We start from the raw sequence: 72089 nt of genomic DNA on the forward strand, positions 1-72089 counted from the left end.
TTAAATATTTGTGTTATGTTTTACTTCCAAGGATATTTTCATTGTTAATAAGTTGGAAGGAACTTTAGTTCAGTTTTTCTCATTTTAAGGAGTTTTCTCAATCTTTAAACCATGTTTGCGTGTTTTTTTGTGTTAAATTGAAAGCGTAAAACAGTTTTTGGTTATTTTAAGATTGCCTTGAACAGCTCTGTGGGCATGTTTACAATTTTGTAAGGAAATTAAACTGTTTGAAATGTTACGTTCAGTTTTAAAAACAACAATATACAGTTCTGGTAAACCATGTTGGTTATAGTTCGAAACAATACCTTGTCAACTTAAAGTTATGTTAATTAATCTTATAATCTTTTTATGGGCAAAAACATACAATCCAATATTTGTTTCTATTATGTTTTGATTTTTAATTAGAAAAACATGTTATTGTTATAGACCATGTTGGTTAGATTAAAAATTAATAAAATGTGGTTTGTCAATTGCACAATTAATTTGAATATGGAAAAACATGTTAACCCACTACTTTCTTAATTGCTTAAGGTGGTGAGGTTCCTGATTTAGCACCTTAAACTATATATTTAAAACTCCATAAACACCTAATTTCACATTAATATCTTTTCAGCAGGATTTACAAATTCTATTACTAACAAAACTCTCATTTCCGGAAAATGAACTTTCTGTGGGTTATCAACTTTTTCCTGGACACCCCTCATTTCCTCCTGTTTGTCTGAGTAGACCCTGTTAAATGTACAATAGAAAATAATGTTAACCAAAGCATAGTACAAACGAACCCCCTTAGACAACACAATGAGTTATGATGAATGTCAGAAAAATATTTGAATGTGTTTGGGCTGCAATTTCAATATAACGTCATTTACTTTTACATCCCAGTTGTTTTTCGTTGGAGCAAATGTCTGTGCTAGTTCTCTGAAAAAAAAAACATACATAGAAAACACTCTCTCCAGGCAAAACAGGAGAGGGAAAAATCACAGCATGTGTTGTAACAAAAAAAAGGAACAATCTAGAACAGAACCCAAAACTAATTGAAAGGCTATATGAACTTGAACTGTGAACAAGAACAAGAACTTGAAGAACCAAAATTTGCCTTTAACAGTCAAATAGTCAATTACAACCTGAACAATATCACTGGCCACCAAACCCAAGTGGCTTTTTAGAGTAGCTGGTGACTAATGAATCTAGAAAAAATACCTGTTTTTCTCCTGGCTGAGATGGGTGGCGGACACAGGGAGGCCAGCCAGGATTGAGTTGCAGTAGTCTAGGCGGGAGAGTACCAGGGCCTGGACCAGGAGCTGGATGGCGTAGTTGGTGAAGGTCGGATTCTTCGTATGTTGCTCAGGAAGAATCGGCAAGTGCGTGCCAGAGTGGAGATGTGCTGGGAATAAGAGAGGCAGGGGTCCAGGGCGACTCCGAGGTTCTTAGCTTAGGGGGAGGGAGAGAGTGTGGTAGATTCCAGAGGAATGGAGATAGAGAGATCAGAGGAGGGGGAGGAGGGAAAGAACAGGAGGTCAGATTTAGAGAGGTTGAGTTTATTGATAAACATATTCATAGATGGTATTTAAGTGGGATAATACTTATGCAAACCAAATGTATCACTCACAGATTCTTTCTCAGGCATCTTCAGTTTGCTGTGGTGGAAAACGGGTCGGGGTGATTGGATGACTGGGATGATTGCCTGCAATTACTGTGCACACACTAGTGGTCACTACAATAATGTCTATGCTTTATTTACTATGTTCAGAGTTGCCAAGTCTGCTTATAATAAGCAGAATTGGGCTTGTTTTTTTGAGAGTCACGGTTGGAATTTGAGAGTCGCGGGTTGGAATTTGCATAAACACCCATACTCTAATGGGTTGTGCTTTTTCAGTCTGTTTGGGCTTGTTTTGAAGAACGAGAGGTCACTATTTTTCTGTCAGACATCTGTCAACCCTGGTTACTGTATTTGTGTAGACACCTCTTTTAATCGATCTGTAATTGTGAAATATGCAGTTGAATATACATTTTCAGGAGAAATACTGTTACAGTATTAATACAGTCTGCAGTGGGAAAATAAAAAAACAAACATAAAATAATAATTTCTGCCAGTTCTTACTGGTATGATGGGTATTCAAATATATATGAGTAATATGGCAAACACTGTAGTTACACAAATCAGTGTTTTCTTGCTATTTTTATTGGAAAAATGGCTATTAATTTTTTTTTATTAGAGAAGATGGCCAAGAAACACCGTTTAGTTACTCATATCACTGCTTTCTAGCTATTTTTAGTGGGAAGATGGGTATTATAAACGTTTTTTTTCATTAAGATGCCAAACATATACTCTCTAGCTATTTAGCTCACTCACTGTTAGTACTGTGTTTTTTGTTTTCTCTTTTTTTCTTTCTTTTTTTTTTTGGGGGGGGGGGGGGGGTACTATGTAACTGTGAGTTAATTCCATAAATGCAGCGTTCAAGTAAAGGTTGTGCAGATGAATCCAGCAAATTGTATAATTAGTCCACAAATTGATTGGCATGCCTTAATAAAAAGAAAATGAATGTTAAATCCTAAAAAAACTGTTTGTGTGATTAGAAACTGCCACATTTATGGAAAGAACAGATGTAAGAAAACATATGTTTTACTCAGAGAGTTATTAATGCTTGGAACAGGTTACCAAACTATGAAGCTGAGGTGGGTACATTGTGGACCTTTAAAAAAATCAAATAAAAACATTAGAGGAAGTGTTGACATGCGTAATCATAAAAGAACATGCATGCGCTTTGATGGGCTGAAGGGCTTGTTCTTGTTTTATTTTCAAACATTCTTAAGTTAACTTAATATCACATAAATTAACCATCCTTTTCACAGCACCCTGCCAGAATAAATTGAGCACCCATTGGAATAATGCAAAAGCTCATTTTGTCTGAGTACTTTGTGAGGCACGTTGAAAAACTATTATAAGTTCTTGAAGCAAAGTGCAGTTTAGAAGTATCAGTGTGGAAGATTACCAAATAGGCAGCAATGAAAAAGAAACTTAAGCCCAGGTTAGATGAATACTAAACAAAGATTGCTGATAAACTTGGTAACAGCATGTTCACTATTTGGCTTATTTATAATAAGGTAGGCAACATACTTTTGTGCTATCTTATTGTGTTAGTACATTATGAATGTAGAAAAGTTTAAACTAAGAAAATCTGACAAATAATGTTTATTTTAGTGTGTGAAAGTTATAATGCTCCACAGTCTCCTCATTAACTGGGATTTTTAAAGTATATTTTTGCTTCCAGGTATTATGCATTAAAGGATCCAGACGGTAAAGGAAAGGAATGTGTGCTGGCATTCTAAAAATATGTTGGCAATACATTGATGAACCAAAGAGAAACATAATAATCCTCCACTATCTAGGTGATCACTCAGTCTCACTTAGCCAGAGCTAAGTGTCAATTAACCCCATCATCTACATCTCTGCTTACACAGATTAAAGAAGAATGCTCAAACCCACCAAATATTATCTACTCAAAGCTGCACAGCACAGCATCAGCAGAATTAGATGACACACGGTAGTACATCGACCTACGGATTTAAAACAGGTGCAAAACATGAAATATAAAGAAGATCAAAAGAATATAATTTCAAAAGATGAGATACAGAATTCTATGGTTTCTCAATAGCTATGGAATACTGTACCCCCACCCATGTAGAATATTGGGGGACCCCAGTGTTTAATACAATTGAACACATACCTCACAGGACAGTCTGTACAGAAAACATATGACATTAGCCATTAAACTGGTGTTTTGATTACATTGTGATGGGATACAGAATTCTATGTCTTCTCAATAGCTATGGAGTACTGTACCCCCACCCATGTAGAATATTGGGGGACCCCTAATACAATTGAACACATACCTCACAGGACAGTCTGTACAAAAAACATATTACATGATCCATTAAACTGGTGTTTTGATTACATTGTGAGGGGATACGGAATTCTATGGCTTCTCAATAGCTATGGAATACTGTACCCCCACCCATGTAGAATATTGGGGGACCCCAATGTTTAATGCAACTGAGCACGTACCTCACAGGACAGTCTGTACAAAAAACATATGACATGAGCCATTAAACTGGTGTTTTGATTACATTGTGAGGGGATACGGAATTCTATGGCTTCTCAATAGCTATGGAATACTGTACCCACACCCATGTAGAATATTGGGGGACCCCGGTGTTTAATACAATTGAACACATATTTCACAGGACAGTCTGTACAAAAATCATATGACATGATCCATTAAACTGGTGTTTTGATTACATTGTGAGGGGATACGGAATTTTATGGCTTCTCAATAGCTATGGAATACTGTACCCCCACCCATGTAGAATATTGGGGGACCCCAGTGTTTAATACAACTGAACACATGCCTCACAGGACAGTCTACAAAAAACATGACTCCCGACTCGACTGCAACGCAGACTTTTTAGGAGTAATGTGAACGCAGCCAAAGATTTATTTGCAGTCTACACTGAGAGATAAAGAGAGCTTTAACCAAACAGAAGAGTAAAATAAATTTAAAAAAAGACACGCTGCCCAGTATTTGTGTTATGTTTTACTTGGTCTGAATTCTATGTATTGCTTATTAAATATTATCGAAGTCTTTCTGGTCAGCGATACCTCATTGATTAGTTTACATTTCCGATACAGAATTTCACGTCAAAAACAATATATAGAATTGCTAAAAAAAATAAATATAATGTGACGCTTTCGTGCCTCAAACTAAGTAAAACAATAAGCCTGAGTACATCACGGTAACTAAGTCAAACAACAAGCCTGTCTACATTACGGTTCTATTGGGAGAAAATAGAGTAAACACGGATATATTTGACTTTCCAATTCAGCCGTCTTTCGAAGAAAAGAAAAAAACGCATCTGCGCAGGCGTGAAATTACAGGGGCTACTGAATTCCATGGGGTACCAAAATCAGCGTCTCAGTGGCATCGTATGTTTCCAGTGACGCATTTAATTAGAGAACCCCTGTTCAAATTGAAACGAAAGCTTAGATTAACATGTAATAATAATAATAATAATAAAAAAAGTTAACTATTTAGTGGGGCTTGCGAAGCAAGAGTCCCCACTTTAAATCTTCTACATGCTGCTTCTTATTCTTTGGCACTCTACTCCTCTTACACCGTTTAAGATAGAAACGCCGTTCAAACTTTAAAACGTGTAGACCGGTCTGGAATAGTGTGTTTGTATACAACTTTTTTATGTCTTTTATACTTTTTTAACTATTAAGCTTTTTGTCCTTTTTTTGTCCATCTTCATTCACTTGAATGGGACTTTTTTTTAACATTCTAAAGTAAAGCTCCCCAGCATTGTTTAAAAACCCAGACTTCCAACATTCCATTTACTGTAAACGATGTAACTTTTGACACAAATCAGCTACTTTGACCATTTTCCCAACAAGACAAAAAGTTAGCGTATATGGAATCTTCCTCTACTTCTCTGCTATTCAAATCTGAAATCAAAACAGAAATAACTTTTACCAATCAAGAGGTACAGCTGTTTTAGTAACCGCATCAACTTCTTTCAGTAGGCTACTTCCTGTTGAATTAACTGTCATAGAACTTTGAGAAATTTCAAATTCTAGCACATTCTAAGCATGAGACAATTAGTAAACAATGTGACTTTTGACACAAATCAGCTACTTTGACCACTTTCCCAATAAAGCAAGCCCCACAACTTTACTTGTAAAGTTACAATATAGTTTGGTATTGGTATTGCTTTTTATATTTAGAAATATTAAACAATACATAATAATCCATAAAGTATTCCATCTGTATGTTGAAGTTAGGGTCGACGCTAGCAATAAACAGCCAGCCCGTTGTGTCACCAAATAACCAAAACATGACCCGATTACGTCACGAGTCAAAGGTCACAGACTGACGTCCAACCAGGTTGCAAAATAAAACATTACATTTTCGTGTCACACACACACACATATCTATCTATCTATCTATCTATCTATCTATCTATATATATATATATATATATATATATATATATATATATATATATATATGCGCATTACACTCCACGTTATGTTGATTTATTTAATTTTTACTATGAAACCTATGATTCTGCTTTCGATTTAAAATCCTTCCTCCTTCTCTCTCCGGTTCTCGATTGCTCTGCCCTGCGGGTTAGTTCCCAATGATGGCTGAATCCAAGGGGGAACTGAACACTGATGGGGAGCAAGAAGAAACATATTTTTACAGAGAAAGGATCAGATACACTCCCGAAGAGGAGGAGAGGCTTGAGAGGAAGCACTTTTGGAAAGTTATCGATTCGTTTAGATATTATAGGTAATAGTAACAAATCACAAACACTTATATGTGCATGTTCGTGAACAAGGGAAATGTATCAAAATTGGAGGGTAATAAAACATGCTGTATTACAAAGCGAGGCATAACAAAGGGTTCGTGCGTTTTTGTGTTGCTTATTTAACTTAATGATCATACAAAAAAAAAAAAAAAAAAAAAAGCGAGTGGCTGTAACAAATGTGGAATTCGTTCGAATCGTTTGAAAATATACCGGTACTTAGCAGTGTGTTTATATTTAGAAAACCCCAATGATTTGTGCACACAAAAATAATCTTATTTAAAAATCAAACCAGCAACTAACTGTAAGAAGTTAAAATATCACATGTTTGTGCTTTATTAGAAGCACGTTTGAGTGTGAATAGTAGTATACCAGTCGTCTTTACTGATCTAAATCAACGTAAATAAGCGTTATAAAACTGAACTGTGTACAGCCAGGGAATCCATCCAACACAGATATAAGTCGAGTACAGATACTAATTTATTTCGATATATTCTCAGTCAAACTATTGTCACTTGTATACATCATTTTTTCTAAGGTTAAACGATCCATCCAATGATATTTGAGGTTGTTGGAAGTCATTTATTTTGGTGGGTGGCTCTTTAGACATAATGTGAACGCCCATTTAGAGTTTTATTTCATATTAAATTGCTTTTAAGGAAACGACATTCGTCATATCAGACAGTAAGCTACTGTTTTAAGTATGCTATGGGATGAGATTTAATCTTTTTCTCCTGCTAATCCATAGACATTATAAATGGTTTAATGCCACCAGCTGCAAAACCAGGTGCACGCTGAACCCCACTGGAAAACAAGATGTGGCAACTCAGTTGGGCTACTTTTGGGTAAATTATTTCAAAATCAAATATTTGTCTAATTAGTTTAATAACTTGTTATTTGGACCTACTGTTACAGAAGGTTTGCAGATTGATATCTTGAGAGCTGGAGGTGGGTAAAAGCTGTAGAACAGCAATCTGTTTATTGTATACTGTATTTCTGATTGGAAACCATAAACAATCATGGACTTGTTTTCCCTTAGAATTGAAATGTTCTGCCTTAATATTACGCTTCCTAATTTCATATATTGCTCCAGAGTTGGTGCTAGTGTTTAGAATCAGAATACATATGATTGCCCACCATATGAACAGATTTTTAAGTTTTTCCTTTAAAGCAGTTCTGGGCAGCTCTGGAGTTTAATCAGTCCATGGACAAGCTAGTTTAGGGTGACAATTCTTGCGTGGAGACTTGAGTTCAAGTCCATGCAAATACAAATAGATTCATTTTGAGGTATAGTTGAGGTACATGTATCCGTTTTGTATTTGCAGAGTCCATGTTCACGAGCGGGTGAGCCGTGCAGAGCGACAGTTCCGTACTCTTCCAGATCACCACCAGATGCTGCTCCCACATTTCCTCCCTAACCTGAACAAAATCCGCAGATGTATTGATCACAATCAAGAAGTCCTGCAGGCCATTGTACTCAACTGCATTCACATGTTTGAGAATATGGAGTACGGAGAAGATGTAGGTAAAAGCGTATTCTCTTCCTCTGGACAACTAGATCTTCCACTTTCCTGTTGCTGGGGGATGGGAAGAGATTCCCATCGCCTCAATAATGCTAATTCATAACAAGAATTGTGTAAAAGAATCAAAATGGATAAGAAAGATTACTATCCCCTGCTGGGGATGCATATCCCCAGTTACAGGAATGTTGTAAAGGTGTGCATACTGTATTTATGTATGTATGTCACACTTGCATACATCTAAATAACAATTTTTTGTAACATATTAAAAATGTCAGAATCTGGAGATTTGAGAAGATGCCTGTATGTCACACTTCCATTTTTTTTGTTTTTGTTTTACTTATATCTAGAGAATGACTTCTTCGATTGTAGTTTTTTGTACAACATTCGTTACCAAAAGTTATTGAGTGTATTAGAATCTGTCTGTGTGTCCATATTTCACAAAAACAGGTTTTGGTGACCTTTCTTTTCATGACACTGATTGCTGTAATTTTATTTTTATTTACAGCTGTGTTGGGGGCTGTATGTGGCATGTGGAGTCTATTTTAGTGATCTGAACAAAGGCTAGATATCTCAGCAATAGACCTGTTCTACACACACCTCTCTCTACTGTAAAGCCCGCCGCACACAGCCCGACTCAAGCCGTCCCAACTCATCTCATCTCAACTGGCCACACAGAGTTTGGATGAATCGTAGCAGTGTGCGTGCCCTTAAAACCAAGATTATGCAGATTTCAGTCGGGATGTCTTCAGATTTGAAGATTGAACATGTTGAATCTTTTTCAGACGCAGTTTCGTTCAGATGTGATCAGTTTGTCTGTGTGCAGCGGTTGCCGACCAAGACTGACTGAGACCGATTAGTCATAAGGGTGTCAACCAATGGTGAAGCAGGTTTAAGTGACGTAGCTTGTCATGTAACTTGTCACAAGATGGCGGAATATTGACAGCTTTAGTTCCACAGGTAAAAATACATTAGTCTTGAATTGCTCTGAGTGTCCTGAATTCAAAAATATCAGATATGTGCACGTTTGAATAGGTTTTTTTACGCATTTACTAATCAAAGGTAAATGATCAATTTACCTTTTTATTATCAATCAACTACTGGCAGCCTATATTTTCTTACTGCGCTAAAACAGAAGTAACTGGTGTGTCGATCTCCAATAGGTCACAAATCACAAGCCCCTAGATCCACACGCTGAGAGAAAAACCCACCAAAGTCAAATAAAAAATCAACAGGTTGGATTTTATTTACCACAGGCTAAAGTGTAGTAGACAAGCTATACAAAAAGTCAAACACTGCCTGAAACGTTTGCACGGTGTAAATGGTCAAAAAGGGAGACAAAACCGAACCAGGTAACTACAGACCAATAAGCCTGACTTCTATTATATGTAAACTTATGGAAACTATAATAAGATCCAAAATGGAAAATTACCTATATGGTAACAATATCCTGGGAGACAGTCAGCATGGTTTTAGGAAAGGGAGATCGTGTCTAACTAACCTACTTGACCTTTTTGAGGATGCAACATTGAAAATGGATAATTGCAAAGCATACGACATGGTTTATTTAGATTTCCAGAAAGCTTTTGACAAAGTCCAGCATAAAAGATTAATTCTCAAACTGAACGCAGTAGGGATTCAAGGACATGCATGCACATGGATTAGGGAGTGGTTAACATGTAGAAAACAGAAAGTACTGATTAGAGGAGAAACCTCAAAATGGAGCGAGGTAACCAGTGGTGTACCACAGGGATCAGTATTAGGTCCTCTGCTATTCCTAATCTACATTAATGATTTAGATTCTGGTATAGTAAACTCGTTAAATTTGCAGACGACACAAAAATAGGAGGAGTGGCAAACACTGTTGCAGCAGCAAAGGTCATTCAAAATGATCTAGACAGCATTCAGAACTGGGCAGACACATGGCAAATGACATTTAATAGAGAAAAGTGTAAAGTATTGCATGCAGGCAATAAAAATGTGCATTATAAATATCATATGGGAGATAGTGAAATTGAAGAAGGGAACTATGAAAAAGACCTAGGAGTTTATGTTGACTCAGAAATGTCTTCATCTAGACAATGTGGGGAAGCTATAAAAAGGCCAACAAGATGCTCGGATATATTGTGAGAAGTGTTGAATTTAAATCAAGGGAAGTAATGTTAAAACTCTACAATGCATTAGTAAGGCCTCCCCTAGAATATTGTGTTCAGTTCTGGTCACCTCGTTACAAAAAGGATATTGCTGATGTAGAAAGAGTGCAAAGAAGAGCAACCAGAATTATCGCGGGTTTAAAAGGCATGTCATACGCAGACAGGCTAAAAGAATTGAATCTATTCAGTCTTGAACAAAGAAGACTATTTTGATTCAAACATTCAAAATCGTAAAAGGTATCGACAATGTCGACCCAGGGGACTTCTTTGACCTGAAAAAAGAAACAAGGACCAGGGGTCACAAATGGAGATTAGGTAAAGGGGCATTCAAAACAGAAAATAGGAGGCACTTTTTTACGCAGAGAATTGTGAGGATCTGGAACCAACTCCCCAGTAATGTTGTTGAAGCTGACACCCTGGGATCCTTCAAGAAGCTGCTTGATGAGATTCTGGGATCAATAAGCTACTAACAACCAATCGAGCAAGATGGGCTGAATGGCCTCCTCTCATTTGTAAACTTTCTTATGTTCTTATGCTTCTTTTGGTTGCCTCGCAGCGCTGTCTCCGTCGTCTAATCAGCATACGATGCCATGCATAATATGAGGGTCGCAATGTTGGGCTAAGTTAATACAAAAATGTGTACAGGGCAGTATTAATTAAATCTGCATACACAGTAATCATCAGGATCTAGTTGTGGTCCGTCTAATTCAGTCTTAGCAGTGTGCGACACCCAGTCGGGAAAAACTCAATTGTGACATCAAACCAAAACTTAGCACAACTGTGCATACTCAGATGAGATGAGTTGGGATGGCTTGAGTCGGGCTGTGTGCAGCGGGCTTTAAGGGGGTAAATATTTGTTAGTGGGTTCATATAGAGTTTAGAGAAGTGGTGTTTTTAGAGCATTAAAATAGATTTTTGAATCATTATGCAACTAATTGCCACTATAAAGAGTGTGACAAACCACTTTTCAGATCTGCAAGGATATAGTTGTGGATCATGCCTGTCCTGGAAATAACAATTTTGTGTTTTAATGGTTTGTAGACAGTTACTTTGGGTATTACTTTAAAAGTAATACCCTAATTACCCATATAACTTTAAAAGTGGGTTGAAACATCAATGTTGGTCTCTTAGAATAATATTTATTATACTATTTGTATAATTGATATAACTAGTGAAAACAGACTTAAATTACATTTCCAATGAACACTGGAGGCAATCTTGTTACCTTTTGGGGATTGCAACGGAAAACAAATGTGGACAAACCTGTTTAAAATTGTACTGTTTCTATGTAAATTAAATAGGCCCTTCAATTATCTCCACTCTCTATCTTTCTCTCTCTCTCTCCTTTTTAAATCCTAGGATGATTTAAAGAAAATACGTCCATCCTCTACGTTTGACATGGATAAGTTGAAATCAACTATCAAACAGTTTGTGAGAGACTGGAGTGAAATTGGGAAATCTGAAAGGGACACCTGCTACCAGCCTCTTATCAATGAGATTCTGAGAATCTTTCCAAAGGATACATGGTATTATTGAAACCTGTACTTCCTAGTGGCATCATTTCAATCCATTTTATTTTACAATATGTAAATTCATATTTCAGCATGTATTAAATGTGAACAGTACTGTGAAAAGCTAAAGTTGGTAAATGCCTGCTTTGGGATTCAGGATCTTTCTCACCCTACTCCATTCTGTTACGAAAATCCCCAAATTGTGGTTACATGTAGATTTGCTTTTACTCTGTTTAAATCAATAGGTAAATTGACAAAGCTGGCTTGATTTCCATTACATGAGGGTAGATGTTAAAACTTAATGCTGATTTGAGCTCGGCTCTTGCCAAGATAAGCACCAACTAAGATGTAGCTTTACAGTAAACTAATGTGATCCATCTGCTTCTCCATCCATTTGCGTTTCTTTCCATCTGATGATGTCCTTCTGCATGGTGTTGATGGATGAAGTGTAATGCTGTCTCCAGGAATCAGCTTATTTTGCATTATTATTATTATTATTATTATTATTATTATTATTATTATTATTATTATTATTATTATTATTATTATTTGTTTATTTAGCAGATGCCTTTATCCAAGGCGACTTACAGAGACTAGGGTGTGTGAACTATGCATCAGCTGCAGAATCACTTACAACTAAGTCTCACCCGAAAGACGGAGCACAAGGAGGTTAAGTGACTTGCTCAGGGTCACACAATGAGTCAGTGGGTGAGGTGGGATTTGAACCGGGGACCTCCTGGTTACAAGCCCTTTTCTTTAACCACTAGACGACACAGCCTGCAATAATGGCTGTGATGCAGGTGCTGGGGATCAACCACAGTGCGGCCTCCCCAGCGCATCAGCATGACAACCGTCTGGATTGAGCTAAGTAGGGTACATTTCTGGGGTCTTCAAGTGGGCACCTTCCATCCTCAGTGTTTCGTCGACTAGCCCACGACACCTCAAGAGGGCTCGACAGTGATTCTGGCGTCCCAGCATCACCCCCTTCCGTCCCCCACTCAACTCAGCCCAGCTTACTTACCTGTACATCAGCGTTTCTTTCTTTCTATTGTGCTTGAGACCCCCAGCCAGAATCTTTCCGTCTCAACCACAGTCAGTTGCTGTTAACTACCAGATGAACAAGGCGTGCTGATCTAGACCACAAGACAATGTCTGGTCGAAGGTTAGTGGTGGCAATCTCAGGTGGAAAAATAAGCCGTTAACCAACATCTGCCAGCATTTTCCAGTCTCTAGCAGCTTCCAGTTGTCCTGGGAGAGGCTTGGTTTTAACACCTTTTCTTGGTGGTTGTTCTCATGGACAGAGGAATATTGCCTTTTGTGTGTAATGCATTGATGGAACAGGTGACAACTTATTGGTCATGTTACGCTTGTCTTCCAATGCTAAGGCCAAACATCGCAGCACCTGGTCATGGTGCCAAGTAAACTGTCCTTGGCTAAGACCCACCTTACAGCCTGTCAAAATGTGCCTTAATGTTGCAGGTGATGAACACAAAGGACATGAGGGATCCTCACCCACCCAGAGGTTTAGGTTCTGTGGTGATGGGAGAACATCATATGTTGATCTGAGGAGGAAACTGATCCTGCTCTGTTCCATTGTCCATAGGTCTTGCCAACTGATCTTGCGTTGTTCCACACTCTCCCATCTTATCCATTCTCCCTGCTTGGCCTGGGAAACGGCCTTTACACACCTCATCCTTTCCTGCTTTTGCACCTCGTTGACTACCATCTTCCTCCGTTGAGCTGGGGTTACCTTGTGCCATGTAGGAGGAGCTGAACTGAGACCAAGACCCCCTCTTCCATGCTGAATTTGCCCCATAATATCACCAATTCGAAGGGCAGCCTTTGCATCTTCCACGGCTTTCTTTGCCGCCCACTTTCTTCCGGTTTTCAACAGGTTGCCTCCCTTACGCATTTGTCGCGTGAATCTACTAATGTAATTTCCAGTTGGACCTTGGCGCACTTAAACGCCTTGGTTAGAGCAGAGACTGGTAGCTGCAATATTAGTTTACCATAAAGTCCCACTCTGCTGGGGCAGCGTGGAACTTCCAACCATTTCCTGACGTATGAACTGATTAAAACTAACAGCTTCTCAACTGTTGTCAAAGAAACCTCGTACATAGTCAGCAGTGTGGAGTAGTGGTTAGGGCTCTGGACTCTGATTACAACAGTAGCCTGCACTAATCGGTTATTGGGCAAATTAACCAATAACATCGAATGGGCACGAATGCAATTCAAGCCCACTAAATCAAGGAGCATCTCTGTAATTAAAGGTAAAGTAGTAGACAAAAGGCTCTACATTAATGGTGAGGCAGTACTAACTGTCTGAGAAGCCAGTGAAAAGTATTTGGAGATGGTACGACAGGGATCTAAAGGACACAGTTTGTGTGGGAGAAGTTAGACAACAAGCAGTGGAAGGGTTGAAGAGCATAGACAGCAGCGCTTTACCGGGCACACTGAAACTCTGGCGCTTTCAGTCTACTGCCAAAGCGCCTGTGGACACTGACTATTATTATTTTTTATTATTATTTATTTCTTAGCTGATGCCCTTATCCAGGGCTACTTACAGTTGTTACAAGATATCACATTATTTTTACATACAATTACCCATTTATACAGTTGGGTTTTTACTGGAGCAATCTAGGTAAAGTACCTTGCTCAAGGGTACAGCAGCAGTGTCCCCACCTGGGATTGAACCTACGACCCTCCGGTCAAGAGTGCAGAGCCCTAACCACTACTCCACACTGCTACCCATTTTGATGCCCTAATAATTACTTCCATTGCCATGGTAAAAGCCAGTGGAGAAATGGTGCATCCTGTCATTATTCCAACATCTAGGCATTGCCATGTAGTACTGAAGTTGAAAAACTAAATTGCAAATCTCCAAAGTAGGCTTTCCCTAAATGTGTTATTGTCATCGATACACTGAAAAAATCAAATGCTGCCCAAAGAAGTTCATGTGGCACTGAACCATATGCATTAGCCAAATCACACATGGAATGTCACATGGAGCTCCTTCCTCTCCTTTTTAGCTGATTTTTTGCCAGATCATGCTGATGTGTTCTAAGCATCCTGGGAAACCTGGAATGAAAGAAAGAGAAATCCAGGTTCTACTGGATGACCTATAATGGTCTGACGTGGATTCTAGTCATCTAGCAGAGTAATAGATTCTTCTTTCTTTTACAGCAACCCCCGGAAGGTGAAGATTCTTGTGCCAGGAGCTGGTCTTGGGAGACTAGCCTGGGAGATAGCCAAGCTGGGATATGCATGCCAAGGAAATGAATGGAGCTTCTTTATGCTTTTCTCCTCCAATTTTGTTTTAAACAGGTACATTTATTTTTAAAAGGAATTCTTTATTTGTGGTTCTTGTGCCCAAGTAATGCATTTTTAAGCATATGCTTTAAACATTGGAGCTGAATCCTAATTACAAACTAATTTTATATACAGTCAACCTCGGTTAACTCGACTGGTGGATAACTCGACACCTTCGCTTAATTAGACAGACAGTCTTGGTCCCGAATTTTTTCTACATAAAATATATGCATCCTGCCTCTTAGTTTTTTTATTCAACACCATGCTTTACTTGTAACTCAACACTTATTACCGGTACCGAAGGATTAAAAACTGTTAAAGATTAGTTGATAACTCGACACTGTCGTTTCATGTGACTGACTGGAAACGGATTGTTCATTCATTTATTCGCAACTACCAAGTGCAGCTGGTTACAGTGTCACTTTATAATGAGTGAGAAGCAAAAAATTAGTTCTTGTTCAATTGGCTTTAAAGCTCAGGTTATTTGGGATAACAAGCTTGTCAGCAGAACAAAGCGTGTGTTTTTGCATGCGAAACAATCGACAATGCTTGATTTCTGTGTGAAACTGTTTATTATTGTTTTTTTTTTCACCAAGTTAATTCTGTGTAATGTACATTTGTTAACTTTTGCTATTTAAGCCATCAAACTAGACAGTACAAGCCAATACCTAAACATATAGTCAACAATTTGTAGTTGGATTGTTTTCGTAAAAATAACGCTATAGTTATTTTATTAATTCTTATTTCAATTGAACTATATGAATTGTACCGAGTTTGTGCAGTACTGTAAACTGTAACTGATTCATTCACTGCAGTTCTTTCAACCGTTTTCATGAGGACATTTAACTAAAAATCTGCTTGTAAATACTGTAAACGTGTGAATTCTGTTACTTAAATGCATGTGTATGCCATGGCTCGTGCACCCATGGTTAACTAGTTTTTATGCAGTAGCATTTTTGTGATACCTCGCGCTGCAGTATATGACATACATAATTACCAGTATTAGTTTTATTTTAACACGTACATTATTAGTATCTTTCATAAAGCGGGAAACCATTGCTAATAGAGCTTCCCGATAGATGACTGAGGTTTGTACCGCCCCATGTAGATACATGCGAGGCCCACAATGCAAATTGTATTGGACAGTGGAGTAAAAATACCTAAAGTACCAGAACAACGTGGATACAATTTAAAGGTATGAAGTTTATTTTATAGACCAAAATTAAAATTAAATAACTGTTAAAAAATACAATTTTATAAGATAACATGCAATGACCTAACAGGATATTAAGTTTATTCAGTGTCTATAAAGTGCTAATTTAATCAGTCGTAGAGACTATTTTGTTATAATGTTAACCCTGGTTTCACCCACGCAAAAAATGAAAACATAATGGATAGATAATTTTTACTTAATCAAAATTCTGACTACGAAAAAAAAAGAGCAAGCTATAATGTTACCATGATCCAAGTAGCGTCTTCCTTGTTTTATCAGTACGAATAATAGACGAAATACAATCTTGAGGTGCAAAAATTTATCAATCGATTTTTTTAATAATAGATTATCACTGCCTTGTGTACTTCTCGTTTTAACTAGTGAAACGTGTGCTTTAACATAATGTTTATATATATATACACACACACACGGCTAAATAATGTCACCGTTTAATAAAACGTTTTATATATATATATATATATATATATATATATATATATATATATATATATATATATATATATATATATATATATTATACACACACACACACACACAGACACCTCCAAAATTATTGGCACCCTTGATAAAACTGAACAAAAAAGGCTGTATAAAATAAACAACAATGAGCTATATTATATGCTGAAATATATGGGGAAACCATATTATTTTATTCTAATACAATTGCTCAGAGAAAGTTTTTTATTAACAAGTAATAAAAAATGTTCTCAAAGAGATAGGTGTCAGAATTATTGGCACCCCTAAAGATTCATATAAATAAAATAAAACAAAATTAAATCTGCATTAACATTCTACTTGAGGTTCATCTCAGTCTTAAGGAACTGTATTGTGGCCTTCCATGGCTTCCTGTTTCACTGGGGTATAAAAATGAGGTAACACGCATATGAAATCCATTTGTCATCCATCACCATGGGGAAAGGCAAAGAACTCACAAATGAAGAGAGACAAATGGTTGTTGGCCTTCGTAAATCAGGCAATGGGTACAAAACAATAGCTAAAAAACAAAATATACCACTGTGACGAAGTGCCCGCCCCTGTCTGTATTTTCTGTATTATATGTTGTATGTTGCGTGTGTTAATGTTGGTGTATAGTCATTGGTACACGGTATATAAATGGGTGTGTGCAGCACGAGTATTTAAATTGTATAATTATATATAGGCACGGGATTGCACATCACTGCACGTGCATTTAAAGTATAGTATGTGAGCACGGGGTTGCACAGAATTCATTCACGTGCTGGGATTCAAGTGAATAATTAATTAGTAATTGAATCCCAGCACAACAGTATATATAGATGCACATTTCTTTCACTCGGGGTTGGGTGTTCGTGAGTGGAGAACGGGTGAGAGAGAGAGGAGAAAGAAAGAAAGAAAGAAAGATCGATCGTAACGTTTGTTTTTGCTTTACTCACCGTGTTTGTTTGTCTCTGTGCACCGTTTGTTAAGTGTTAGTTCGTTTTGTTTATATATTTATTTTGGCGCAAGTGCCGTGTCCTGTGTTTTGTGTTTGTTAAAACCTTTTATTTTTCCGTAAATAATAAACCGGCGCAAGCAAACGCCTTCATCATTTCATTTCATCTGTCTGTGTGTTATTCATTTCCTGGTTCTGACGTCACCACTCAGCCAGCCTTGTGACAACCACTTACCACTATTGGGGCAATAATTAAGAAGTTAAAAACCACTGAAACAGTGGTAAACTTGCCTGATAGAGGACGCAAGTGTATCTTGCCCCCACGCACAGTGAGGCAGATGGTTCGGGAGGCAAAGGGAAATCCAAGGGCCACAGTTGGAGAATTACAGAACTTGGCTGGACCTTGGGGTCACCAAGTCTCCAAATCTACAATTAGATGCCAATAGGCTATTTGGAAGGGTTGCCAGAAAAAAGCCTTTATTGAGAGCAACCAACAAACGTAAGCACCAGGAGTTTGCTAAACGGCATTGGCACTTCGATTGGAACCGGGCGCTATGGTCAGATGAGACGAAAATAGAGCTCTTTGGCCATGCACACCAGCGGTGGGTTTGGCGTCGAAAGAAGGATGCGTGTGCAGAAAAGAACCACATACCTACTGTAAAATGTGGTGGATCTTTGATGTTATGGGGCTGTTTTGCATCCACTGGTCCTGGGGCCCTTGTTAAGGTCAATGGCATCATGAACTCTACCCAGTACCAGGACATTTTAGCCAAAAACCTGGTTGCCTCTGCCAGGAGGCTGAAACTTGGCTGCAAGTGGATCTTCCAGCAAGATAATGACCCCAAGCACACATCAAAATCCACAAAGAAATGGTTAATTGACCACAAAATCAACATTTTGCAATGTCCATCTCAGTCTCTGGACTTGAACCCCATTGAAAACCTGTGGTTTCAATTGAAGAGGGCAGTCCATAAGCGCAGACGGATATCAAGGATCTGGAAAGATTCTGTATGGAGGAATGGTCTAAGATCCCTCCCATTGTGTTCTCCAATCTCATAAAACATTATAGAAAAAGACTCAGTGCCGTTATCCTTGCAAGGGGAGGGTGCACAAAGTACTGAAAACAAGGGTGCCAATAATTGTGACACTTCATTTTTCTTGGAAATAAATTTATAATTTGAGAAATGTGTAATTTTGGTTGATTCCATTGAATCATTAATAAAGTCAAATGTATTCCACATGTTGGAAAATTACAATATAGCTCAGTACTGGTAGTATTTTTTGCTCATCTTTATCAAGGGTGCCAATAATTTTTGAGGTGACTGTGTATATATATTTAAAACCTTGGTTGATATCCCTTATTCTGTTCTTACTTAGTTAATTTCTTTAAAATTGTACAGCATTTAAAAATGCAGTGAAAAGGCAGGGTGCGAGCATACATATTTATGAACAAACCAATTAGTATAACACGTTGCATGAATCTTTTAAATGTAGCAGTACCGTGCTGGAATTAGCTTTTCATTTTCAAAACAGCTCGGTTGTGGTTGTGACCTTAGAATTTTTTAAGGTTATACAATGCAGGAATCAGCGATAATGTGGCACACGTTAATTTTTATTTATTTGTTTTAAATCACTTTATAGGTGTGTATGATTTGTAAACGCTACCGGCAGGTAGCAAATCCTCACTATTGCTTTAAAAACTTCTTGCCATATATATATATATATATATATATATATATATATATATATATATATATATACATAATTTCACGAGGCATGAAAATTCATGAAATTATTGGCCGCCAAAACAGTATTGCACTAATAGTACTGTACTGCAATGCAATATGTAAAAAACAGTAATTTGATCCCTGATCACCCCCAATGCACGCACGAATTTTCACCTGACATCAGACTCCCAGCCTGCCGTGGCAATGTGTGATGTTTTTGCAGCACACAGATGCAAATCCTTTCTGAACGACTGAACGAAGTTAACATTCTACCAGTTTTTGTTCCAGCATCATGTACTGGAGAATTGCAGCCCCTTGATGTCAGTGTAAACGAACATTTCAAAACCAAGTTAAAGTCACAGTTCAGTCAATTGTATTCTAGCATTGTAAAATCTGGATTAGACGAAGGCAAGGATATTAATGACATTAACGTGGACTTGAGAACAGTGACTGTGAAACCAGTTCACGCCAAATGGCTGATGAAGGTTGTTGCTGATCTCTCTGTTGAAACAAATGTTATGATACGTGGCTTCAGGGATGCCGGAATCAGTGAAGTTGCAGTTGTGTTCATTTTTGAATTTGTACTAGTTATTAAATACAGTAAATTGTTATTGGAGTTGTACTAAGTAGTTGCTTGTTTTGTTTAGCCTGATTTTTAAACTGGCTTTTATTTCTTTATTTTTTTTCTGTAAACGCTTTGGGTTGCTTCTCATGAAAAGTGTTTTATAAATTAAATTTTGCTGTTGTTGAATAGACTGAAGTCAATTCAAACAAGTTATGCTTGTGCACTCCACAAATGTAAAGGGCCCTAATATCAACCACATTTCTGGCACTGCTAAATTTTCTGGCTGTGAAAATAAAGGGGTTTACAGTGTATACATGTTTTTTCCAGTTATTGTTGATTTGCTTGTTCACATGTTTTGTTTTCTAGGTGCACAAAAGTCAATGATATGACCTTGTACCCCTGGATCCATCAGTTCAGTAATAACAAACAATCAGCTGATCAAACACGGCCAGTTCATTTTCCTGATGTCAACCCACAGAGTCTCCCACACAATCCAGAGTTCACTATGGTTGCTGGGGATTTTCTGGAGATTTACACCAAACCTGGTGAGTAAAGGGTCCTGTTCAGTATGAAAGCCTCTTGATCTTTACTATTCCCTACATGTGTTGCAATATACATCACTGTCTCGGCCAGGGTTGGGGTCAATTCCTGTTTTTTTCAATTCCAGTTCCTTTTTTAAATCAATTCCAATTCCCTTTTAATCAATTCCAACACACCATTGATCAAAACTGCAATTAGCAGTATTATGTTAAAATTAGCTTCTCACAGTGGCAACACATTACTTAAATTTAAGTCACTGTTAGTCAATTCAAATGAAAGCAGTTGAACAATCACAACAATTATTTTGTTTCTAAAATATCAATTCCAATTCCTTTTGAAGGAATTGGAATTGATTTTAAAAAGGAATTGGAAATGGAATTGGAATTGAAAAACAGGAATTGAGCCAAACCCTGGTCTTGGCTTATACACAAGTACAATATTTTCAAGGAAAACTAGAAATAACCAGTAAAATTAAGAAATCTTTTCTTCTCTATTTCAAATTCAGAATAGAAAGGTAGTCATTATGCTAGATTCTCAAAACTTGTTTTATCCAGACAGGGGAAACTTGCCCAGTAAAGTTAACCCAAGAATAAACAGTTCAAGCATTTCATTTGGCTTGCAGGTACGGTAGTCTCCGGCTAAGAGTACAGCCCTCGGGAAGCAAGCGAAGTGTCCTCTTAGCCAAAGTGTTCTTTAAGACGGAGCTGACCACCAGACACAATATGAATCAATAAATAAATAAATAAATATTTACTACTTGTCATGACGCACGTGCATCAACGTATGAAATGAACAGAATAAGTAAGTGAAAAACAAGTTTATGTTAATAACGTACAAGTGTACAGACAAACTAACGTTAATAAACTAACTTAAACTAAATTAACACAGCACCCCTACACACATTAAAAAATGCAGCAGCAGCTCTAGATTAATTACACCGTGCAACAACAATTTTTTTTTTTTTTTGTTCTTGGGTAGTAAGTGTTATTTCCTAATTGCTTATGCCTCAAAAGTATAGAAAATGGCTATTATTATTATTATTATTATTATTATTATTAATAATTTCTTAGCAGACGCCCTTATCCAGGGCGACTTACAATCGTAAGCAAATACATTTCAAGTGTTACAATACAAGTAATAAGAGGAAGAAATACAATAACTTTTGTTCAAGCAAGGTACAAGTGTGACAAACCACAATTCAATAATACAGCAGATAATAGTGATAGTTACATCAGGATATGATTAAATAGTGATAGTTACATCAGGATATGATTAAATACAAAGTACTACAGGTTAAACACTTGGCAGATTACGGTATTCTGAAGTACAGGATTAAATGCAGTAAAATAGGGGGCAGATAAGAGCAAAATAAAGCACATTTACATGAAGGGTGATAGTGTCCCAGGATACAAACAGAGGAGTTCTACAGGTGCTGTTTGAAGAGGTGAGTCTTAAGGAGGCGCCGGAATGTGGTCAGGGACTTGGCAGTCCTGACATCTGTAGGAAGGTCATTCCACCACTGTGGAGCAAGGGTGGAGAAGGAGCGGGCTCTGGAGGCAGGGGAGCGTAGCGGAGGTAGAGCTAGTCTTCTAGTGCAGGCGAAGCGGAGAGGTCGAGTGGGGGTGTAGGGAGAGATGAGGGTCTGGAGGTAGCTGGGTGCAGTCTGGTCAAGGCATCTGTAGGCTAGTACAAGAGTCTTGAACTGGATGCGAGCGGTGATCGGGAGCCAGTGGAGCGAGTGGAGTAGTGGAGTAGCGTGGGCGAAGCGAGGCAGAGAGAACACCAGGCGGGCAGCAGAGTTCTGGATGAGCTGGAGCGGACGGGTGGCGGACGCAGGGAGGCCAGCCAGGAGGGAGTTGCAGTAGTCTAGGCGGGAGAGTACCAGGGCCTGGACCAGGAGCTGGGTAGCATAGTTGGTGAGGAAGGGTCGGATTCTTCGGATGTTGCTCAGGAAGAATCGGCAAGTGCGTGCCAGAGTGAGATGTGCTGGGAATAAGAGAGGCAGGGGTCCAGGGTGTCTCCAAGATTCTTAGCGGAGGAAGAGGGAGAGAGTGTGGTAGATTCCAGAGGAACAGAGATAGAGAGATCAGAGGAGGGGGAGGAGGAGGGAAAGAAAAGGAGGTCAGATTTAGAGAGGTTGAGTTTGAGGTGATGCGAGTGCATCCAGGAGGAAATAGCAGACAGACAGGTAGAGATACGGGAGGAGATGGTGGAGTCAGAGGTGGGGAAGGAGAGGAAAATCTGAGCATCATCAGCATAGAAATGGTATGAGAAACCATAGGATGCGATGAGGGGGCCCAGGGAGCGGGTGTAGAAAGAGAACAGGAGAGGACCCAAGACTGACCCTTGGGGGACTCCAGTTAAGAGAGGGTGAGGTGTGGAGGTTGCTCCACGCCAGGTTACCTGGTAAGTGCGGTTGGAGAGGTAGGAGGAGAACCAGGCCAGAGCAGTGCCAGAGATCCCCAGGTCAGCAAGAGATGATAGTAGAATAGAGTGATCAACAGTGTCAAAGGCAGCAGAGAGGTTGAGGAGAATTAGGACAGAGGAGAGAGAGGCAGCTTGGGCAGAGTTTAGTGAGTTGGTGACAGACAGGAGGGCGGTTTCAGTGGAGTGAGCAGAGCGGAAGCCAGATTGGAGAGGGTCAAGCAGAGAGTGGTTGGACAGGAAAGCAGAGAGCTGGCGGTGTACAGTCCGCTCGAGGGTTTTGGAGAGGAAGGGTAGGAGGGAGACAGGACGGTAGCTCTGGATGGAGGTGGGGTCGAGGGTAGTTTTTTTGAGGAGGGGAGTGATAGAGGCTTTTTTGAAGGCAGAGGGAAAGATACCAGAAAGTAGAGAGGTGTTGAGGAGGGAGGAGATGAAGGGGAGTAGAGCAGGAGCAGCAGCTTGAAAGAGGTGAGTGGGGAGGGGGTCCAAGGCACACATGGTGGGTTTGTGACCCTGGAGCAGGGAGGAGAGGTCAGAGTCTGAGAGGGGCAAGAAGGTGGAGAAGGAGGGCGAGTTAGTAGGGGATGTAGTGGGTGTAGGGGTTGGAGCAGGAGGGGGTGCGGGGGAGGGAGAGGTGTTAAAGAGTTTGCGGATATCTGAGATTTTAGAAGAGAGGAAGGAGGCAAAGTCATCAGGGGAGACAGAGGAAGGGGGGAGGGTTTAGGAGGGAGGAGAAGGTAGAGAATAGTTTACGTGGGTTGTTAGTGGAGGCTTGGATAACAGATTGGAAATAAGCACATTTAGCAGAGGAGAAGGAGGAGAGGAGAGTGCGGTAAAGGTCTAGGGCAGCAGGGAGTTTGGTTCTCTTCCATTTCTTTTCAGCAGATCGCAGTGTGATTCTTGCCGAGCGGAGCGCAGAGGAGAGCCAGGGATGGGGAGGGGAGGGGCGAGCAGGTCGGGAGGTGAGGGGACAGAGGGAGTCGAGGGAGGAGGTGAGTGAGGAGAAGAGGGTGGAGGTAGCAGAGTCTACGGAGAGTTGTGAAAAGGAGTCGATAGGAGGGAGGTGAGAGAGAGCAGTGGAGGCAAGGACAGAGGGGGAGAGAGAGCGGAGGTTACGACGAGAGGTGATAGTGGGGGTAGGAGGAGGGGGGAGAGACAGAGAAAAAGAGATGAAATAGTGATCAGAGAGGTCCAGGGGGGTGACAGAGAGGGTGGAGGGGCAGCAGGCCCTGGAGAAGGTGAGGTCCAGTTGACGGCCAGCTTTGTGGGTAGGAGGGGATGGAGAGAGACAGAAGTCGAAGGATTGAAGGAGAGGGAGGTATCCAGCAGAGTGGCTGGGGTTGGAGAGATGGATGTTGAAGTCACCCAACAGGACAGTCGGGGTAGACAGAGAGGGGAGGGAGGAGAGTAGATGGTCGAGTTCATCCAGAAAGTGAGTGAGAGGCCCAGGGGGGCGGTACAGAACAATGAGCAGGAGTTGACAGGGAGAGGTTATTTGGACTGCATGAAATTCAAAGGTATTGACAGAGAGTGAGGTGAGATCGGAGGGGACAGAAAAGAGTAAGGAGGGAGAGAGGAGAAGACCCGTCCCACCTCCCCGTCCAGTGAGACGCGGGGTATGGGACAGGACGTAGAGAGAGGACAGGGCAGCAGGAGTAACAGTGTTATCAGGGGACAGCCAGGTTTCAGTGAGAGCAAGGAAATCGAGCGAGAGGTGGGAGGCAAAGGCAGATATGAAATCAGCTTTGTTAGCAGAAGAGTGACAGTTCCAGAGTGGACCAGAGAGTGTGCGGGAGGGGGGGAGAGGCAGAGAAATGAGGTTAGAGGGGTTGGAGGAGCAGCAGCAGCGGGAGGGCAGAGGACGAGGACGGGAGGACAGAACAGGGATGTGAGAGACAGTCATAGCAGGACAGGCAGGACAAAAGGCACAGTAGGAGCAGTAGGGTGGAGGGTACAGACCTGACTAGTAGATAACTTCTTCTAGAGGCCCGTTAGGTTCGGATCTAGTTGAACAGCTTCTCAGCGCAGGCCTCCCCTCGCTGGACTCCCACAGCTAGACTCCCGGCTCTTTTGTTGAGGCTCTTCAGTTTGCTGGCGCTTCATGCTATCTTGCTTCAGACGCTGGTTACCTGTAGACTCCCACAGCTAGACTCCCGGCTCTTTTGTTGAGGCTCTTCTGTTTGCTGGCGCTTCGTGCTGGGGCTGAAATAAGCTGCTTGATTAAATGTTACACCTGCTTGGCAAAAGAACCAACTAAACTGTGTGGAAACCAATCAAATAGCAAAATCAACTGCTAATCAATTTAGGCACTCACCTGGTACTACTCACACACTAACTCAGCCAATTCAAACACCACCTTACAATGTCACCAAATGTAGTAAGTTAAAATTACTAGAAGCAGGAACCTATCTAATCTGCCTCTGTCCCTGGTTACCTGTAGACTGAACTAATTACTAGCTGCCCCCCCTTAAATAACTCCCTTCACTTAGCAAGGGAACTAGCTGCTAACTGCTCTGGAGACAATAGTTTCACACACTTTAATGGGATCACACAACTACAGGAGCTGTGTGGAGACCAATTCAACTGCAAACTGCTCTATTCAAGTTAAACCACCCTCCCTGATACAATTTACAAATTACAAATTTATTACTCAAATAAACACACTGCCTGGGATAAAATCACACACTCCTCCCCAAATAGGAGCACCAGATAATGATACTTAAATAGTTAATTAAAAAATTACTAGGAGCAGGATCAAATACCTATCTTGCTTCAGACGCTGGTTACCTGTAGACTCCCACAGCTAGACTCCCGGCTCTTTTGTTGAGGCTCTTCTGTTTGCTGGCGCTTCGTGCTGGGGCTGAAATAAGCTGCTTGATTAAATGTTACACCTGCTTGGCAAAAGAACCAACTAAACTGTGTGGAAACCAATCAAATAGCAAAATCAACTGCTAATCAATTTAGCCACTCACCTGGTACTACTCACACACTAACTCAGCCAATTCAAACACCACCTTACAATGTCACCAAATGTAGTAAGTTAAAATTACTAGAAGCAGGAACTTATCTATCTGCCTCTGTCCCTGGTTACCTGTAGACTGATTCCCCACAAACTGCTTTTGTGACCAGGACAGTGATATTTTGAAATTTACCTATTTTCCAGAACATTCCAGATAGATTCAGTGCTGAGTAAACTTGGAGTAACTTCTAGAACTTTCTAGAACTTTCCAGTAATATAAATAGTAATACAAATACAGAGGCCTTAAGCCCACCAGTTCAGTTTAGTTCCAGCTGCCTAAGTGGATACATATCTGCATTTTTCTGAGATGGCATCAAGAGGCTGCAAGCATCCGGCAGACGCATTTTGAGACTTCAAAATGGTGGCATTCCTGATGGGTCTCCAAGGCGGTTTTACCAAGTTTCCCTGCTATCTTTGCATTTGGGACAGCAGGGACACCAAGGCGCACTACCACAGGCGGGACTGGCCACAGCGGACCGAGTTCTCTGTGGGGAGGAACAACGTCAAGTGGGAGCCACTGGTGGACCCCTGGAAGGTGCTGATGCCACCACTGCACATCAAATTGGGCCTTATGAAACAATTTGTCAGAGCTCTAGATAAGGAGTCGGCAGCCTTCAAGTACCTTCAAGACTTCTTCCCTAAGCTGTCTGAGGCAAAGGTCAAAGCCGGTGTCTTCGTCGGACCACAGATAAAGAAGATCCTGGAGTGCAATGAATTCCCCAAGAAGCTCACTAGTAAGGAGAAAGCGGCTTGGAACAGCTTTGTCGCAGTGGTTCGGGGCTTCCTGGGCAATCACAAGACCGAAAACTATGTGGAGCTGGTTGAGACTCTGGTGAAGAACTACGGCACAATGGGCAGTAGGATATCCCTCAAAGTCTATATCCTTGATGCTCATCTTGATAAATTCAAGGAGAACATGGGAGCGTACTCGGAGGAGCAAGGCGAGCGCTTCCACCAGGATATACTGGACTTTGAACGCTGCTACCAAGGACAGTATAACGAGAACATAATGGGAGACTACATTTGGGGGCTGATTCATGAAAGTGATTTACAGTATAATCGTAAATCTCGAAAAACTACTCACTTCTAAATCTTTTGTAGTCATTTTTGTATTACTTTAGTATAAATACATGTTAATTTGGATTCATATGTTGTTTTTTTCTGACTTTATGTGAACGAAAAGACACAAATTCGCCCGTTTTCTCATTGGAAATAGGTAAATTTCAAAATATCACTGTCCTGGTCACAAAAGCAAAGTTTGTGGGGAATAATAGCCATTTTCTGTACTTTTGAGGCATAAGCAATTAGGAAATAACACTTACTACCCAGGAACAAAAATTGTGTTACATAGTGTTATGATTACCTTTACAGGAGCAATATTCAAGATATGCATATAATTATTTAACTGAGTGGTGAAGCAACTCACCAGAACGGGAAACACCAAATTGCTCGGTGACTTGTGTCTGATTCAAACAATTTCCAACAATTTCCTTTTTGTAGCAAGAGAAACAGCGGCGGGTTTCTCTGTTTGGTTACAGGCCATTTTGTAGCGATGAGGTGCACTCGTGGAAATCAGAATGCAAAACGAGGCAATGATATGACGGCGGTTCTGGAAAGATTGAATAAACCAACCAATGTGTCTCAAGACACTCACAATGACAAGTCACATTTGAAAAGATTGAATAAACCATTTGAATTTAAGTTTGATGATAATGAGGTAATAGATTACAAAATAGTACTGTATCAGTCGTGAACGAATCGCTAGCGGTGAGAGGGGTATTGCTGCAGAACACAGCTTAGTAGTGCTGTGTGCAGAACCCGTGATAGACGTCATCATTATGTGCTACAGCACGATCATATGATAAGAGTGATGAATTTAGGTACTAAAACTACGTTTATTTCATAACAATAACCTAACGTGGGGTATTGGCCGTAACTTTAAATACACACAACAATTACTTAACCCTAAACCTATGGTTCGTGGGGTATTGGCCGTGGATTACCAATTAATTCTCACAGGGTAATCACTATGTTCAGTGTTCTCCCCTCCCACACCTTGTTTGTGGTCACCTGGTAGGGGTTTTGAGGGTGAATGAAGCACGACGTAAAGTACGAGTTGCGCACGCTGCGCTACTCTATGTGAGCTCCCTGCGAGAGCTACTCTGTGCAAGCCTTTGTTCTGCAGCTGTATACTCTTGCTAGCGGTACCAAAAAGGTGTTTTAAGCGAAGTTCCTGTTCCTTTAGCCAGAGCATTTACAATGGGAAAAATCTGTTTCACCACAAGGGTGTTCCCTTAGGAGGTATTCCTATATGTGGAGACTACTGTAGTCTTTGAGTTATTTCTTTATTTTAGAATTGTAAGTGATGAGTTTTCTTTGAGACAAAAATTGGGCTAAAAACATTGTAATGAAAAGCTTTGAGAATCTGGCCCCATACATGCTTGTGTTCTAGGCATTATCACTCATTTATTTATTTATTTGACAGATGCCTTTATCCAGGGCAACTTAAAGGTGTTACAGGGCAGTACTGGGTTACAGTGCAGGATTCATATTTAAATACAGTATAGTTTACAGTAAGTGCTAAGGCTGGGGCGATGCCTAATTTTTCACCATCGATATATTGTTTTCCAAAAAAGCAGATGCATCGATGTTATGAGAGGTTAAAAAAAAAATACAGCAATAATGCATGTGAAGCTGTGGATTTATATGCAACATTGCTAGTAAAGGTTTAAAAAATAATATACTGAGGATACATGAGTAGCATGAGGATATACAAAAGGTTGGGAGATTGCAAGATGAGCAGCAGAATTTACTTTAAAAAACATTTGTTGTGCGGTTACATTTGTGTTTTATATATTGACAGATACATGGGACTGCATAACAACCTGCTTCTTCATAGACACTGCTCACAATGTCATAGATTACATTGAAACCATTTGGAACATTCTCAAACCAGGCGGAGTGTGGATCAACTTGGGTAGGTCATTATTGGTGCGTTGTAGTATATAAACAAAGGAAAATCGTCAAACATATTTTAATATTTAAACTTCAGAATTATGGCAAATCAAAAATGGTCAGTCAACTTTTTTCACCTTGTTTTAGTTCAGAGGGTATCATGATACCATTTTTAAGATGCTTATTCTACAACTGAATTCAAATGAATGGTTTATAGGCCATACTATGTCAGTTCAATGACCTTTGAAAATTTTTTTTAGTAAATGCAAGTACAAACATCTCTGTATATAAAGAGACTTGTTCTGATAACTCAGTGAGTAATGCCCTAGTATAGTGTGTATAGATACAAATTTTAAGGACATCTTAATTATAAATTTTAAGGTTAGTTATAATTCTGTACTTTGTTGTTTGTGTTTTTTAGGGCCGTTGTTATATCACTTTGAAAATATGGCAAATGAACTTTCAATAGAGCTCAGCTATGAAGATATCAAGGCTGTTATTTTAAAGTATGGATTCCAAATAGAGGTAAGGATAGATCTAAAATGATCGTTAAAATCTTGAATATAAAAATGTTCTACAGTACAAGCAATAAAATACTTTTCAAACTATGGATTCTTTTTTGGGGGAGAGCCAGTACATTATCTCTGGATGTTTATTATAAAGTGTTTCAATGACAGATTCTAAAACAAATTGAATTTGTTTTCTATTCATTAGAAATATTTACAGTTCTGCAAGTTGACTAAGACGTTGATTTGATCAACCTTTTTCTTGCATCAGTACTGCACGCCCATGCTGTGGAGGAGGGCTTCCCAGCCAACCTCCTCCGGTGGCTGCGGCTTTGGTTCCACCTCTTCTTGCTGAGGTGGGGAGTGGTAGTAGTCGAGGGACACATGCCTGACCTTGCCAACTTCAAAGCACCACTCCTCCCCCCTCAAGCAAGTTAAGCAGACCTCCACTGGGCCAGAGACGCGATGTGGCTTGCGACCAGCCCCGCGCTGCTGCTTCTTTCCCATTTTCTATCCCCACAAACAAATAATTTAAAAAGAAAACACCTGCAGTACCCCTTCTGGCCTGAGTCCAGGAGGCGCTGGTGATCCCATGCTGGACACCACATGTGACAGGGTACCGAGTGGTGACGTCAGACCAGAATGCAGGAAGGAAAAGACAGGCAGCACTGCAGGTGCAAAGGCGTGGCGTACACCGTTTATTTTAATAATAAAACGAAAATAAATATTTAAACAAAAAAAACACTTGCTCACAGAGCAAAATAAAGGTTTTAAATAAAACAAAATAAAAACACAAAATACTGTGATCAGGCTGGGCAACAGGCTTCACTGATCACACTGATTGTACTTACTTTTTTTTTTTAGTTTTACACGCCTCTCTCGCGCTCGCTCGCTCCTCCGAACACCCACTCCGAGTGCAGAGAGCTGCAGTCTTTTATGCAGGTGACCATCTCCCGATTAGCAACAATTAATTAATTCGGGAGATGGTCACCTTGTCATCTTCTGCACGAGTTTTTTTTTTAATGCAGATGGGGCTTCCCATCCCCACTGTAACAATACAAAATACACAGCTTCGCCGTCATATAAATAAATCATAACAATAGTAACAATAATAATACAACAACAAAACAAATACAAAATAACAACTTGCACAGGGGCGGAGGGGTACCCCGTTCTATAAATAAACAGTCATGTACAGGGCTCCTCGCCCTGTTACAGTGACATATACAGACAGAGAGATAGATGAACGGATGACAGATAGACACCCCTATATTCCCAGAATCTGATATTCTTAGAGATGTTTGCTAAAAATATGTACACCAGGTTTCATGACAATTGGATAAGTGGTTATCCAAAAAATGTCTGAAGCGTAACACATGTACTGTACAAAAGAACACCTTCACTATATCCCCTTTTCGCAGGAGATTTCATCCTCAGTGGAGGACAGTAAGTGGTTGATGCAATCCAGGTGGATCCCCTGGTATTGTAAAATGTAAAATCTGTGACTGCGATGCCTGCTGTTCAAGATCATTTCACTAGCTTTTACTTGAGAACATTGAGTAGTTTGTACTCATTTATGTAATGAAGATAAATAGCTGGTTTCACCTTACACAGTGTGGCTGTGTACTGTATATACTTGTCTGTTGTTGTTTAAGCAGCATATAGTTCTTGTTTGTAATTGTTTATTTCTTTTCCTCCCTAGGTAGAGAGAGACTCTGTTCAGACAACATACACAGAGAATGACCATTCCATGTTAAAATACCTCTATGACTGTGTGTTCTTTGTTGTCAGAAAACCAGTTAAACAGTTGCTTCCCAGTGGCTTCCCATCAGAAAACAGCAGACAAAAACAGGAATCCTAACAGTGTTGAGAGGATGATATGACGACAGATACACTAAAGTAGTCAACCCCAGCAGGAACAGCAAAGAAAAGGGGGAAAACTAACATTTGGGAATTTTTTTGTTTGTTGGTGGAATCGATATGCTATCCCTTGGAACTTTCTCGGTTTACTGTTCTTGTGCACATAAGTCTACAGAGGATCAGCTTGAACTGTCAATCAATTGACCAATCATAAATTACTTTCACCCTTGGGTAAAAATGTAGAAGCTCCGGTGCCTTTTGTTATGTCCACAGCCTGCAGAAACTTAAAACAAATATTAATTTTTTCCTGTCATTTTTGCAGTTCGTTATTTTTATTTTGTAAAAAAAAAAAAAAAAAAAAGTTATTTTAGATTGCATTATAATTGGACATTACCTCAGTACTCTTCACTTATCAGCTGCATATTTGGTTTTCATCAGAATCCTAATATACTTGCAATAAAGAGAATGCCAACTCTTTATGAATAATTCTTAGAGTCCAAAATTGAATGTGTTTTGATTATTGTTAAAGCACGGTGTAAACTCTTTTTAAAAATACTTTTTCATGACATAATTAAAATCTATTTTATCCAGAAAAAAAATGCCTTTGTGGTATAAGTATTGTAACATGAGTACTTTAAACAAGTATAACACAAATGCCTCTTTCTCTCATGGTATTGACCCTAGTTGTACAACCTCAGATAGCTAAAGGGCCAAAATAATTAGAGATCCTTCTAACCAAAACAGTTAAGTATTGAAGCAAAATAAGCACTATGTATATAGTGTGTCCCTAGAGCTGGTCGGGCTCTGCATGTATGATATAATGAACTGGGGGAAAGCAGGTTGTTTTGAATAACCCATACCGTGCATGGATAAACCATACAGTAACTGTATTTTACAGGGTTATTGCATGATTGTCCCCCCCAAAAAAGCTGTTTATGCATTCCTGCATTTTATGCAATAAGGAATCTTGGGGATGCTCTAAAACAATCCTGGCAGGGTATAAGTTGATCAAATCAACCACTTAAGGTCATTAATAATGCATTAGTGTGCTGGTTAACATGAAACTGGATTGTATTTGTAATAGCAAATGTGACAATTTGTTGATGCTGTCTGTAGCATGTTTTTCTTAGAATTCAGCCTCAAAAGCCAGCATTTTCATGTGCAAAGCAATTGGTTGCCATGTAGTTTACAATTTTGTGTTTGGTTCAAGAAATGACATCTAGTTACACAAATATAATAATATTTTGCCGTCACAGGGTTAACATTGAAAAATGCAATCCTCACATTCAGTAGTTCTAGTATTTGTATCACCACAGTATTGGGTCTCTCTATATACAGTATAATGCCTGTATTATGTTATAGATTGTGATTCCATATAGTAACATACCTTCATAGGAAAGAACTGTAAAGCTTTTTGTACTTCAAACTAAAATGCTCGAATAAAATGTGTTTTTTTTTTTTTTTCAACACAACTTTTTTTTTTTTTTTTTTTTTTTTTTTTGGAAGCTGATTTATAACCAGTGTGAACACATTTAATGATATGTTTTGGTAATAATACCATAATACAAAAGTCAGTTTTTGTGTTTAATAAAAAAAAAAAGGCAGCAGTGTAAGCACAACCACCTTTTTTTACTTAAAACATTTTGTAAATTAGCCAGGTTACTATATATATATATATATATATATATATATACACACACAGTGCCTTGCAAAAGTATTCAGACCCTGACCAATTCTCATATTACTGAATTACAAATGGTACATTGAAATTTCGTTCTGTTTGATATTTTATTTTAAAACACTGAAACTCAAAATCAATTACTGTAAGGTGACATTGGTTTTATGTTGGGAAATATTTTTAAGAAAACTAAAAAAAACTGAAATATCTTGCTTGCATAAGTATTCAACCCCCACACATTAATATTTGGTAGAGCCACCTTTCGCTGCAATAACAGCTTTAAGTCTTTTGGGGTATATACCAGCTTTGCACACAGTGTCGGAGTGATTTTGGCCCATTCTTCTTGGCAGATTTGCTCCAGGTTGTTCAGGTTGGTTGGACGACGCTTGTGGACCGCAATTTTCAAATAGTGCCACAGATTCTCAATGGGATTGAGATCAGGACTTTGACTGGGCCACTGTAAGACATTCACCTTTTTGTTCTTGATCCACTCCAATGTTGCTTTGGCCTTGTGCTTGGGATCATTGTCCTGCTGAAAGGTGAATTTCCTCCCAAGCTTCAGTTTTTTAGCGGACTAAAGCATGTTCCCTTGCAGTATTTCCCTGTATTTTGCTCCATCCATTCTTCCTTCAATTTTAACAAGATGCCCAGTCCCTGCTGATGAGAAGCATCCCCACAGCATGATGCTGCCACCACCATACTTCACTGTAGGGATGGTGTGTCTTGAGGCATGGGCAGTGTTAGGTTTGCGCCACACATAGCGCTTTGAGTTTTGGCCAAAATGCTCTATCTTGGTCTCATCTGACCACAAAACCTTTTCCCACATCGCAGCTGGGTCACTCTCATGCTTTCTGGCAAACTCCAGACATGCTTTCAGATGGTACTTTTTGAGTAACGGCTTCTTTCTTGCCACCCTTCCATACAGGCCAGTGTTATGCAGAGCTCTTGAGTTTTGAGGGACAGCCTTTTCTTGGCAGTGCCTGGGTGGTGTGATGCAGCTTCCACTTCCTGATTATTGATCCAACTGTGCTCACTGGGATATCCAAACACTTGGATATTATTTTGTACCCTTTCCCTAATCTATGCATTTGTATTACTTTATCTCTAACTTCAGTAGAATGCTCTTTGGTTTTCATTTTCCTTCAGATTCACAGCCTGACCAATGATCCTTCAACAGTGGGGTTTTTATCCAGAAAATGTGACAGCAACTTTAATGGTTCACAGGTGGAGGCCAATGGTAAGGTAATTGTGTCCTCGTTAGGGCAATTTCTTTCATCGGTGTAAACTGGGAGCTTCCACAGCATAGGGGTTGAATACTTATGCAAGCAAGATATTTCAGTTTTTTATTTTTCTTAAAAATATTTCCCAACATAAAACCAATGTCACCTTACAATAATTGATTTTGAGTTTCAGTGTTTTAAAATAAAATATCAAACAACAAAATTTCAATGTACCATTTGTAATTCAGTAATATGAGAGAATTGGTCAGGGGTCTGAATACTTTTGCAAGGCACTGTATATATATATATATATATATATATATATATATATATATATATATATACATGTAAATTTGCAGCAGTTTTACAGATTATATATATAATATGTAAATTTGCAGCAGTTTTACAGATTTAACACTACATAAACATATAGCCTGTTTTTGAAAGACATACTTATAAGCATATACCCTTAATTTGTAACACGTTTGGTTACTGTAAACATTTTACATACAATTATTACTCAATTAGTGAAGGCGTCATATAAAAATAATAACCAGAACAGTGCATGACATTTTTGGCCCTGTCGAGTTCACTGTTTTGCTGATAGAGGGCGCCATAGGTAAATCATGCATACAGTGTGGGTAGCAGCTTTTCTTTCTGGAGAAGAAAGGGAACTCGGCAATCTTACAAAATTTGAGTGGAAGGTTTAAATTAGTTTCCGGAAGTTTATATTGTGCAGCTGCATTTCTGTTCATAACCTTATACCAGAGTGCATACATGACTAAGAGAAAGGCAGAGCACATACTTTACGAAGTACCTTTAAAAAGATGTATCCGTTCGTTTACCACGAGAGGTGATGCTGGTACTAGTACTAGTGATGTTACTACGAAGGACCGCATAATATGCTGTGATAGGGGAAATCCAGATTTGGTAAAGCATCACACGAGGAAAAGAAAAATGACTCTAGAAGAGGAAAACGAACTGGAGGACGACGGCCCGTCATGTAAAAGTTGGATAAAGAAAGAACTGAATGAAAACGAGGAATTGAGTCAAACACTTAGCAGAGTGGTGGAACTGAATTCTGGAAGTTTCTACGCGGAAGGCCAACATGTGGCATCTAGTGGTGGTGTCACTGGAAAAAGAAATTCAAATAAAAGATGCAAGGTGAACGACTGGAAACCCAAACTCGATAAGGTAATTCATTTTACCTACACTAGTACACAATTCTGAAATGTATGCTACCGCTGTGTCACAATGTCTGTAGTTAAGGGAATGTGGCGCCTTCGCGGAATCTTTTGATCTCTAAACCAGGGTTGTCAAACCTTTTCTGGGTTATGACTATATGAGCCACTTTTAAATTTCAGGCTGAGACGCGAGTCACAACAATAGATTTCACCGTGATGCATGTACCGTACTAATATTTAGCCATATTTAGGACATAAAATATTATAACGCACACAGCCGCAGTAGTGAGGGAAACAGCGCGGCCTGGTGGTGGATACTTCAATAGCATGAGTACTAATATGCAGCCAGCTCAGTCACTTTAAACACATTTTCAACTCTTGGTGATGTAAGTTTATGAAGGTTTTTATATTTTTTGTTTTTCAATAAGCACCGTCCTAAAACAAATAGCCCGACACCCCCTTTTTATGCTGATATATAGGTATTGTAGCGGCGGGCCGGTGGGTGAAGGCGGTATTGTCGCACTTAAAAGCTGTTGTCAGGTCTGTATCAAGCAAAGGGGTTAGGCAGACACCAAATAGCTCTTTTACTGAGTGTTTATTGTGCAGGTAGAATGCAGTACAGCACCGACACACTCACTCCCACAACCCGTAAACTGCCACTCCCTCCAGCTCACAATGAAAAGTTCTGAGAACGTTCGTTTTAAGTTACGAGAACCTTCTTTAGGAAGGAATGTTCCCAGAACGTTTTTCAGGAACATTTTCCAGACGTGATTAGAACGTTAGTTAGGTTGTGGTAAAGTTGGGAGAAAACGTTCCCGGTTTTTCAGGCGATTAGAAGTTACTTAGTATTCATACATTTTCAAAACATTACAATTATCTTTAGATATTACATAATGTGTATACACTTATAACACGAAATTAAGAATATTTCATTTGAATTTCCGTTTTACATTTTTAATTTAGACAAATGTGTAATAAATCGCCAGAATACAAGAAAGACGATATTTGTTTCTTCTTTTGATTGCAACCCCTATAACATGTCCTTGATCCCTTTCCTTTCCTCTTCTCTTTCCGTACACTCTTATGCGTCCTACAGCAGCTTTCAAAATAATGTCTACAAAAAAAAATTAACTAGCAAGTTTATTTACTTTTTATAGGCTAGGGCATAGGCGTCGTGTTTGTATAATATTCGGTGGTGCCCAGCAGGGTCAGAGTACCGCCCCCTATACTTGCAGTCCGATAAAAAATAAAATAAATGGATGGATTGGAAACAGTAAAACGTTTAACAGTTTCTCTATATTGCATAAAACCACTGCCGTAAGAAAAACTTATTGTGGTTGTATTTAACAATCTATTTTATTATATATTATTGCTTTCGTATGACATACTGAGTACATTGTCCTATAAAATGGTATATTAGAGGATAAACGACAAAGATCTGCAGAATACAGTAACAACCAAGTGCTGATGGATCCATAACCCACAAAAGTAAATACTTACTAAATTTTTTTTTAAAAAAAAATGCGATGTTCTAATTGTTTCCAGGTAACCTGACAAAGTTCTCTGTGTTGCTGCTCTGGCTGCCCAAACAATGCGTTTAACTTTTTAAATGATTAAACCAGCATTTCATTTCAAAAGCAAGGAGTGTAAACAATACTTCTGAGTCGTTTTAAAGCAACAACACAGACGGAAGCAAAATAAATGATATGGTACATAACAGGGCTGTCAGTTAAGCCTCAAAATAGCAATCGATTAATTGGGCACTCAAGTAAATATCATGCTTGTACCGCCCACATACATTTTCGCTCCATACCTCTCCCCGCGACGTTATTAGTATTATTATTATTTAGTAATCTATATAAACTCGTGACTAGTTTATATAGATTACATTCCAAAGTGCTGTACTCTCTATAAACTAGACACGAGTTTATAAAAAACGTCTTTTTTTATTGAGTGACAGCTGCAGCATCACGCACTGCATTTTGTTAATACACTATCTGTGAAACACACAATCCGGAAATCCCTGCCTAAAACAGCATCATCATCAATAATAATAATAATAATTACAAATAAATTGATTTACTTACCACAGCTTGCACACTCCAAAATTGCTTTTAACATCACTGATCATGTATTTATTTATTTATTTTTTCAACGTTATTGAATATTGTTAAATATTCATTATATACCAGTTCATTATGAAACTCCAAAGAAGTGCAAACTGTATACAGTCAGTTTTTTTTTTTTTTTTTTTTCCCAATTTATTTACAGGTTGTTGCCATGAATACAAAGCCTGTCACCCTTCTCTGGATTCAAGGCGGTGTTCTGACAATCTGAGCTACCCTGATGAAAAATATTAGGTAGCTCATTCTGTCAGACATAAATGACCAATAATAATGAGCTACCCTCCTGCTTTAACACACACAGCATTTTAACCCTTTATAACCAACAAACAAAATATGCTTTTTTAAAGTATTTTTAATAGTTAAAGACCGTGGATCAGAGGGGGTGTACTATCTCGTGGGGTGCACTTTTTCATGCTACGCTGGTTTTGGATAGCCCATACAGTACTGTGCAAAAGTTTTAGGCAGGTGTGAAAAAATGCTGTAAAGTAAGAATGCTTTCAAAAATAGACATGTTAATAGATTATATTTATCAATTAACAAAATGCAAAGTGAGTGAACAGAAGAAAAATCTACATCAAATCAATATTTGGTGTCACCACCCTTTGCCTTCAAAACAGCATCAATTCTTCTAGGTACACCTGCACACAGTTTTTGAAGGAACTCGGCAGGTAGGTTGGCCCAAACATCTTGGAGAACTAACCACAGTTCTGTGGATTTAGGCAGCCTCAGTTGCTTCTCTCTCTTCATGTAATCCCAGACAGACTCGATGATGTTGAGATCAGGGCTCTGTGGAGGCCATACCATCACTTCCAGGACTCCTTGTTCTTCTTTACGCTGAAGATAGTTCTTAATGACTTTCGCTGTATGTTTGGGGTCGCTGTATGTTTGGGGTCATTGTCATGCTGCAGAATAAATTTGGGGCCAATCAGATGCCTCCCTGATGGTATTGCATGATGGATAAGTATCTGCCTGTACTTCTCAGCATTGAGGAGACCATTAATTCTGACCAAATTCCCAACTCCATTTGCAGAAATGCAGCCCCAAACTTGCAAGGAACCTCCACCATGCTTCACTGTTGCCTGCAGACACTCATTCGTGTACCGCTCTCCAGCCCTTCGGCGAACAAACTGCCTTCTGCTACAGCCAGATATTTCAAATTTTGACTCATCAGTCCAGAGCATCTGCTGCCATTTTTCTGCACCCCAGTTCCTGTGTTTTCGTGCATAGTTGAGTCGCTTGGCCTTGTTTCCATGTCGGAGGTATGGCTTTTTGGCTGCAAGTCTTCCATGAAGGCCACTTCTGACCAGACTTCTCCGGACAGTAGATGGGTGTACCAGGGTCCCACTGTTTTCTGCCAATTCTGAGCTGATGGCACTGCTGGACATCTTCCGATTGCGAAGGGAACTAAGCATGATGTGTCTTTCATCTGCTGCAGTAAGTTTCCTTGGCCGACCACTGCGTCTACGGTCCTCAATGTTGCCTGTTTCTTTGTGCTTCTTCAAAAGAGCTTGGACAGCACATCTGGAAACCCCTGTCTGCCTTGAAATTTCTGCCTGGGAGAGACCTTGCTGATGCAGTATAACTACCTTGTGTCTTGTTGCTGTGCTCAGTCTTGCCATGGTGTATGACTTTTGACAGTAAACTGTCTTCAGAAACCTCACCTTGTTAGCTGAGTTTGGCTGTTCCTCACCCAGTTTTATTCCTCCTACACAGCTGTTTCTGTTTGTTAATGATTGTGTTACAACCTACATATTGAATTGATGATCATTAGCACCTGTTTGGTATAATTGTTTAATCATACACCTGACGATATGCCTACAAAATCCCTGACTTTGTGCAAGTGTACCTAGGAGAATTGATGCTGTTTTGAAGGCAAAGGGTGGTCACACCAAATATGGATTTGATTTAGATTTTTCTTCTGTTCACTCACTTTGCATTTAGTTAATTGATAAATATAATCTATTAACATGTCTATTTTTGAAAGCATTCTTACTTTACAGCATTTTTTCACACCTGCCTAAAACTTTTGCACAGTACTGTACATACTTTCCTATCTATAGTTAATAGCAATATTGACTGTATTTGATACCTGTACAAAGTTATAAGCTAATATGTTATAACTTGCCAAAAATGGTAGCTCGGATTTATGGGCGTGTATCGAAGAGGGAGGAAGTAAAATAAAAAAAATATCGCAGCGCATGCAAATTTTGTGTCGGCATGCACATTTTGTGTAGGTAGCTCATCCTGAGCGGTAGCTCAGATTGTCGGAACAGCATCCCGCTTTTTTTTTGTTTGTTTGTTTGTTTGTTTACATCGAGCACACAGAGGGGTGTACTTGCAAAGCAATAAACTGATTTGCTGGTAGGATGGGACCAGCAAATCAGATGCTAGTTAACACGAGCAGGAAAAGAAGAGCACGCCCACTGCTTGTCTTGTGGAATACTGGGTGCGTTCACAGAGATCATTCTGCGCAGTTTCTGTGCAGAATCAGATCTATTTAGCTAATGTTCACATATGTAAAATATAAGCTCAAACCCTAGTGGAGCAGGGCCCACATTCCTGAATATTGGTGGAGCACGGGCACCACGGGCCCATATAACTCGCTGCCTATGGGCCAGGGCTAGTTCATTTACAGTGGAAAAATAACAAATAAAAAATAAGGGTTGTATAGTTATGTAAATCTTTATTTTTAAAAAAGAATGTAATGAAAAAAGCAAAAAGAAGAAAATAATGTCATGAATATTGAATCTTTTAATATGAATCTTTAGAAATGGTCTATAATTTATAATAATTCTATAAAGTTTGTGTAGAATGAAGTTTATTTATAATAATTCTATAAAGCAATAAGGCACCTGAGTTGACATTTTCATTCCCTGGTCTCATCCTCTTGGTGCTCCATCTTAAACATACAAAAAGCTCAATATAATAGTGTGCAAGAGCACATCCATGCAGATAGTAACCAGCACTGTGGCGGCTGTTCAAGTGTTCATGCAAGAGGCAGGTAAATATGATCGCATTACCCTTTATTGCACTATAAGATTCGAGTTAGGTTTGGATTAAATCAAAAGTTTGACCCACCAGTTCACATTTAACAAATCCACTGCAAATAGCAGTTTTCAGTTTGGGGTATACAGGTCATACAGGGCTCTACGTCTAGATTTAACTGCTGGCCCCTTGGGCCACTGAGCTACTGTTTTTACTGGACTGGATGCAATTTTATCTGGCCCAATATATTTATATATTTTTTTCATGATGGTTTTTATTTTCAGTATAACTGTGTAACCAAAGAGAGCCCATGTCTCAAAAGAAAGTGGCTAAACGAAGCCTTTCAATATATGTTACTTAAGCCATTTTAACATGCACACATTTGTGTGCTTGTCAGAAAATGAAAGTACTATTAAGATTTGAAAATGTATGTGTACAAATTATACTCATTTTTTCACAAGCAAACATGCAACCGAGCTGTTACCATATGGTCACAGCAACACTAAAACTGAATTATAATAATCCTAATTAGGGATCCGTGGGTCAGAGTAGTCAAATACATGAAAAAAAAAACAAAACAAACAAACAATTGAATAGCATATTACATGTTCGAGTACACAAAAAAGCCTTATTCACTAGCTACCAGTAGAAACGCGTCTTTCATTTATTTATTTTTTAGTGCTGACGGTTAACACGTTTTATGTCAGTCTTAAAGCAGTTATTTGCATATTATACGTCCATTCTCTGGGATCCCAAAACAGGAATAACTGGAAATAAAACGAGGCACTTAGGAACACCCTCATAAAACAACATAACATGTAAAAGTTGAATAGTTCTTAGGAAGTGTGACAAGCAGGCTCTAGTGGTTACGTCAGACCAGAAAGGAGTACACAGACAGACGGTGGATGAAATGGTAAAGGCGCTTGCTTGCGCCGGTTTATTGTAAAATAAAAGGTTTGTACAAAACAAAACACAGGACACGGCGCTTGAGTCCAAATAAAACAGATAAACAAAACAGACTAATACTTAAAGAAACGGTGGACGGACAGACAAACAAACACGGTGAGTCAAACAGTTATTCTTTTTGTTATATTTTATTTTACCTCCTTCTCCACACCCGTTCTCCACTCACCGAACACACAACCCCGAGTGAGTAAAACTTGCATCTATATATACAGTTGTGCCGGGATTCAATTACCAATTAATTATTCACTTGAATCCCAGCACATGAATTCATTATGTGCAACCTCGTGCTCACATATTAAATACTTTAAATGCACGTGAAGTGATGTGCCATCCTCGTGCCTAAATATAATTATACACTTTAAATAACTCGTGCTGCACACACCCATTTATATCCCGTGCAGCCATCTCTATACACCAACATTAACACACACAACATACAACGCAGAAATGCACACAGGGGCGGGACACATTGCCACAGGAAGTCACACAAGTTCAGCGTAGGATATATTCCTTTGATGAAATTTAGTCAGCAATATTGTAACGCTTATTCAACACTATTGTTGATCTTGCAATTCTTTTTCTTTGGCATTGGGATCTTCAAGTATTAGGAGGGTTCCCAATGATAAAAGCAACAAGAGATTTTACAAGGGTTCTTTTTTCACACAGGTGTTGCGAAATAGTGGAAATTCTGTACTTAGTCAGGTGCTTTAGGCAAATAATGTAGACTTGTATGCTGGTTTCTCTGGTTTCTTTTTTGAATTTTGTTCACCTTCATCTAAAACACAAAAAAATGCTTGATTTTTCTGGCCTGTGCAAGCACATGAAAGCAGGGCCAAAAGCAATACACACCCTGTGAACAATATTAAATAAACATTTAGGTTGTTTGTGAATTGTGACCTAGTAACATAGTCATTATAATGACACAACTCCTTATGAATTTAAAAAAAGTAAACATATTTCCCACAAAAATTATTCTAATTGTCATGAGGTGTCAAGACAGGCTAAATAAAGTCAATGGTACCACTTCCACTGTATTCTTCTCCAGAAATCCAACAACTGCGTAGCAGCAGTCAGCCATGTTAAAGGAGTAATACAACATATTTAATGATGTAGATTGTATTGTCGTTTTTTTTACATTTTAAATTACATTTACCTTTCACACTGTGGGTATGTAAAACTTGATGTACATTTAATATTTACTCTAAGTTAAACTGCTACAGTAATTATGAAACGCATGCAGGAACACATATGTTGAAATACTTACCTAGTAATCAAAATGCATAAAGAATTGCAAAGGAAACAATTTGTGACTTCTGCTCCTCTTCAGTCATCATTGCCCATTGCAGGAGTCGCATAGCTGGGTGAAATAAGGTTCCACTCTTTCAAACACATCTTTGTATCATCATCGTCTTTTTCATGTGTAATGGTAGTTACTTCACAGCAGGCAGTGTCACAGAGGACATAGGGATTGTTTTGTTGTATTGTTTGAAAACTCTCAAGCTCTCCAAGTCTTTTTACAATTTGTGTGAGATGATTTTTCCCTGCGCGAACCAGACGTTTCAGCTGTTGTAGATAATTGCAGCGGTTTCCCATTTGAGAATTATCAAGGCTCCCATACTCATTTGCATCAGATGCAAGATTGACCATGGAATGCAGATTATAATCAAAGAAATCTTGCCCATACAGATTGCTTCCTTGTGCTACAAAGAATGTCAGTAATTGTCTTGCATAGTCATTTTGCTCTTGAGCAAGTCCTGGGCAGACAAGGATGCACAAGGCAACACTCAAGGTCATGAAGTGATCATAAAAGTATCATGTCACTCAGGCAACTCTGGTGCCTGTAATCTGTTGGGAATTGCATGACCATGTCAATTGGTAGGTTGCAGAGAGGTGAATTCCCATGGTGGTGCTCTTTCCTGCACTTTTCTTCAGAACGATTGGTCCGTTCTCAACGTTAGGTTGTCCACCTCTTGATATGTGATTTTATTCAGCCGCACACCTTTCTGTGTGCATTTGTTACATCCATAATACCCAGAGTATTGTTTAATGGATTTCACCATTGCCTTGGCAGGAGCATCGCAAATAATGCATCTCAGTTGGATCGTTAGTGTTTTGCCTCCATACTCTAAGCCATACTCTGCATTAGATTGCACAGATCATGTATAGTTTCCTCAAGAAATTCCAAATCCGTTGGTTTGGAAGAGCCAAGAGAAGGGTAACTGGAAAGATGGCGGCGGGTGACAAATGGGTAGCACACAGAATTGGCCAAAGTGTTACCTTGGTGCTCTTGAAGAGGGGCAATCCATGAATGTGCAAAGATATTTCCAAATAGTCTACATTGTTTACTATAGCTTCAGGGTATCTTTTCATGTGCTTTGAAATTTTGTTTTTCAACTCAAAATGAATGTACTGCATCCCTGACTTCATTTCTGTCGTGTTCATCAATGTTCTTGCTGTTGTAGGCAGCTCTGTTTATGCAGTATTTTTAGGAGAGCATCAAGTGCATCCTGCGTGACCTGGAATTTACTGGTCCATTCTGCCAGATCTTTTAGTGAAGTGCCCAGTGTTTTCCTCCTCACTTTCTGACATGTGATCATTTTGGTGGTCAACCACATTCCAGCTCTCTTCAGAAAAACTGTCACTTCTATCTTCGCCATGGTTGTTATGTAATTCATATTGCATTTGTTCTTTGTCAATACATTCAACATCCAATGGCAGCATGTCATCGTTACTTCCAGAATCAGAATTCAGTAGTATTAGACAGTGATTTTGTTGCAGTCTTCCAATGTCTTGTATTCTGCAGTCTACGTGTTTTTTAATCCATCCTAAAAACTACATATTAGTGTTAGTTAAATATTACTGTTATTATTTTGTATCTATGAACTAATTTATATTGATCATGTTTTGACACATGGTGGGTAGTGTTTGCGTTGTAAATTTCAAAATCCCCCAATGCAACGGTCCATAAATTGTCCTACCTAATGACACAATATATTAAGTCCAATTGAGAAATATCAGGTGGTGAAAAATGTAATTTTAAAACAAAATGTGTACAGGGTTTACACTGTGTTGTAGAATAAAAGCAAACTGAAAATGTTTTCATGTTAACTCCCCCACATATACAATATTTACGTAGAATATTGTTTCACATTATATTATTTTGTAGATCTGTGAAATTGACACAGAAGCCAAAATTTCATATAGGCACCTTGTCGTAAGCAGATGTTATTTTAATATAAATATCACACAGCAAAAATTCATTAGCGAATTTAACACTGTGGGTGTTAAAATCAATACTTCAAAGTGTACATGCGAGACCATCCAAAAAAGTATTAAATTAACACTTTGAAAAGTGTTGACGAGTTAACACCTATGCAGTGTAGGGTTCCCAACACTGGGTGTTGTAAAGTAACACTCTGAGAGTGACAATCAATCAGACAATAACACTGTGTAGTGTTGGGTTCCCAACACTGAGGGTGTTGGAAAATAACACTCCTGAAAGTGACAAACAATAACACTGTGTAGTGTTGGTTTCCCAGCACCTTTAGTGTTGAAAATCATCACTCTGAAAACAATACTGTGTAGTGCAGTGCTGGTTTCCCAACACGTTTGGCATTGAAAATTATCACTGAAAGTGACAAAAATCAAACAATAACACTTTATATTGTTGGGTTCCCAACACTGTGGGTGTTAGAAAATAATTCTTTAACAATCGAACGATAACTAGCATTACCACAGGATTTGCTTCTATACACTCTGGATGATCAGAAATGTGTATGTGTAGCACTGATACTGTGTAGTAAAAGCTAGTGGTCCTTTGTTAAAAAAAATAAAAAGAACTTAATGTAATTTCATTGGTTTCACAATTAACTTTTCAGTAAATACACCTCAGGTAAATTCAGTCAGTGTTCAGTTTTTATTTAAACAATGCAATTTCCCATTTAAGGGTCTATATAAATAGGAAAAGTAGCAACATGGTATCAGCCACTAAAAAAAAAAAAAAGAAGATTGTTTAACATCACTTGTCTCAAATGAGGCAGGCCTCTGTGACAACATATAGGAATGAATCACATCCATATGACATTTGAATATCAAAAGGTTTGAAATATCTAAAGCTCTCCTTTTTCAAAACCAGTATCTTCCTTTGGTTTTTTTTCACTGACTTGAAAAGCATGACAATGTTCATGAAAATAAGTTTGAAATTCAACCAAAACAAAGAAAACTTGCTCCTTGTGTGGGACTTTCCTTGTTTCTACCTATATCAATATTGTATAGGCTACTGCTGTCTGAACAAATGTGAACAGGCTACAAAGAGACTCATCGTATTTCACACTGAACACAAAATGAGCCTTAAAGAACTCATCAAAGGCTGCAAGTGCTGTGCTTGCCCGACAAGGTATGAGGTTTCTGTCCATCACAATGTAAAAACATTGCAGATCAGCTTTTGTCATCCCAGTAGCCAGGAGGTATGGTTGATGGTTTCCTTCAATCTCAGCGAGGTGGTCGTCCAAACTTCGGCATGACTAGAAAACACAATGACAGCAATTCAAAATGGTCAACCACATTGTTATCAGCATAAGAACATTATGCCATATACATGACACTAAATTAACAAATATATTAACTATTTGTCAAACAATATGGGACCCAGAACAAACCTTATGAAATTTCACCAAACGATCCACCGCGTCACAAACACTGATTTTCAAGGCCCTCTTCCTTACAGCTGGTTGGGGTGCAAGAAGATGCAGCAAAAGTAGCAGGGAGGCCATATCACTGTCCCACTCTGCAAAAACATAACACAAAACTTAAAACTACTACTCCTGTTGTGCTGTATCAATCTCACTGATCTCATACATTCTGTAAAATTTTACTGTCAGCTTTTAAGATTTAATTTAATTCAGACAGGTATGATATGAACAGACTGTTTTCAAGAATACCTGGATCTTCATCCAAGTCTCCATCTTTCTTGGCAACAGATTTCATCAGCTTCAGTAGAAAAGGTGTAGCTGTAAGGGTCCTCGCCTCCTTGATAACTTTGTCTTTGAAGTTGGAACTCCATTTTTCCAAAAACTTTGCTGCCGTCTCAGAGCCGAAGAGCAAGGAAAAGTTTTAAAGGATCTAAGTGTAAATAAGACAATCCACAAAGCTAAAATTTAAATTCCCCAAAGAAAATACCTCAATCAGATCACATGGTTGGACAACCATCAAGCCAACTGCAGCCAATACAAACACTAACCAGTCCCTTGGTGTCGAGGAATTGAGGGAAGACACTCGGTACACTGGTACACTTCTCATGGTCATGGACGATGCGCTGTCAGTGGTCAAAGGTTTCTCTCATCTTGAGTAGAATTACCTCCCGATCATTGGAGTGATTCTTCATGAGTGATATGGCCTCCACGCAACTGTCGTCTTGTAGTTGATCATGTAGATGGCTGATTACCCTTGAAGTAGTGGGACCTCCACTTGTCACTATCTTCTGACTTTCCATCTTTGTACTGGTCTTGCGTTGTATTGTTTTGAGACACCACGCCAGGAAACCTGTGCCACTCTGGCTATCGTAGAAATGTTGCTGTTCAGAGAGAAAAAAATAAACTTGTTGAATTCATGTGCATAAAATGAGTATAAAGTATAAATCATGCATAAAATCAAAATAAAGTAATGCACTATGTCACATGAATTAGTGGGTTTCGAATTCATTTCCCCATGTCATTGTTATGGAGCTAATAACAGTGTCAACACAACAACCATCACATTTATCAACCTGGCATTGTCTTTTATTCCGTGTGCCAGTGGGCGCAGCGCTGGCTGAAGATTGATGGGCATTTGTCAGCCTTATTAAAATGTTTCTGCTGTAGCTCCAGGGCTAGCTGTAAAATGCCCTCTGAGTGATTGTGTTGCCAGTGCACTCCTTGTACAAAACCAAAGTGTTGATGGCTGCCAGGTCTAAAATGTTATAAAAAACATAGCCACAGGCCACCTGCGAGTACCACCTTTTGACAGAAGGTGGTACATCCGTGCCATTTGATCCAGTACATCCACACCGTACTTCATTGCATTGTAAAATGCAACAGTCTCTGGCTTTCATTTAGCATCAGTCCCAATCGTTAGTGATTTGTACAGAGAGCTTAGAATAAGCACATTTTTTAATTTGTTTTACACCTGTAAGTGGCATAGCTATATCGCACTGTATTGTGATTCAATGTGTATATTTTGTGACAACTGCTAATAAAATAAATAGTAATAATATATGATGTGTAGAATGACTTTCATTAGTGTTTCAGCACTCGACAGGAGTATATAATACATTCTTTCACAATGACTTTTGATTTTATTACAAAGCCCAGACTAAATTATAGGCTATATTGTATTGATTTCAATATGCCGCATAAATAGGTCGGCAGGGCAGTCCACGGTTCACCGCGCACCAGCGACCCCTGTGGCTGATAGGGCTTCTGCAGTAGAGCCATTCAGATCTGTGGTGTTCTCTGGCACTATAGGTCTGGTGGCTTCGCTGTGGATCGTTTAAAAATGATTTAATTAATACTTTTATTTTTTTAAACTGTTTTTCAGACAATGCAGTGTACCAAGTAGTCTGTTGAAAATTAAATACTCACTTTCTCAGAAACTAAACCTTGCTAAACAAAACACTTCAGACTGCCGTTGAACAGCTCTAGATAGACGTTTCTGTTTTCTAGTCTTTTTCTGATCCCTGTTTCTTGGACACTGTAGGTGCCTGTCTGTGCGTTGATGGTTTGTTTATTTATTTATTTATTTTTTTTTTTTAAAGTGCTCTAGGTTACTCAAACAACCATTCACAATTTAAACATCTTGTTTTTATTATTGAAGGAAAATATATGCTGAAGCTTTGGCGTGACAGGCTTGGTGAAAGGACCTTCATTCTAATCATGTACTCGATGAACGTGCTTAAACAACCTGACGAACATCCAGTGCATGTGAATGATGTCACTTGCATAGCAGGCGCACAGAGCCGACATTTATTTTACTGTTTAGTTTTTTGCAGAACTGACGCTTGGGTGAAGAACATTTCAAGATCCGTGAATAGTTTAATACAAATTTTACCATGCCTTCAGTGGGCTGTTGTAAGCAACATCAAACAAGCTTAGACACTCCTGCCTTAAACGATGCCAACTCTTCAGATCGCCTTCTTTCCTTGCTTGCTTTCACTTCACTTGCACATGCAGCTGTGAGAGACGGCAGGGAGATTTAAATTGTACTAAATGTACTAACACGTAATCATTGTGTGCTGTTTTAATTATGTGGTAATATATATAAACAATAGTTAACATTTCAAATGAGTGCTGTGTTTTTTTTTATTTTTTTTTTTATTTTTTAAACCAGTAGGCTAAAATATATATTAAAAAAATAAATACTTTACACAACTGGCTCATTTTTATTGTGGTTTGAATTAAAGTACTTGTGTGTTTATCTTGAAGTAGTTATTTGTTATGTTTCTGGTATACAGCTATAGCCTAATATTGGCACCCTCTGTCTTTTTCAAGGGTTAACATTAAATGAGACACTAATTCAACTTATCTTGTATTTGGTAGTACTGGACAATTTAAAAATAAATAAATAAAAAAAAAAAAAAAAAAAAACTTTCTTCCTCGATTTGAATGACAAAAGTGTATTTTAACAATCTATTTCAAGATGTGACATCTATGAGAGACTTTTTTACACTCCAAATGACAAAACCCCTCAAAAGTAGTGCTCTTAACAAGAACAGTGTCATTGCTACTGCTATTGTTCAAACCTGAAGATTGTGTTAAAACATGGCTAGGCAAAAGTTAGACAAGTAGATGAGAACTTGAAGCATAGGTCAGTACATTTGCTCTAGAAACAAAAATGCGATCCCTCTTCCTCAATTATAGGATCTGGAACCCTTTTGTTCACAAATTTAACTACAAGTAGTTTGAAAAATATAATGCTATGAAAATGGGAGGTACTTATTGTTACATTTTATTTTTTGGTTATTTTGCCAAACTCAAAACGTGTTGTTATAATAATAATAATAATAATAATAATAATAATAATAATTTTAAAATGTTTTGCAGGCTGCCCCATCAGAAGAGGAGCTTTGTCATTTCAACACATTTCAGTACTGGAGGGTTCCTCTGCCTGGTGTCGATCTCTCAGAACTCCAGGATCCTGCAGCTGAGGGGAACAGGATGGCTGACCAAACTGCAACAGAACGGACACATACTGAAATGGAAACATGATTTTGTATCTGTGGTAGAAATCAGAAAACAAGAGTATTCCTGTAGTTTTCAAAATGTAATTACACATAGTGAATGTGAAAACCGACACTTTTGACTGGATTACACAAACATGTAGGCATTGCAGAATTTGATAATTATCTTTTTCTCTCTGTGGCTCGCAAGAGTATCATAATCTAATTGGCTCATGGATTTCTAAAGCGGTAATTTTCTGTGTGTCTAAACCCCCCACTATTTTTACATTTTTCCATAGCATGCAAGTCCTCCAAGAAGTACACTGTGTTCACTATTTACACTGAACAATACATATTTGTGTCAAACAGGATTGCATTCTTCTAGCACTAGTTATTTCAAGAGGTTATGTTTTAGCAACTATAAATTAATTGCAAGAAATGTGTTGCATTTTCGAATCCAATTTCGTAATTAAACGTGACTGTTACATGACTGGCAGGATTTCTCAGTCTAGCTGTATTTATTTTTTTGTTTAAAAGAAGCATTTTGTATGGTACAGTATACTATGAGAAACCGATTTTAGACACAATTATTGTATGTATCTGAATTAATTGTATTGCAAACTAGGGGAATACAATAACAAATAAACATTTTTCCCACCGTTTAACAATTAATTGTTAATTGAATTGTGTGATGCTGTCTTTCTGTACCATTGCTATTCAAACAGTCACCCATGATCTACACTGATATTACTAACCACTTTGCATCAAAAAGGAACTTGATAGGCCCAGGAAACGTTTTAAACATGAGAAATAACTGGAGCTTTTTGTCTCACCATTGTCTTCTGTACTCCTTTCTTTTGTAATAAAGAAAATGTATGCCAACAAGTTGAAAGGATAATTTGTCTTAACTAAAAGTAAAATGTGACAAAAAAATACATCTCTGCTGGCTACAGTAATTTTGCAGAAAGGCACGTGAATATTTCAGGCTATGTAAAATGTGCTCCCAAACTTATTTGAAGTTTAAAAAAAAAAAAGAATTTGCTAACTTTTTTTTTTTCTTTTTGGGGGGGAAAGAAAAAAGGGTACTACCTGTTGAGTAATAAAGCAGAATGTTAATTTGAAACTTTAACTGAAAGTTTAACACCAAAAAAAGCAGTAACAACACATTGCAACTGCAGTTTAACAGTAGCCTGTAATAAAATCACATTGTAACTGCACTTTAACACTAGACAGTAATAAAGTAATGTTGCAATTGCAGTTTTACACCAGACTGTAATAATCATTGGAACTGCAGTTCAACACAACAATGTAGTAAAATTCAGTTGGAACTGCAGTCTAACTCCCACTGCAGTAACAGTCCAATTGTGCCTGGAGTTTAACAATAAACTGCAGGGGCAATAATACACTTGGAACTGCAGTTTAACATTACATTTAACAGAATCACTTAAAAAAAAAAAAAAGTTCTAACTTTAGTGGAGAATGAGCAATGTGTGAAATCCTTGCTCTCAATTGTCTCTCCAGTACTGGTTTGGTTGTCTTACTCTGTCGATGGTCTCCATGTAAATAGCAAGTGGCAACTCACTCAGTCAACACAACATAACAACATTTTACTTTGAGTTTTATTAATCAGAAAATGCTTTCTCGCATGAACATAAAAAGTCTGTACTGTAGGTCTCTTGAGCAGTACAAAAATACTTAACCTTTTCTTATGTCATTCAGGGCTCTACGCTAACTTTTTTTGGTAGGAGCACAGGTGCTGCTAAATTAAAATTTAGGAGCACACACACACGAAGACTATATTTGTATATTAATGTACGCAACTTTTTTTTCAACATTGCACAAGATGTGCTAAAGCTGAGAACAGTTGCATATTTTTCATATACGTCAAATAATGAATAACTAAATCAAAACATTTAACATAAGTATTCTCTTTTACAAAGCAAAAGGTAGGCTAAATATATTAAAGTAAATAGTAAATCTAAATTATTTCAAAAGTAAATGCTTGCAGTCGTATAGTCATAGGTGGCCCGTGAGTCTTTCGTTTGGGGAGGCTATTGTACTCTTTTCCCCCTGCATTTATTGAACCCAATGATGTACAGTAAGATACACACACACGTATTTATACAGTGCCTATAGAAAAACAACACCCCCCTTTCAACATTTTCACCTTTTGTTGCCTTATAGCCTGGAATTAAAATGCATTAAAATCGTTTTTTGTTTTTTTTTCATTTATCTGCACATCCTACCCCTCAACTTCCAAGTGAAAATAATATTCTAGAAATTTGTAGAAAATTAATTAAAAATAAAAACTGCAATAGCTTGGTTGGATAAGTGTCCACCCCCCTTGTAATAGCAATCCTAAATTAGCTCAGGTGTAACCAATTGCCTTCAGAATCACACACCAAGTTAAGTGTCCTCAGTGTGTTAAATTGTAGTGATTCACATAATTTCTGGATAAATTCAGCAGTTCCTGTAGGTTCCCTCTGCTGTGTAGTGCATTTCAAAGCAAAGACTCAACCATGAGCACCAAGGCGCTTTCAAAAGAACTCTGGGACAAAGTTGTTGAAAGGCACAGATCGGGATGGGTATAAAAAAATATCAAAGGCCTTGAATATCCCTTGGAGCTCGGGCAAGGCGATTATTAAGAAGTGGAAGGTGTATGACACCACCAAGACCCTGCCTAGATCAGGCCGTCCTTCCAAACCGGATGACTGAGCAAGGAGGAGACTGATCAGAGAGGCTACCAAGAGGCCAATGGCAACTTTGCAAGAGCTACAGGCTTTTATGCCCAAGACTGGTCAAAGTGTGTATGTGACAACAATACCCCAAGCAATCCACAAATCTGGCCTGTATTTTACTCAAGAAAGACCACCTTGAATCCTGCTTGAAGTATGCAAAAAAAACACTCAGGAGATTCTGTAGCCATGTGGCAAAAAGTTTTGTGGTCTGAGGAAACTAAAATGGAACTTTTTGGCCTAAATGCAAAGCGTTATGTTTGGCGCAAATCCAACACAGCGCATCACCCAAAGAACACCTTCCCTACAGTGAAGCATGGTGGTGCAGCATCATGTTATGGGGATGTTTCTCATCGGCAGGGACTGGGGCACATGTCAGGATAGAAGAGAAAATGAATGGAGCAAAGTACAGAAAAAAAGCAAAAAAGCTGAAACTGGGACACAAGTTCATCTTTCAGCATGACAACGACCCAAAGCACACAGCCAAAGCTACACTGGAGTGGCTAAGGAATAAAAAGGTAAATGTCCTTGAGTGGCCCAGTCAGAGCCCTGACCTAAATCCAATCAAAAATTTGTAGCATGACTTGAAGATTGCTGTCCATCAACCCTCCCCAAAAAACTTGACAAAAATTCTCATTTAACTGCATGAAACTGAGGCACTGACACAACAAAATGTTAAAAAAGTTGAAAGGGGTTGTAGACTTTCTATATCCACTGTGTGTGTGTGTGTATGTATATATATATATATATATATATATATATATATATATATATATATATATATATATATATATATATATATATATATTAGGGCTGCAACGAAGGGTACATTTTGACCATCGAAGGTTCGGAACACATTACCGAAGGAAGGTTTGATTCTTCGATGGTACTAATTTGCATATTTTACTTGCGACGTCACCATAGCAACTTGTTTATATTTCATTTAAAATCCTATTTTACAAGTAATCCATATAAATGAAATAAAACATTCACATGTAGTTTAAAAATACATTATGTAGAACAGTAGTCATGTTTTTATAATTTAAATGAAAATAAAAATACACGTTTATTTACATGTAATTGATGCTGCTGCACGTAAGCTTGAATTGCAGCAGCACTAACTGCAGCGGCCTTAGGCAAAACAAACTTAATTTAACAGTCACCGTTCCAAGTAGGTTATCAGTGTCACAGTCACATTTTACTACTACTAATAGGAGGAAGAAGAAGAAGAAGAAGAAGAAGAAGAAGAAGAAGAAGAAGAAGAAGAAGAAGAAGAAATTGTAAAGTGACCCCAGAGATTGGTTGTGCCTCCATGATACATCAACAGTCGCTTGCACAGTTTGCATTCAACTTTTTTTTTTGGTCGTCTGGGCATTTAACAAAAAAAATCCCAAACAGCAGAGGGGTTTCAAGACATTTCTTTCAATACAGCTTACGTTATCACTTTATTATTATTATTATTATTATTATTATTATTATTATTATTATTATTATTATTATTATTATTATTATTATTATTATTAATTTTGCATTTGAGTGACATTTAATGTGTGATTTATAGTATTCACACATTGTCAAACGATTTCTGTTAACAGAAAAAAAAAATTAAATAAAAAATAACACACAATGCATGAATGGTGTCTGACGAACCTTCGAAGGTTTAAAACAATCTTCGAATTCCTGGCTAGCGAACGAACCTTTGAACCTTCTAATACAGCCCTAAACCCTAAACGTTAACTATTTTCAGTTAAATATTTACAGGTAAGTAGAACGTGTATACTGTATGTAAATTTGCGTTTTAAATAACATGCTGCTTCTAGCTTTTTTACAAATTGATTAAGCTAGAGTTGCTTTACAGTATAAAAACCCATGAACATTATTTTACAAAACTGCTGCAGTCAATTAGAATAATGCTTTAAATTAATGAAAATAAAATTCTGTGCTAAAAAAGAGCATCAGGTAGCTACTCACCATTCACATGTGAATGCATTAGCAGCTGCTGTCCGACAAGTCGATTGGCAGGCTTTCCATCCTCAAGTAGTCGCATGTAAACGATTTCACACTCCTTGGTGGAAATGTCTGTCCCCATCAATGAGAGTCAACAGGTAATGCGCTGACTTAACCCGACAAGCCAATTCACTTTAATACTGTCAGCGATTTGTCCAATCATCTCTGCACAGGTCATAGGTCGGGTTAATGTCAACTGAGTTTCTCTTATACTAGTATCAGTGGGGCAGTTCTTTTACGATAAAATAGGCGATGTTGAATTTTACCTTAAACTGCCTGCTGGCATCTTCAGTAGATAGCACCACTTACCTGTTGACAGCAGACTGCCAAATGTTCCCCTGCTTCAATGCAAAACATGGTGTTTTTCTCTTTATCAAATAAGAGCCAGAGGAAATCTTTTAACCATTGGGGGTTGAAGCGGTATGTTTTAGATGCGGTCGCCGTCGCTTCATCTGATGTCGACCCTGTCATTTCCAAACAAGCCCTCTTTGATATACCCTCTCCGCTATCTTCCAAAACATCTTCATTTTGGAATTTCCTCACTATCTTTGGAAGTCTCTCCTGACTGAAAGTAATGTGTTATTTTCTTCATTCTGTACAGAAGGTTTTCAAATGAGCGCCTGCAGCTGTATCGATGACAGACAGAACTTGTAGTAGGGATAGTTTTAGTTGTAGTTTTTAGTGAGTTGTTGCAATGGGCAATGGACACGAATAAACTACATTCCCAGAGTGCATTGCACGTAAATTAAATCGTGATTTAACAGTTGAGCTAGATGTTTGTTTTTTTATTTGTTTTTTTTTCCAACAGAGGCTCCACCGTCGGAGCCAAACATTGGCTCAAACGTCAGCGGAGGACCATAATTTACTTCAGGCGCTGTGGTGGAGCATCCTATGGAAGGCCATCTGGGTCAAAAACGTGTGCTGTTTAGTACACGTTTCAAATAAATTACTATGCGTAGTACTGTGATACACTACGCGTTCTATTTTGTTAACTACACGTACTATTTTTACTACAAGTACAAATTTGGGCCAATCAGTTCTTTAGAAATAAAATAAGAGCCAATGAATTTAAAGGAAGTACGTGTACTGCTCTACCAAAAGTGAATCAGGGAATCTGAGCCTTTGAATATTTTAAAAGCTGTCTCAAAACATACTTTTTTAAACATGCCTTTCCAATTTTTTAACTTTTGTTTGTACCGTGTTTTTTTATGTGCCTTTTCCTGTATTATGTTTTTTTTTTTTTTAATTTCTGTCACCGTAAAACGGCGAGTCATGAATAATAATGCATGGATACTAAAACTCAGCTGTGGCGCAACAGAATGACTGGAAAACATTTTAAAATATATATAAAAGGTACAGTAAATAAGATGTTAATATAATTTTGAGCTATTTAATTTTGAAAGACATTTAATAATGGGAGATTTATTTTTTTATACATTTTTTTGAACTTTTGAAAATTTATAATAAAAGTAAAATTAACAGTCCTTACACTCTGTCATAAGACACTAACACAGTCCCAAATGAACCCTGAACCGCATTCTGCGCTGACGCTGTTAGTTTTTTTTTTCTCCTTGCATCTGGAGAAACGAAGGGGTTTACAAAATCCCAATAATAATAAACAAACAAATTTGTAAATAGCGTGTAGTACTCCATAAACTAAAAATAGTGCTGTAGAGGATTACAAATTCAACAATGCAAGGCTGTACTTTTCTCTCATCACACTTGCTGCCTGCCATGTTTGTTGTTTTTCTTTCTGGAGTGTACTGACTGATGAAACGTAATGACGAAAATCCTTAACCCTGAGATTCATATGTCTTGTGAGGCTGGAGTTTCATGGTTTGGTTCTCACTCGGCTCAACAAATAGCCAGTGGAGAACTACCCGTACCTGTACCTTACCGAGCGCTCACGGGTCGGATGTGCCAGTGGAGAAGGGTTATGAGGCTGTCATGGAGCTGGAGGCTCAAGCCGTTTATTTTTAATACAAATAATCAATAAACTAAAATCATAAAGTAAGGGACGGGAACTGGGAGTCGAAAATGAAAATAAAATGATTATTAGTACTTTGTTTTTCTTTACCCTACCCTTTTCTGCTCTCTATCTCTCCCAAACACACACTTGTCTGTCACTCTTGTCTCCCCCACTCTACCGGTCTTTTCCATACATCCCCTATATCCCCCTGCCCCTTAATCAGCCCCCGCCCCCACATCTTTCACGCCATTCCTGCAACCCAATTCCCCCACACATACAACCACACACAAAGCAACCCCTGCACTCATGCACACACACACACCATGCAACCCCCTGCACACACACACAACCACACCATTTACACTATCCTGATATTCCTCCCCCCAAGATCGCTACTTTTATATACACTACCGGTCAAAAGTTTTAGAACACCCCCATTTTTCCAGTTTTTATTTAAATTTAAGCAGTTCTAGGCCAGTGAATAACCTGAAATGGTACAAAGGTAAGCGGTAAACTACCAGAGGTTAAAAAAAAAAGTTTAGGTTACCAAAAACTGAAAAATAATGTACATTTCAGAGTTATACAAAAAGGCCTTTTTCAGGGAACAAGTAATGGGTTAACAACTTACAGCTGTTCTGCAGCAATGGAAGTAAATTAAGCCTTGAAAGTTGATGCTAACAATTCCAACAAGTGTCACAACTTTTGTTGATTACTTACAAACCCTCTGTCTGTATAAAAGCAGTGTTGGAACAGACTGTGTTACTACACCCTCTTAAGCATTATTTGGACAGTATTGTACTGCAGTAAGTAGTATATTGCTCTCATAATGGCGAGAAAAAGGCAATTAACAAAGGAAGACAGACAGACCATTATAACCCTTAAAAGTGTAGGTCTTTCCTTTAGAGAAATTGCAAAGAAAGCCAAGGTGTCAGTGAGTACAGTTTCCTACACTATCAAAAGGCACTTGGAAACTGGAGGAAACTCTGACAGGAAGAGGTCTGGCAGACCCAAAGCCACAACAGAATCAGAAGACAAGTTTCTGAGAGTCAACAGCTTGCGTGATAGGCGGCTCACAGGACAACAGCTTCAAGCACAGCTTAACACTGGTCGAAGTAAGCAAGTCTCAGTTTCAACTGTGAAGAGAAGACTTCGAGCTGCAGGTTTTACAGGTCGAGTGGCAGTAAGAAAGCCATTGCTAAGATGGCAAAATTGCCTGGGCCATGAAGCACCGCCAGTGGACTACTGAAGACTGGAAGAAGGTCTTATGGACCGATGAATCCAAATTTGAAATCTTCGGTTCATCACGCAGGGTTTTTGTACGCCGTCGAGTAGGCGAAAGGATGGTTCCTCGGTGTGTGACACCAACTGTCAAACGTGGAGGAGGAAGCATGATGGTCTGGGGCTCTTTTCTGGATCCAGAGTCGGCGACTTGCACAGAGTGAGTTGCACCCTGAACCAAAACTGCTACCACAGCATTTTGCAGCGCCATGCAATACCCTCTGGTATACGCCTAGTTGGTCAGGGGTTCATCCTACAGCAAGATAATGACCCAAAACATATCTCCAGGCTATGTCAGAACTACCTTAGAAGAAAAGAACAAGACGGTAGGCTTCAAATCATGGAATGGCCAGCACAGTCTCCAGACTTAAACCCCATCGGGCTGGTTTGGGATGAACTGGACAGAAGGGTGAAAGCAAAGCAACCTACAAGTGCAACACATTTGTGGGAACTTCTGCAACAGTGTTGGGAAGAACTTTCCGAACAATATTTGATTTCCATTGTAGAAAGAATGCCACGAGTGTGTTCGGCTGTTATATCTGCAAAAGGTGGCTACTTTGATGAGTCAAAAATTTAGATTAAATTTTGTTAAACAAAATGATTCCATGATTTCTTTTTTTATCTCCAATTGTTTATTTGTTCTATGCTTTAATTTCAGAGTACATTGAGACATTAAACTGTGTAAATTTCAATAAAAACTGGAAAAATGGAGGTGTTCTAAAACTTTTGACCGGTAGTGTATATAGAATGGGCTTTAGTCAGATGTGTGTATATACATTTATATAATGTACATACAAAACTGTACAAGTGAAACAATGTAAATTAGTATCAACATTTAAAAAAAGGGGTTTACATTTCCTACATAACGCGCATATACGCAAGCTATGCACTTATATACAGACATACTATAATCTAAATTACATGAATAAATAAACATTTGAATAGAATGGGCTTAATTTACAATTGTTTACAAAGTCTATCACAAATCACACAGATACTGTGCTTTTCAAAATATAGAGTGCACTTAACGCATTATCCGTCTTTGCTGCATCGAATCTTGTTTGGTAAAATTTGCAGTAATTCCAAACACTGCTTTGCTGGCCAGCGATCCATTTGCAATGTGTACTGGGGTAGCAATGAATTTCTTAGAAAAACAAGTGACTTATAGTACCAGTGCAGACAGACAGCCTGGCGCCCTGAGCTGTCAAGGCTGATTGATGGGCTATCAGAGGCTCATTAAAACAATAGTAATGTCAACAGGCAGCTCACTTGAGGAATGCAGAATGATATAATCAAACTTCAGTACGGCTGCAATTCCTGACTGATAAACACAAATAATATTTCAACATTTAATTGTTATAATGTTTTATATGTATCAGTCAATTTGACCGTGCTTGGTCAGAATAGGTATGCCAGTATTTTATCTTGCAAAGTTTTGCAGCTACGTGATTCTTTCTTTGTCAGGTTTATTAGTAACTATATTTAGGAAAAGTCAGGAAAGCACAGCTACTTATCTTAAACACACGCACAGCAATTTAAATTTAAATTCCAAAAACAGTCAAAATGACTGCCTTGGTCATTCTAGTGTTAAGTGGAAACATTTAATTTGATAGGTGTTTGTCAAGCTCGGACATGGATATTTCTTCTGGATTTCTGTGCTCTCCGACCTTTGTTAGATAAGGTTAACCGTGCAATACAACTTTTTGACATCACAGAAGTGCAATACAACTTTTTTTTTAGCATGGCCCATGTTGATGCATGTACACCAATGTGTACATGCAGCAACATGATTTATTTTGTGTTACCGGTAGCCTACATGCTAAATTAAAAAGAAAGTGTGCTGGGTATTAATTTGATTTTACTACTGTACTGTGTACTGTATACTACTGTACATATTAATATTTTTTTGCAAAATGTAATGTGTAGCCTACCCAAAACACATTACCGTTATTTCAGTGCAATGATCTACACATTCAAAATACACTGAGTACTATAAATGTATGTCTGTGCAATTTTATTGTATTTTTTTAAACCGGACACCTATGTCAGACAAACATGTCTGGTTTAGTGCGGGGCTATTGTATTAGTATGAAAAGCTTTTTGATAGAAACACATGTATTTTATTTATTTATTTGGGGGTGAAGGTGGGGGTCCCACTATGGAATCTGGTGGGATTAAACTGCCTTTCATTTTTTATTCAAAAAATGTCACATGACTTTTGCAATGCTAGAAATCTTGCTAAAATGATGCAACACATACTTAAATTAGTATACCGCGGCTCTCATTATTAACATATTTTCCCTTAATATATATATTTTTATTATTATTTATTTCTTAGCAGACACCCTTATCATGGGCGACTTACAATTGTTACAAGATATCACATAATACATTGTTTCATATCATACAGATATCATATTATTTTTTACATACTATTACCCATTTATACACCTGGGTTTTTACTGCAGCAATCTAGGTAAAGTACCTTGCTCAAGAGTACAGCAGCAGTGTCCCCCCGTGGGATTGAACCCACGACCCTCCGGTCAAGAGTCCAGAGCCCTAACCGCTACTCCACACTGCTGCCCATACAACAGAATGTATACTTTGCGAATTGTCGCAACGAAAATGCAAATTGAGGTATGTGCACTACGACTGGCCCATCTTAGTACATCTACCGCTCAGTGAATTATAAAACACATACATCCTTCAATAACCTTGATGGGGCCTCTTGGAATGCACATATAGCTGAGTTTCTTATCAGCAGTTGCAACTTTAACCATATTGCTTTAAGTATTAATGCTGTTAGTTTGCAAAGACACCAGACAGCCTGGAATGTCTATGAGCTAGGATTCCAAGTAGATCTGCAATCACTTGATCCATTTATTTGATTTGATTTGATTTAAGTGTTAATAAACCAAAGGAGTAAATAAATACTCTGATTCGTTAAACTTTTTATTTTTTTAATAATTTAGTTGTTGCCAATTATTTTTATTATTTTCTCCCCAATTTGAAATGGCCAATTATTATTAGGCTCAACTCACCGCTACCACCCCTGTGCTGACTTGGGAGGGCGAAGACGAACATACGCTGTCCACCGAAGCGTGTGCTGTCAGCCGACTGCTGTTTTTCACACTGCGGACTCACCATGCAGCCACCCAAGAGCTACAGCGTGGGAGAACAACACAGCTCTCGGGCAGCTGACAGGCAAGCCCGCAGGCACCTGGCCAGACTACAGGGGTCGCTGGTGCGCGGTGAGCTGAGGACACCTTGGCCGACCTAACCCTCCCTCCCCCCGGGCGGCGTGCGGCCAATTGAGCGCCGCCCCCTGGAAGCTCCCATCCTCGGTTGGCAATGGAATAGCCTGGACTCGAACTCACGACGTCCAGACTATAGAGCACATCCTGCACTCCAAGTGGATTCGCCACTTGGGAGCCCCTTGTTAAACCTTTAATACCAGAGTCTGTGTGATTATTCTTGATTAACTGTTGTCTGTGTATGTGAAAATCTATAAGAACAACGCATTGTAGGAGTTTATAGAATCGATTTGTCCTCCTGTTTGCCTCCCCTGATTCGATTAGAAAATAAAAGAAGTGCACAAACATGACATCTGTCACAAATAGGAATTACTACTGTACCTTGTGTGTTGGAATGTTTTTACTATGCTTCACTACAGTGCTCTATTCTTTTACCTCTATTCTCCAGAGAGTATTGCAACTTTGAAAGGTGGTTACAACACTAGTATTTCTTGGACACACCAGAAATATAGACCCTACGAAAAAAACACAGAAATGTCCTCCTAAATGGTGCCAACATTGGTGTGAGATTTTAACTGCAACACAATTTTACAGCTGGAAAAGTTAAACACACCAAGGTCAAGGTCACGAGGTCCTGCCACAGATGTAATGTTTGTCATTTAGTGATATTTTATGTACCTTAATTTGTACCAATTTCAACTGGATTATTTGCAGGTATGTGTAAACAAGTAATTGGTCTTTGGAGGAACAAACCCAAAGCCCTTCATTTTAGTGTTACGCTTTTTTTCCAATCATAAAAAAAAATCTGATTTTAGCATTAATTCTTTCAATACTATCAGACACCAATTAGCACTAATCTTGAATAAATTTACCAAAGGTAACAATGAGTTGTCCAGGATTAGTGCTAATTAAAGCCTGTGAAACCAGCCATAAGTAACTGTGCAGATAGACTACCCTAGGATAATTAAATTAAAAATGTTCAGTATTTCCTACTGAAAAAAGGGTTATAGAAATACATATTATATCAAGTTAGTTTTCTGTTAGAATGACTAAATATCTTGGCCTATTAGTTAGAACATGGGCTCTCTTCATTTTCAACCCCCCTTATTGATGTTTTTCCTTTTTGCTTTTATATATCTGTTGTTACACTTGTCCCTTTTAATCACAGTTTAAAACAACATCACCCAAATGAAGAAGAGGGGGAGGGGGGGCATTGTTTCAGATTAACCCTGTTTGACAGGTTGGCTTGTGGTGACGTCAGAACCAGGAAGTAACACACAGGCAGACAGCAGTATTGCGGGATGAGTTGTATTGCGCTCTTATTTATTAAACAAAATAAACTTAACAAACACAAAAGAAAACGGCACGAGGGCCAAAACAAACAAACAAACACTAAATAATTAAAAACACCAAACAAATACTGTGCATGTAGGGAGAAGTTGTTTTTTGTAATTACTTTTGACCACAACAATACGCCGTCTCCGGTCTCTCTCTCCCTGCGCAGCCCAAACCTCCTTTTTTATAGATGTGTCTGCCTTCAGATTAGCACTCAATTATCCAATCTGAAGACAGCCACATTCTGCACGAGGTTAAATAAAACACATGACAGGGTTACATACATTTATACTGTAATAATACAAAAATAAAACACACCTATACATAGGGGCAGGGTGTACCCCGTCACACCCTGATAGAGTTCAAGGAGAAGTCCGCACAGGGTTGCCCAAGTTTTCCCTGGAGCTAACTATTGGATATACGTCCCAGCGACTGTCCGTCTGTCGGTCTGGGTACGTGGAATTGTGCTGTCTGCTGTCCTTCTTGCCCTTTTCCTTTACAACGTGCCCCACAGCTTTCAGCAAACCGACCATGTTTTGTTTCTTTGGTCTCTTGGGTTCTTTGCCATACTCCAGCCTCCTGCTGGCTTTTCGTCTACACGGGCAAGACCGAGGGAATCACAGCACGTTATTTTTATTGGCCAATTGTCGCCCCCCCCAAGACCCACCTACCCGAGCGTTCAGAGAAAGCCAGGCGACACACATGACAGGCAGGTCCAACAGGGATGTCGACTCAACTTTGTCAAACGAGTCCAAGAAGATAATTATTCCTAAATCTCATACATCTCTGTTGTTTTTCATCATAATATAGTCCAGAGTGAAAAAAAAGAATGAACAGCACAGTTGTTGCGGAGTCCTGTCAATACAAGCCAATTTGAAGAGCAACTTAAAGAATCTCTAGGGTAATTAATCCAGAATCTGATTAAAAAATGCAGTTTTTCTTTACAGCTAGTAAATATTTAGATGCTTTGATTCCTTTGTTGTTGTTGTTTTGTGGTTGGTTGTTATTTTTGTATGTTTTTAAAATGTTGCTGTAAATCTGCCAGCAAAATAATAATAATAATAATAATAATAATAATAATAATAATAATAATAAAATTTTAAAAAATAAATAATAATAATAATAATAATAATAATAATAATAATAATAATAATAATATTAATAATAATAATAATAATAATAATAATAATAATAATAATAAAAACTGCAGGTTATCGCTCATGGAAATGTAAAAGTAAGAAAAGAAGACTTGTGATTTATTGGGCACGTATTGTGTGGTGAGGGACAGGGATAATGGACCAAATTCCTGATTCCATGCTAATGAATGTTACTGGAATGAGAGACTGTCTGAAAGAAAACAGGCAAGGACATGGTGCAGAAAAATATATATATTGAATGTACTGTATGCAAGCAGTGGGGTAAGAGATTAAAACAGTGATTTACCATTTGTCAGTGTAAGCTGGCAGCGATTGGGGAGATTGAACTGCAGTTGATTTGTCTTCTAGCTCTGGCCAAGCTGACTGTGTGACCCAATCATATTCAGAATTTAGAAGTTTTTTTTTTTTTTCAATGAAACATTATACAATACCTTTTCAATAAGCACAACATATAATGTGTTGTTAAAGAAAATAAAAAAAACTAGCAAGAGACAGGAGTAATTTATGGGTGTATCAGGACTTCAGAAGAGAGTAGATGATAATCATTGTATTTCTATATGACAGGCTGATGATAGGCTGAATTATCAGAAGCTGTTTGCCCCCCACCTCCTTGTATTCTGTGCATTACAAATCTATTTATTTTATTAAAGATATCGTAGAACCGGTTCAGACATGTTTTTCTTGGCTTTTCCAATTATGTGTTTATGTGAATTGAGTTGAGTCTTAAGTTGCATTACACATGAAGTTTTACATGCATTCAAATGAAAGAACAAGTGTTTGCTCTAACATGCTGTATCTGCACAACCCACCATATGTAGTCACTCAGCAGGAACACTACCAAACTAAGCTATATGTTAGGTTGTCTTGATAACAATACACTCTTACTATGAGCAGTGAGGAAGTAACATTTGAGATTTTGGGTCGCTTGACTGTACACAGCCTACTAATCCACTGGCTACTACATAGACTACTAAACTTGGTGCTGCCCCAGTTCCTTTGGTAACAGGTTCATATTTATAAACAAAACAATCATTAAATGATCTGTTTAACACTTAATAATCTGCCACTCTAACAAGCTATGTGAAAATTCAAATATGACACTCTGCATTCTTTGCATTCTTCCTCATCTCCTGTATCTTCCTGTGGCAATGTGCCCCGCCCCTGTGTGCATTTCTGTATTGTATGTTGCGTGTGGTGTGTAATGTTGGTGTATAGAGGTGGCTGCTCGGGATGTAAATGGGTGTGTGCAGCACGAGTTATTTAAAATGTATAATTGTATTTAGGCACGGGATTGCACGTCACTTCACGTGCATTTAAAGTATATAATATGTGAGCACGAGGTTGCACAGAATTAATTCACGTGCTGGGATTCAAGTGAATAATTAATTAGTAATTGAATCCCAGCACAACAGTATATACAGATGCACGTTTTACTCACTCGGGGTTGTGTGTTCGGTGAGTGGAGAACGGTTGTGGAGAAGGAGGTAAAATAAAATATAACAAAAAAATAATAATAATAACTGTTTGACTCACCGTGTTTGTTTGTCTGTCCATCCTCCGTTTTGTTTAAGTGTTAGTCTGTTTTGTTTATCTGTTTTACAGACGTGCTCAAATTTGTTGGTACCCCTCCACAAAAAACGAAGAATGCACAATTTTCTCTGAAATAACTTGAAACTGACAAAAGTAATTGGAATCCACCATTGTTTATTCCATATTTAATAGAAATCAGACTTTGCTTTTGATTTTTTATTCAACATAATATTGTAAATAATAAAACAAATGAACATGGCATGTCCAAAAATGATGGGACCGCTAACCTAATATTTTGTTGCACAACCTTTAGAGGCAATCACTGCAATCAAACGTTTTCTGTAGCTCTCAATGAGACTTCTGCACCTGTTAACAGATAGTTTGGCCCACTCTTCCTGAGCAAACTGCTCCAGCTGTCTCAGGTTTGATGGGTGCCTTCTCCAGACTGCAAGTTTCAGCTCTTTCCATAGATGTTCGATAGGATTCAGATCAGGACTCATAGAAGGCCACTTCAGAATAGTCCAATGTTTTGTCCTTATCCATTCTTGGGTGCTTTTAGCTGTGTGTTTTGGGTCTGACACTGGGCAGTACGTTTCGCTCCAGAATGCCTCGATAGTCTTGAGATTTCATTGTGCCCTGCACAGATTCAAGGCACCCTGTGCCAGGCGCAGCAAAGCAGCCCCAAAACATAACCGAGCCTCCTCCATGTTTCACTGTAGGTATGGTGTTCTTTTCTTTGAAAGCTTCATTTTTTCATCTGTGAACATAGAGCTGATGTGACTTGCCAAAAAGCTCCAGTTTTGACTCATCTGTCCAAAGGACATTCTCCCAGAAGGATTGTGGCTTGTCAATATGCATTTTAGCAAATTCCAGTCTGGCTTTTTTATGTTTTTCTTTCAAAAGTGGAGTCCTCCTGGGTCTTCTTCCATGGAGCCCACTTTCGCTCAAAAAGCGATGGATGGTGCGATCAGAAACTGACGTACCTTCACCTTGGAGTTCAGCTTGTATCTCTTTGGCAGTTATCCTTGGTTCTTTTTCTACCATTTGCACTATCCTTCTGTTCACTCTGGGGTCGATTTTCCTCTTGCGGCCGCACCCAGGGAGGTTGGCTACAGTTCCATGGACCTTAAACTTTTTAATAATATTTGCAACTGTTGTCACAGGAACATCAAGCCGCTTGGAGATGGTCTTGTAGCCTTTACCTTTACCATGCTTGTCTATAATTTTCTTTCTGATCTCCTCAGACAACTCTCTCCTTTGCTTTCTCTGGTCCATGTTCAGTGTGGTGCACACAATGATACCAAACAGCACAGTGATTACTTTTCTCCATTTTAAATAGGCTGAATGACTGATTACAAGATTGGAGACATGTGCAATACTAATTAAAGAAACTAATTAGTTTGAAATATCACTATAATCCAATTATTTATTATCTTTTCTAAGGGGTACCAACAAATGTGTCCAGGCCATTTTAGAATATCTTTGTAGAATAAGCAATAATTCATCTCTTTTCACAGCTTCTTTGCTTTATTCTGTGACATACCAAAGGCATGTAAGTATACATGATAAAATAGTTTTTAATTTCATCACTTTTCAGGAGGAATGAAGCATTATTTCAATGAGCTGTAAGGGTACCAACAAATTTGAGCACGTCTGTATTTGGCGTAAAGTGCCGTGTCCTGTCTTCTGTTGGTTTAAACCTTTTATTTATAACAAACCGCGCAACAGCGCTTTCATCATTTCACCTCATCTGTCCTGTCTCTGTGTATTCATTTCCTGGTTCTAACGTCACCACTCAGCCAGCCGTGTGACACTTCCTTTCAACAATTATATTAACTTTCAAAACAAGGTACAGGTGGATGTAGACAGAGACACGTCCACATATCCCCACTACAACATTATACGCCCAATAACCTGTTAGATACAAAGCTTCATTACAAATGCACAAATGGGTGGACAGGCAGACACCCCCGTAGCCACAGAATCATATACTCTAATAACTAATGCTAAATAAGGTATACTAATATTTAGAAACATGTAAGTGGGACATACAGTACAGATGGAAACATATTCAGAAAGAAACACCATATAAAAAGGGAGTTTTAAAAAAATACAACCTCTTTTAGATAAGTACATTTTTGTTAATGTGTCAGCATTTAAGAAACAGTACTACAGTAGACCATGGTAAAAGTGCAGTAAAGCATTTGCAAGCATTGCAAAAGCATAATAAACACACAGAGGGCTTCAAAACATGGGGCTACATGGGTAATGCCCCCCTTTTATCAGGTATAATTACTATATTATTAGTTTTAGGATATTTTTACTTTTGAAGTTTACTGCAGTATCAAAGAGTAGTAAAGCAGGGTGAAAACATAGTCACACACAGCTAGTCACAGATAATTATGGTACTACTGCATAGAAAAAAAAAATAACGGTGACAATGGTGATGTGTTGTAATGATGGTAATGTAATATGTTTTTCTGTTTGCTTGTTTTTTAGTTTACAGTATCCTAGATTGATAGGATCTTCTGTAAAAGGGAAAGCGTGAAAGTGATACCCAGCTCAAGAGATCCACACAGGTAGCATGCATTTATAGAAATGATTTCTACATTCCACTTTTTTTTTTTTTTTTTTTCCAGTGGAAAAATAAATCAGCTGGTTACTCTGGAGACAGCAGGGTTTACACATTCACCTTCCAGTACCAAAATAATAATAAAAAAATGATCTGGGCCATAGAACAAGAGCATGGGGGGGTTAACACATTCTTAAAAGTATTATAATTAGGGCTTCTGATTTTCGGTTTTAACCGATAAAACTCCCCTGATACAAAAAAAATGAAACCGGTGGCTAGCCAACAAACACCGGAAAAACACCAAAAAACTGTGGAAATGGTTAATCAATTCACCTTGACTTTACCCTTTTCCCATTAAAAATAATAATAAATACATTTTCCAGTGCTGCTGGGCAATGTCCCGCCTTCCTGACTTGTATCTATCATTGATTCGTTCTGAATACTTTAAACCCACCCCAACTACTGAGTGACAGCACATTCCTACATTTCTATTGGAAACTCCGCTTGCGAGATTTAAAACAAGATTACAATCAGGATGGAGGCTTGTTAGCGGGTTTTAAAGCTGTATTACAGTTAAGATGCAGAAGATTTAAAACACAATTGTGGCGAAATGTACAAAAATGCTTACACACAAAACCCCCAGAAGAATGTACTCATAACCATAGGGATTTCGTTGTGGAAGACAACAAAGGAAAGAAGGTACAACTTAAGTGTGCAAATACTGGCTAGTTACTACTATACATATTTTGACAAAAAAAACCGAAACAAAAAAAAAAAAAAAACGCTCAAGCATTTTGGAAAGTAACCGAAAACACAAATTCCATACAGTATATCTGTGACAAGGAAGGGATGAGGCCCAGAAACAGACTGGAGTTCAAACAAAATACTTTTATTAAATAAAAAACACAAAATAAACAGGCACAAGGGCCAAACAAAAAGGTTCATAAACACAAAGTAAAAACTTACAGAAAAAAGGCCCTGCTCTGCCACACACCTCCCCCCACGTACAAACTCCACCCCCCCCCCCCCTTCCCCCATTTGAACCCAAGAGTCCCCTTATGTCCCTCGGGTGGGCTATTTCAGTGGGCATTGTTGATGTCGGATCCCCCAAGCTTTCTTCAATGGCAAGGGCCCCGGACCTTCAAAGCACGCGAACGCTGGCAGGGAACCTGGACCCTCCAGCAGGAGCAGCGATGGTGGCACCTCTGGTGGTGGAGGTGGGAACGGTGGCCCGTCTCCCTCTGGTGGCGGAGGCGGGAACGGCAGACCCTCAGGAACAGCAGGCAGAGACGGCGGACATTAATTTTACTGCATGCATTAAAGTGATCATTTATTAGTGCATATGGAAACCAGGCTTTAACCACTGATCAGTGCGCAATTTAAACCTATTTTTCTGGGCTGAAAACCAGACATATTACTTTACACAAAACACATTTCCCCCATTGCACAATTCCTAGTCATCAATAAGTATACAGGCACGGTTTTCATCAATTAATCAACATATTACTTAATGTATTTTATAGTACAAAAATAGGCAGATATAACTGGAAGAAGCTTTCCTAGAACTGACAAAAAAACCTTTCCACATAATGTCTGCTGTGCATGAATCCAGTGTAAGAAAATTGGTACTTCTGCATTTCTTTAATTTTTTCCAGCACTCTGCTAGCCCGTCTATTCTTTTGCCCAGTCATATATGGTGCACCCTCTGTTGTAATCCCAGTTAGTTTCTTCCAAGGTAATTCTGCACTTTCTATGGCTTCTTGGAAGTTAAAAAAAGTCCTTCCAGTGGTTGTTGTTCATGCTTAAACTTAAAAGCTCTTTAATAAAATTAAAGTTTATTAAAATTAAATATTACCTGCCATTTCAGTAAAACACTCAGCAACCGTGTTACGAGACAGACTGACATTGGAAAAGATGTTCAATTTTTCAGTGCATACTACATCAGCTGTTTTAAGCATACACCTTTTACAAACTCACCATCTGAAAAAGGTTTGGCAGCACATATGTAACCTCTTTCCTAACAATAAAATTGGCATCCACAACTTTCTTCGCATTTTCTGAAGATGTATGCTATAATCTTTCATAACTGCAACCGTAGCACTGCAAATCAGACAGATTGTCTTGCCGTCAGAATTATTCAGTGAAAAAATAATTATCTGGCTAACAATTTTGGAATCTTCTGTGTTCTGCCTCCACATTTCACTTCTGTGACATCTTCAACTACTTTTTGGCTACTGGTTTTAAATGTTACACAAAGTAAAATAAATAGTTTAAACAAGCCTTCGCTTCGCTATCCTAATTAAAACTATGTACACTGTGCTGTTACACGTGTACATGAGGAAACTGATCCTGTGCGCCATTTGATTGGCTATTTTACTACCTCTGTAAACTATGATTGGCTTATGGCAATGTCACTCATACAATGCATACTGCACATATTGAATACATGTGTTATATTAAAGAGGCGGATTGTTTTAAAGAAGAATTCCAAAACGATAGAGTACATCAATGCAATTTTAGAACTAATGGGCTGGCCGCCAAAAAATTGCCCCGCAGGTCGTATGCAGGACAAAGGAAAGAGGCTTTTTTTTTGCTTTTTTTACATCAGAGCAAGAATAAATGTTAAAATTAAAAGGTAAGCAATGCTGTTTCACTTTACGTTGCCTCTGTCTGTCCCCTGCTCAGTGCTGTCTGTTGATCGCTCATTTTCGGTCAAGCCACCTCCACCTTCACAATAAGCTACTGACCAAAAGAAATGCCTGGACTGCTGGGACTTTAGATATCACGGTGGTCACAGGTGAGTCTCTGACATTATTGTGCACATTAAATTATCGCTCACAAGACACATAGTGTGCACGGTATGGTATGTAAATTAGCCAAATACTCTGCACGTATTTTAATGCGTTCTCTGTTAGTAAATGGGGCAGTAAATTTTGATTTATCCCGAAAGTTAGGCTCAGTACTTTACGTGTGCACTAACTCCAAATTTGGTGCCCTTTCATAAATGAGGCCCAAAGTGTTTTAATTAAGCAATAACTACTGGCTGCATTGAATATACAAAGAGATACTGTAGCAGGGTGATTGCCCTGCACATGTGTAAATTAGTGTTGGTATAATTTGTATGGGGAAATGGGTTTATTGTGTATCATTTTGGAGTTGATTTGTGTGATTACATTATTGTTTACAGACGGGCGCTCGATTTGAGACTTGCTGCCTGCTAGGCCTTGTTGAGGGGAAAGGCAGCAAGTGATTGGCTGTGCTGGACCTCAATCAGCAGGTGGGCGGGTCTTGAACGAGTGTCCATCATTTAAAAAAAAAATCAACGGGAGATGGCTCAGGAAGACTGCAACGCCATGCCAGAGGGGAGCGGCGTATACTTGGGAGGAGAGGGTCCGCTCTGCAGGAACGACAGCTACGCAACCCTGAGACTGCAAGCGGTGCTTGTGAAGGCAATGCCCAGCCAAGGCCGTATGAAGCAGCAGGAGTCGTCGTATGAATACTGACTCATAAGTGGGTTAGTTTAGGGGATAGTGTTCCCAAGTAACGTATAGCGAGGGTTACGTAGTGTAGCCGGTTCCTGGAGCGGAACACCTCGTTTATAAGGCTAGCGCTCACCCTCTGTGGCACCTTTTATTTGTAGCTTTTGTACTGTGTTTTATTTTGTATTTTTGTACAGCTTGCTGTATGTGTCCTCTGTGCGTTATCATGTCTGGTAACGTCACATGACCATCTTTATTTACTTTCATTTCTGTTTTGTGAATAAATCCTGCACGCCTGTGCAGGCGTTTCAACTCCACCCGCAGTGTCTCTCTGTATTGCTTAAACAGCGGTGACCCACGCACGTGACACGAGCAAGACCCATACTTCCAATCAGGGGCACCTAACCTTTAGTGGGGGGGCAAAGGTAACGAAGAACTGGCGAGCGCAGCAAGGCAAACTTTTTTTTTTTGCTAAGAAGCTCTGGAAAAATTCATTTTTACTGTTCAATCTTTTTCAAGTTATGGTTTTTGTAATAGTAAACCAACATAATTGGACTGGTGTTTCAACATAAAATATAGACGCTCTACTAAATGAGCATTTATTAAGTACAAACACAAGTAGCACCAAATGGCAGAACCGGTTCCAGTGGCATATCTGCACAATGCTGTACTGTACCTATAATTCTAACATGAAGCTTATTAAAGGGAAGTGCTAAACAAACACCAACAATAACATGTACAACATTTTATAATGACTTGTTTATTGATAGATATATTGACATATGTATGTTAACAGTTAAAATATTCCTTGCTCGGCTTTGTTTTAAATGTAGTGCTGGATTCTAGAGAATATTTTTCACGTTTTGTCATCAGTCATTGACTTTTGGAAAGTAAACACACTATTGCAGGGCAATGCTTGGTGCTTATAGGTTGAAACAATAAGCGCCAGCCCTCACATTGCAATGCTTAGTGCTAATTGGTTGAAACACTGAACGCCAGCCCTCACACAGCCGATTCATGACAATATTACAGGCAGTGCAGATCAACCATACACTGCTCATAGGTTAACAAGAGTACAGTTGTGTTCGGCCGCACTAACAGCACTTCAAAGCCATAACAGTAGTACAGTATGTCATGTTAGATTTCGAAATGTCACATTTTTTAATTTTTGTCCTTATATGGAAAACTACAAAAGTGGGATGCAATGCAATATGTTAATGTAACATTATTCAGCAGGTTTCATTCAACTTTATGAAGCAAAATGTGTTAATTCTATAACGGGATGCAAGACTTTTGGCCAAAACTGTATGTCAATGCCTAAGG

The 72089-nt window shown here is 38.6% G+C and overlaps 1 protein-coding gene and 1 long non-coding RNA gene across 3 annotated transcripts; both read left to right on the top strand.

Moving 5' to 3' along the window:
• The first annotated feature begins 6149 nt into the window (after positions 1-6149).
• Positions 6150-32568, top strand: carnmt1 (carnosine N-methyltransferase 1). 2 transcript variants are annotated; one of them, XM_034013930.3, is made up of 9 exons: positions 6217-6350; positions 7115-7211; positions 7692-7887; positions 11399-11565; positions 14734-14874; positions 20163-20341; positions 28643-28756; positions 29156-29259; positions 30943-32568. In XM_034013930.3, exons 2-9 carry the CDS (start codon positions 7183-7185, stop codon positions 31099-31101), a joined length of 1089 nt encoding a protein of 362 aa, XP_033869821.1. In that variant the 5' UTR covers positions 6217-6350; positions 7115-7182; the 3' UTR covers positions 31102-32568. The 2 variants fall into 2 exon arrangements, with proteins under 2 accessions (XP_033869820.1, XP_033869821.1); XM_034013929.3 differs by lacking the exon at positions 7115-7211 and having other exon boundaries at positions 6150-6350.
• A 2017-nt stretch (positions 32569-34585) lies between these two features.
• LOC117409543 (uncharacterized) lies at positions 34586-50134 on the top strand. The gene is made up of 2 exons (XR_004545521.3): positions 34586-35192; positions 49335-50134. It is a non-coding gene; the product is annotated as an uncharacterized LOC117409543 (long non-coding RNA).
• The last annotated feature ends 21955 nt before the right edge of the window (positions 50135-72089 follow it).

Source organism: Acipenser ruthenus, chromosome 2, assembly GCF_902713425.1.
Source record: "Acipenser ruthenus chromosome 2, fAciRut3.2 maternal haplotype, whole genome shotgun sequence".
NCBI lineage: Eukaryota > Metazoa > Chordata > Actinopteri > Acipenseriformes > Acipenseridae > Acipenser > Acipenser ruthenus.

Excerpts from the sequence above, each read along its gene's own strand:
- carnmt1 (XM_034013929.3), top strand. The coding sequence starts at position 6,199 with ATGATGGCTGAATCCAAGGGGGAACTGAACACTGATGGGGAGCAAGAA. Across the intron at positions 11,566-14,733 it reads ATCTTTCCAAAGGATACATG|CAACCCCCGGAAGGTGAAGA; the intron begins GTATTATTGAAA and ends TTTCTTTTACAG. Across the intron at positions 20,342-28,642 it reads GGAGATTTACACCAAACCTG|ATACATGGGACTGCATAACA; the intron begins GTGAGTAAAGGG and ends ATATATTGACAG.